The sequence below is a fragment of the Eumetopias jubatus genome, unplaced genomic scaffold (assembly GCF_037043125.1).
Source record: "Eumetopias jubatus isolate StellerSeaLion01/CBP00866 unplaced genomic scaffold, mEumJub1_p1.0 scaffold_6, whole genome shotgun sequence".
Lineage (NCBI taxonomy): Eukaryota > Metazoa > Chordata > Mammalia > Carnivora > Otariidae > Eumetopias > Eumetopias jubatus.
The window spans coordinates 8,639,425-8,711,513 of NW_028274812.1; the positions used below are offsets into that span (position 1 = coordinate 8,639,425).

The window sequence follows — 72,089 nt, forward strand, 5'->3', positions numbered from 1 at the left end:
AAGTGAGGGTAGGGTTGTTGGGGACCACGCCCTTTAAGTTATGGGGTCTCTACTAACTCTGAGTGGTTAGCATCAGAACCAAATTTCAGGACACCTGTTGGTGTTTGAAATAGAGGGGGATTGTATGCCCTGCTTCATTAGACCTTGTTGCTATCGTGGGATAGTGAAGATTCCCCTGTGGGCCCCGCTGACATTACCCCTGCAGAAGAAAAGCACCAACTCACACCCCTCTCAGGCTTGTTGCCACATGTGGGTGGAATTTCAGCTCCCTGCTCAGCCCCATTGACCTTTGGTGTTTGGATGGGTGGATGTTACCAAAAAGGTTTCTGTTATGCCTCTTTCCTTGTCCTTTGGTGAGAGGGATAAGCTTCTTTGTCTGTCCCTTTTGGTAGATCTGAGCTGCAGGCTCCTCTAGCACCCCTCCCAGACATATAGGAGGCTAAAAGAAACCCAGAGAATTCACCTTTGAACTGTTCCTCAAGTCCTGTGGTCCCTAGCCAGCTCTCTTTCTTCTTTGTACCATTCAGTCCTTCTATGTTTGTTTGTTTGTTTTAAAGATTGTATTTATTTATTTGACAGAGAGAGACACAGCGAGAGAGGGAACACAAGCAAGGGGAGTGGGAGAGGGAGAAGCAGGCTTCCCAGGGAGCCGGGAGACCAATGTGGGGCTCGATCCCAGGACCCTGGGATCACGACCTGAGCTGAAGGCAGACGCTTAACAACTGAGCCACCCAGGTGCTCTCCTTAATTTTTTTTTTTAATGTATTTATTTGTCAGAGAGAGAAAGAGAGCTTCATGACTGAGCCACCCAGGTGCCCCAGTCCTTCTATGTTTGTTTGTTGTATTATGTCCAGGGGTTTTGAGTTGTAAGAGGGAAGACTCACAAGGAATGGGGCTACTCCATCTTGACTGGAACCACAAGTCCAATAGTACAATTTGTCAGCTACCCTGGGACACTTGAGAGTGAAAGAGGATGCTGACTGTCAGGATACCTGAACAGCTGGCACAAAACAGAACCTATGGTCTACAGTCCTTGCTCCTGGCTAATCTCAAGTAGGAATCACTTTGTCATTTTTACTCAAGTCTGACCCAAAATTTCAGGGGCCCAACTCTACCAGATGGTGTTAAGGATCAGTTCCATCTCTTGGCCTCTATTGTGTAGTCTCTGTGTTTGCCCTTCTCCCATCTGGTGATAGCACCCAAACAGGGCCAGGGAAGATAACACTGGAAGTAGGGACTGAACTTCCCCAGCCTAAGCTGCTTTCCTCACTTTTGAGGGATGGTTAGTTGACCTCCTGTGAAGGTCAACAACTCCTGTTAGGATTTTGTGCATCAGGGTCTCCAAGATTCTCCGTCCCTGGTGCTCACTTTTAGAGGCAAGTGATGCTTTTGACCACAAGTTTCTTGTCTCTCTAGGGCTTAGAACTTTCCCTTAAAGTCATTTGGTGCTTACTGTAGAACTTGTTCCTTTCTTTGAGTAATCTCCAAGTCAGATGTTTTAAGGGCTGTCCTAGGATGAATCCCGCCTAACAGTTACCTACCAAACCCTCCAAACCTGCTGAGTCTTGATCACCATGCCTTTATTTCATGGTGATTATTTATACTTTTTCTGGAATAAATACCACAGAAAAGGACCCCCTGACTTTTCCAGATACACTCTTGCCTTTGATATGCAGAGAAATACCCTCCATTGATATAATAGGAACTAGTCTAACTATGCTCTAGAACATAGTTAACTTGGGGTTAACCTTCACCTTCTTTAGCTTGGCTGATATATACTAACCACATTGAAAACCATTGCTGGTACATTTGGAGAAAGGGCAAGACCTCCTATGGTTACTAAGGTTAAGAGCCATCTGAATGGAGTATAATTTAAATCAAAGTTTAAAATGCAGAGCACTAAACTTAAATTTGGACAGAGGCTAGCCAGTGAGTACATTGGCAGGAAGAACTTTTGGACTGGGATATCTGGATGGCATATTATACTTCTCCTTTGGATAAGTTTTTGTGCCCTTGGTGTTTAAGAAATAACCAGTCAAAAAAGTTATTTGTGTTCTTTCTTTTTTTTTTTAAGATTTATTTGTTTATTTGGTGGGGGAGGGGCAGAGGGAGAGAAACTCAAGCAGACTCTGTACTGAGAGGGGAGCCCAACGCAGGGCTCAATCCCATGACTCTGAGATCATGAAATGAGCCCAATCAAGAGTCAGATGCTTAACCAACCGAGCCACCCAGGGTGCCCCCAAAAAGGTTGTTTACTTCTAAGAGACTGACTTACAGCTAATTTTGAGAAAGGCAGTATAATATAGTATTTAGACTCTGGACTCTGGAGCCGAAACACCTAGGTTTTATCAGCTCAGCTATTTGTGTCTTAGACCACAATCTTTGTGTCAGATTCCTTATCTGTAAAAAAATAATAGCACCTACTTGATTGAGTTGTGAAAATTTAGATATACACATATGTAGTGCTCAGAATGAGACCTGATATGAAGTATTTGATACATACATACAGGTTAGCTTTAATTATTCCTTTGAATGGAAGTGCATGGTATATATCAGTTTGTCAGCATTTATCAGATTTGGAAAATGTTTCAGCAGAGTACTTCCAATCTGGAAATGAAGAAACCAATGACGTCTGAGAGCATGAGACTGTGGTAACAATGAACTTGCAAGGAAAGTCTGACAAGACTTGTCAGATTTAGGACTGAATTCATGAATATAGAGACACTGCCTTTTGAGGACTGCAGTCTAGCGTCCTCTTTTGATAGTAGGGTTGGAAATTGGCACAAACCTTTGAAGAGCATTTTGGTAATGTTTATCAGTTTTGTTCTTTTTTAATGCTGTGTCCTTTAGCCCGACAATTTTACTTCTAGGAATGCATTCAAATGAAATATCAAGGCTGCAAAGATATTTATTCACAAGGATGGTCTTTGAAGCATTACTTATAATAGCCAGAAATAAGAAACCACGAAAATATCTAACAATAGGGGCTGGTTTGGTAACAAATTAAGTTATGCATGTATATGGATTATTAAGTGGCCACTAGAAGTAATGTCGAAGATTACTTACTGATGGGAAAATGCCTGCAGTATATTTCAAGTGGAAAAAAGTTTATAAAACTCTGTTTAGTATGATTTTTGTAGAATCTACCCCTTGCCCCCTTGCCTTTCCAGGCTTCCTTAGCACACAAGCCACAGGATATGGGAGCGTCCCTGCCTCCAGCACAGTCACCACACCCTCCCTGCGGTGACTCCACCACGAACAGCAGGAGGGTACAGTTGCCTGGGGCTCCTACACCGCTGATTTCAGTAAATGTTCATGACCAGAGTGTGATAGCAAATGATTATGTGGACTGTTTTAAAAGGAAGTGAAACTGTTTTGGTTTTTTTGTTTTGTTTTGTTTTTGTTCATTCTTTGATGTGTTAGAAGGATGGAACATAAATATTTCTCTTTACTTCCCAGGGGATTTTAAAAGTTAAATTTTCTTTGCCCTTGAGGATAAAACAACTTGTTTTTGGGGGTAGTAATGGTCAAGAATCTGGACTTATTTATTTATTTATTTATTTATTTTAAACTAGGCTCCGCGCCCAGCGAGGACCCCAACACTGGGCTTGAACTCATGACCCTCAGATCAAGACCCGAGCCAAAATCAAGAGTCAGTTGCTCAACCAACTAAGCCGCCCAGACACCCCAAGGATCTGGATTTAATAGGCTATTAATACCCACCAGAGCAAGAACAAGAGAGGAAAAGGGTTGAGGAAAGAAGCAATTTATTTTGGAGAAACAGGAGTAGACATCGCTCTGGAATGGAGGCAGGGGCAGTTCTTTGAGTTTCTGACAGCTTCCTAGGAAGATGGCGGGACCTGGGAGAGGCATGGTCTTGGGAGGAAACAGGACAGGTATCCTGAGCCTTGTTAAGAATTACTGTGTCCCAAATGTGGCACTCAACAGCAGAGGGCCGTATGTAGGGAACATGCAGATGTCTGAGTGATAACTGGTGTGGAACAGAGGACCCTGCCAATCTTCCACTCCCCCTGGGAAGTGCATAGATTTGTGTTCAGCTTTGGGATTTGAAACTGTCTAGAAGCACTCTCACTGAAATCACTGCTCAGGGGAGAAGACAGACCTGGCTACTCTGTCTGATTGTTCAATAAGCACGTTTTATAAATAGTCGCTATTTCCTCTGCTACTTCCAACGGCCACATAATTACTTAAAATAAGTTTCTCTAACCAGCTTGGATGTCCATTCCAATAGATGCAGTTTATATTTCAGATGGGTGAACACTGTGTCTTATAGTAGAAGGATTTAACAAGGGGAAAATACAATAGAAAAGTTAAAAAGAAAAAAACTGTTTCTACTTGTGATGGAGACTATGATGTGGACAAGTTTTATCTTAGGGGCTGACTCCAGTTGACCCATCAACTCACCAAGATTCTTTGTTTACTTTGTTCGTTGTAAGTATTCGAGTTTCTTTTCAACAAAGGCTAAGTCATCTTATATCCCAACATCTAAATAAAGCACGTTTAGGTCCTGGTGATCTGCTTTCACATTCCCCTTAAATTAAAGCTAATGCTCACTGTGGCATGATGGAAATGACGAGGCCCAAGCTTCGAAGGGCTTTGTGTCCCCAGAAGACCCCAGCTCTAGCTAATCCTGCCTGTTTGGGGGTGAAGAGACTGTCAGGCCCCACCACAAGGTCCCGTTCCATTCACACCAAGGCTTTCACCCTCCAGTCTTGTTCCATGCCTATTTGCCAAAGCAGGGCAAGGAACTGAGTGCAACTGTGGCCCATTTCTAAGAGTCCACGGTGACATGGGGTGAAGCAATGGTCAATTTTCCAGAAGTGCCATTTTCCCAGTGGACCTAGGATTTCTATCTTAAAGAAATTCCACTGTTTTGCTATTTAAAAATGAGCCTTCTGTTGGTTTTGTTTTAGATACTCTTCAGCAGAAGAAGGAAATACTCTGTTCCAAGTTTGTGGAGAGGTATTTTTAAATCACGAAAGAATGTTGATTATTGTCAGAAGGTTTTCGTACATTTATTAAGATAAATGTATGGTTTTCTCCTGGTGAGTTACATTAGTTGATGTGCTAATGTTAAATCAACCATGAATGTCTGGAATAAACCTAAGTAGATCATTCTATTATTTATACATATATGTTTTCCTTCTGCTATTTTTTTTGCTTGGGTTATTTGTATCCATTTTCATGACTAAGACTGACTTGTAATTTTCTTTCTTCATACAGTCCTTGTCAGGCCTGATATCAAGAAGCTAGTAATAATTCGTAACAACAGCATCAGCAGCAATATATGGTTGGGTGCTTGTTTTTCTAAGTCCTGTAGCAACTCATTTAATCCTCACACAATCCTCAGTCCAACGTACGTTGGTCTCAAGTCCTTATTTTACACATAAGATGAGCTCGTGAGTGACCAGAGCTAGGATTCAAACTCAGAAGGTTTAACCCCAGACTCCTTCTTCCTCTTTCTGGTTTTTTAATTTGAGTATAGTTGACACACGACGTTACCCTAGTTTCAGGTGTACAATGTAGTGATTCAACAACTCCATACATTATTCTGTGCTCACCACAAGTGTAGCTCCATATTGTCTCCATCTGCTGCCATTACAATACCACTCACTGTGTTTCCTATGCTTGGCCTTTCATTCCTGAGACTTACTCATTCCATACCTGGAAGCCTGTACCTCCTTCTCCCCTTCATACATTTTGCCATCCCCTCTCTTCTGGCAACCCCCAGGTTGTTCTCTGTATTTATAGCAGACCCTTTATTCTTAATCATATACGATATAGAGCTTATCTCGCTCTTTCTGCCTCTCCCTTTCACCTACCTACATCCTACTGACCTCACACAACAAGTTGAGAGGCATTCCCTTATCTTCGGTATTCTAGAATACTTTGTGCAAAGATGTAATTATCTGTTCCTTGAATGAGCTACTGATTCCATTTCTTTAATGCTTATTGGACTATGAAGGTCTTCCAGTTTTTCTTAGTTGTGTTAAGTAATAATTTTCTAGGAGTTGGACTATTTCATTTGTATTACAAGTTTTGTGTGTACAATTTTGTTCCTAAATATTGTTCCTAATATGCTCTTATGTTTTGTGATATCGGCAATACTTGAAGCTACGTCCCTAATGGTGTTTGCGATCTCTCTTTTTTCTTTATTACTCTGATTCAAAGCTGGTCATTGTATTAGTCTTTACAAAGCACTCAGTTTGTGGCTCTCTCTCGTGCTCTTCTCTTTGGTATCATAATGTTTTCTTCTTATCTTCGTTGTTTTCTCCTTTCCACTCAATATAAATTTCTTTTACAGCTCTCTTCCTGCCTCTGGAGATGTGTGCTTACATTGTTCATTGTCAGTCTTTCTTTTTCACTTATTTATCTAAAGAAATTTTTTTATTTATCTAAATGAATTTCCATCTAAGCTCTTCTTCAGCTGTGTCCTGGCAACTTTGGTATATTTTCATTAGCAGCATTTTCATTATCATTCAGTTAAAATATTTTCAACTTTTATTTTGTTTTTTTGATCTATACATTATTGAAAAGGGTTTCTTAATTCAACATGGCAATTTCAGTGATGTCTTTGTTATTGATTTTTACTGGTAGCATTGCTATAAAATATGTTCTGTATGATACCAATTCTTTTAAATGTGTTGAATCTTGCTGTATGGCACAGTATATGGTCAGTATTTGTAAATATTCTCAGTAGCTATTGGGTGCAATATTCTATCCGTTCATTAGAGTTTTTTTTATCATTTTATTTTTTTCAGCATGATAAATGTACTATTTATTTATTTGTTTGTTGATTTAGAGAGAGAGAGAGAGAGAAAGTGCATGCATGAATGGGGAGGGGCAGAGGGATAAGGAGAGAGAGAATCTCAAGCAGGCCCCATGCTCAGCATGGAGCCCAACGTGGGGCTCTATCTCACAACCCTGAGCTCATGACCTGAACCAAGATTAAGAGTTGGACACTTAACTGACTGAGCCACCCAGGTGCCCCTGTACATTTTAATCCCCATCCCCTATTTCTCCCATCCTTCCCCCCCACCTCCCTTCTGGTAACCATTAGTTCGTTCTCTATAGGTAAAAGTCTGTTTCTTGGTTTGTCTCTCTGTCACTAGAAGTGAGATCATATGGTATTTGTCTTTCTCTGCATGACTTATTTTGCTCAGCATTATACTCTCTAGCTCCATCCCTGTTGTTGTAAATGTCAAGATTTCTTTCCTTTTTTTTTTTTACGGCTGAGTAATATTCCATTGTGTGTGTGTGTGTGTGTGTGTGTGTGTATATACCACATCAATACTGGGGCTGTGTCCATAGTTTGGCTATTTTAATTAATGCTGCAAGAAGGACAGGAGTGCATGTATCCCTTTGAATTAGTGTTTTTGTATTTTGGGGGTAAAAACCCAGTAGTGTGATTGCTGGATCATAAAGCAGTTTTATTTTTAACTTTCTGAGGAACCTCCATACTGTTTCCATAGTGGCTGCACCAGTTTGCATTCCCACCGACAGTGCACAAGGGTTCCTTTGTCTCCACATCCTTGTCAACACTTGTTTCTTGTGGTGTTGATTTTAGCCATTCTGACAGGTGTGAGGTGACATCTCATTTTGGTTTTGATTTGCTTTTCTCTGATGATGAGTGATGTTGAGCATCTTTTCATGTGTCTGTTGGCCATCTGGATGTCTTTTTTGGAAAAACGTCTGTTCCTGTCTTCTGCCCATTTTTTAATTGGATTTTTTGTTTTTTTGAGTATTGAGTTGTTTCAGTTCTTTTATATATTTTGGATACTAGCCCTTTATCAGATATGTCATTTGCAAATACCTTCTCCCATTCAGTAGGTTGCCTTTTAGTTTTGTTGACTGTTTCCTTTGCTGTGCAGAAGCTTTTTATCTTGATGAAGTCCCAATAGTTCATTTTTGCTTTTATATCCCTTGCCTCAGGAGACATATCTAGAAAGATGTTGCTACAGCTGATGTCAGAGAGACTTCTGCCTGAGCTCTCTTCAAGGATTTTTATGTTTTCAGGTCTCACATTTAGGTCTTTAATCCATTTTGAGCTTATTTTTGTGTCTGGTGTAAGAAAGTGGTCTGATTTCATTCTTTGCCACGTAGCTGTCCAGTTTTCCCAACATCATTTGTTGGAAAGACTTTCTACCATTGCATATTCTTGCCTTCTTTGTCAAAGATTAATTGACCATATAATTGTGGGTTTATTTCTGGGTTTCCTGTTCTATTCTATTGATCTGTGCATCTGTTTTTATGCCAGTTAGATAAAACTTTTTAATTGTGTTATTTTTCAAATCTTTTATGTCTTTGTTGATTTTTTGAAAGCTTGGGCTCACAATTTCTGAGAGTGTTACATGAAAATCTATCACAGCAGTGGTAGACTTACATGTTCTATTTTTGCTTTATTTATTTAGAGGTCTTGTAATTAGGTGCATAATAGTCTAGAATTATTTTAACTTTCTAGCAAATTAAACCTTCTATCATTATGTAGTGACCCTCTTTACTTCTAGCAATACTTTTTTTGCTTTAAAGTCCAGTTTTTTTCTAAAATTACTACAAGTGCAATATTTTTTTTGACTGGTATTCACCTGTATATATATTTTTATCCTTTTCCTTTAATGCTGATTTCTTGTACCTATATGTTTTTAATGTATTTCTTTGAAAAATGTCTCTTAGTTATTGCCTTTTAACTGGGGAAATTAATGTTTACATTTTTGTAATTAATGAAATGTTTGTTTTTATATTTCCCATAGTATATATTATTTTGTGATTTCTGCCTTTTCCACCATTTCCATTTTCCTTTTCCTGTCTTTTCTTATCTTCATTTGGATTGATTGGTTAGTTTTTCTCATGTCATTTCTTTTCTATAGTAGTTTAAAAGTTATGCATTTTATTTCTGTTCTTTTCATAGCTACTACAAAATTTAATATGCATAATTTATCAAACTACAAAGTTAATCGGTTCTAAACTCTCTTTCCAAATAACATGAAATCCTTAAAATGCTTCCATTTCAATCACCGCTTCTAACATGGTGCTATTGTTGTTGTGTATTTCGATTCTATTTATTGAAATTACTCTCCAAGAACATTATTATTGTTAATCTCATTCTTCTCCTTATTTTATATATCAATGTTTTCCTAGATTTACCCACATATTTTCCCCTTTCTTTGTTTTTAATTTCTTTCTGTATCTCATTCTTTCCATCTGGGATAATATCCTTTTTTCCTGAAAGAAATGCTTAAGGATTTCCTTTAGTGAGGGTCTGCTGCTAGCAAACTCTCAGTTTTTGTTTCTTTAAAAAAAAATCTTTATTTTATCCTGGTCCTTGGAAGACATATTTGATGAATACAATCTTCTTTTCTTATGTCATTATTTATCCTTCTGTTAGTTGAAGTGGCTTATAACAGATGGGTATTTAGAATACCCCTGTTAGTGTGGCTGTCGTCTCACAGAGACAAGGCACCCCTTTACCTAGAGGGTGGGTTTAAAGAAAACCAAACAGCTCTTCCCTTCCACTGAAAAAAAAAATGGCTCTCTTGCCCAAGTGCCACAGAGCTGGAAATGACCACCTCTTGATTAAAACATGTGGCTCTAAAAGTCTTGTGTTAAAATGCAACTTCTCACTGCACTGGGTGATTAAAATAAAAACTTAAAAAACACAACTTCTCATCAGTAGAAAGTACAAATATTAGTCATTGTTCACTGTCAGCTTTATTAATTCATGGAGTGCTAGGTAATGATGTTGGCTTGGAGTGGGGTCGCATAGGGATAAACAGGAAAATTAACTTTGATAGAAGGAGGGAGAAGGACAGCTTTTGAGCAAGGATCACAGCCCTGGGAAGTCTGAGCAGGCTAAGGAAACAAGGTAGGACAGCCTAGACAAGACAAGGGTTGCTGGCAGGGAGCTTTGATTCTGGCGGTGGGTGGGGGAGAGCTGACCATGTGTTTCAGGGTACCTCAACTTCCAGCTCTGAGCTCTTCATCTCATGCCTCTCCACTTCTTCCTCAACTGTGGCCTTGAGAAAATAAAGTATCAGATGAGAACTCTCCCCACTAACTCACAACTTTGCTTCACAAACTGCCCCTCTCCTTCTTACCACTTGCCCTTTGGTCTTCTGCTTATAAACATGTTTGAGTCTCTTGCATTAAAAACCCAAACCAAAATCCCTTTACTGTGACAAATGTAATACAGTATTCGCTGTACAGAATCTGGAATATACACAAAATTGCAAAGAAGAAAAATAGAACCCATATATAAATTATCACTAGAAGATAATCATCTTTAACATTTTTGTATATTATTTTTTGGATTTTTTTCTATGTGTGTTCTCTCTCACTCTCTACCCTTTCCCCCCCCACATACAAAATTAGAATGGTAATGAAGATCCATGTTCTAATCTACTTCACCTTCCTGTTGCTATGCTTCTTTGTCTTGTTGCTGTATTTTCCTGTCTTCCTTTCCCTCATAAACGTCATGACGCTACACTCCCTGTCTACACGTCTGCCTTCTCATTCAGTCCTCAAACTCTGGAAGACTGTACTCTATGCCTCCCAAGCCCTCCTTTTCCCACCCCCCACCAGAAGCTGGCAGATACTGTCAAAGACCTTGGCATTGGCAAATCTGACAGACATTTTTCTTTCCTCATTTTATGGAACTTGCAGTGACAGTGGTCACTATTGGTTCCTGCCTCCTGGAAACTCTCTCCTTCCTCAGTTTTCATGAGCATTTCACCCTGATTTTCTTTTCCTTTTTCCTTCTTAGAATGTGTCTCCAGCTTCTGGGCATAGTCTCACTTGTTAATTGCTAGTGGTCTTATCTGCCCTAGGTTCTTTCTCATTCTCCAGTCTCGGGGCAATCACATCTCTGTCAGTGATTCTACAGGCTTTTCTCTTGAGCTTCTAACCCACAGATCTGGGTCTCTCAATGGCACTTCAGGCTCAGCATGACTGAGGCAGAACACCCGCTGCATTAGGGAGGGTTTCGTGGGCCAGCCTGAAAATGGGGAACATCATGCTGTCTACAGTCTTAGTCTAGACCTCAGTCATATGGGTGCCCCTAACAGCAAAGGAGTCTGGGAAATGCCATAACTGGGTGCCCAAGAGGTAAAGAAACACAGCTGGGGGAACAACCAGCCAGTCTCCATCACAGCTACCCACGAGGAATATTACATAGCAAAATGCACTGTAGGAGTGACTTCTGCAGAGTTTATAGATAAACGATCAGAACGGAGTGCCCTGGAAATAGTCTTTCAGGGAAGTTTGGAACAGAAATTACTCTGGAGATTATGCAAAGAGAAATCAGAGAGCAAAGACAGATATTAAAAGCAGCACATCCAACGTGATTTGCTTATCCACGAAGCCATCCAAGATGAGCTCAGTGAGAGTGTGAGGTCAGTGAGGGACGTCTCCAGATCATCCAGATGGGGCTTTTCTCTTGGCATAGAGACTTCTAACACTCTTGCAGGACACCCAGGACAGCTTAGGCAATGTTTTGGGTATGCTTTCACTCATCACTATCCCTTTTTCCATTTCAGTTGCAAGTTTGAAAAGGTTTTATGTTTTTAGATTTCTGGTCATTTTCAGAGATAGCTGAAGTATTTCAGTTCTGTTTTTTTTCTCTCAATCCCTCTCCTTAACTCTTCCAATCTTTATATTCTTCTACCTTTTATTGCCAAGTGTTTTCTAGAACGCATGGCTTCCGAAGATGAAGGAGGCTCACAGCAAACACAAACTGGGTGCCTGTCCTTCCTGTGCTCTCTTTGCTTGAGCCATTACTTATTTGGTTTCTGGGAGGCATTGGTCCCATCAGACCAAATAATGGGCTTGACAGATAGAAGGAAATGCTTAAAACATCTGTGAATATTTCCTTGCCTGCAAAATGTAGATGAAGATGAAAATGAGTCATCCTTACCAGCCATCCTTCTATTTATAAAGATGTTTAATACAAGATGTCTTTGATCTACCTGGCAGGTAGATTTCCATAAATACTAAATTATATTAAAAACTGACATTTATTTGTTCTTTTTAAAAATTTAAATCCAGTATAGTTAACATAGTGTTATATTAGTTTCAGGTATACATAGCGATTCAACAAATCTCTACATTATTCAGTGCTCATCATGATAAGTGTGCTCTTAATCCCCTTCACCTACTTCACTCATCCTCCCACCCACCTCCCCTCTGGTAACCATCAGTTTGTTCTTTATAGTTAAGAGTCTGTTTCTTGGTTTGTTTCTTTCTTTTTTTCCTTTGCTCTTTTGTTTTGTTTCTTAAATTCCACATATAAGTGAAATCCTATGGTATTTGTCTTTCTCTGACTTATTTCGATTAGCGTTATGCTCTCTACCTCCATTGTAAATGGCAAGATGTCATCCCTTTTTATGGCTGAGTCATATTCCATTATATATATATATATATATATATATATATATATATATTTTTTTTTTTTTTTTTTTTTTTTTTTTCCCCTCACGTCTTCTTTATCCACTGATCTATTGATGGACACTTGGGCTGCTTCCATATCCTGGCTGTTGTAAATAATACTGCTATAGACATGGGGGTGTGTGTATCTTTTCAAATTAGTACTTTCATTTTCTTTGGGTAAATGGTAGTGGAATTACTGGATGATAGGGTAATTCTATTTTTAATCTTTTGAGGGCCCTCCATATTGTTTCCCACAGTATCTGCACATTTATGTGCTCTCCATCAGGCTTTCTTTTCCTTCCTTTTCATTCCCACTACAACATGTCTTAACTGCTCTGCCTGCTTTCTCCTGTCTTGGGAGGTACCACTCATGAGGTGATCCAGAACTTGGCGCCACAGGCTAGACCACCAGCAAGTCCAGCTATGCCTCTGACCAGCTATGTGATCATGGGCTGTTCCTTACCATTTCTTCATCCTAGTGTACTCATCTATAAAATGAAGAAAATGATAGGACTTGCCTTAAGGGTGGGTGTGAGAATTAAATGAGTTAATTCTTTTTTTTAAATTGAGGTATAATTGACATGCATCATATTCATTTCAGGTGTACAACCTAATGATTTGACATCTGTATACATTGTGAGGTGATAGCCACAGTTACCATCCGTCCCCACACAGAGCTAAAAATTGTTTCTTGTGATGAGAAATTTAAAGATCTTCTCTCTTAGCAACTTTCTGATATGTAATACAGTATTATTAACTATAGTCACCATCTGTACGCTACATCCTCATGACTTATTTATTTTATAACTGGAAGTGTGTACCTTTTGACCTTCTTCACCTGTTTCTTCCATCTCCCCATCCCCGGCCTCTGGCAACCACCAGTCTGTTTTCTCTATCTATGAGCTCTTTCTTTTTTTAATGAGTTAATTCTTGTAAAGCACTCAGGGAAGTGCCTTATTAAGTGTTTTGTTTTTAGTATCATCATCATCCCCATTTTAATCCATTCAGAAAGCCAGGGCCAGAGTGTTGAAGGTATCAGTTTTTCTGCTAAAAATCTGCAGCAACTGAATTGCCAAGCCAATAAAGCGTAAATGTCCTTCAAGGTCCCTTATGATCTGGCCAGGATGCTCCCTGCTGGCATATTCTCTTATTCATCACAACCAACCATGAGCTCGTTCTCCAGATGCATACCTTTCTTTCCTATCTCTGCATCTTAGCACATGGTATTCTCTTCACCTCAAATCTTACCTTTCTAGTAGAACTTTCGCTTCTGGCATGCTGCTTTCCTCTTACCCTGAGCAGATTATGACTTAATGAATGACTCTTTACTTGGCGCTTCTAACCAGCTCCCTGCCGACTAACTGGGGAGGCAGGCAGATGTGAACGGGTGAGTTGGTGGTCAAGTGAGAAGAGCAGGAAGGTGTTTGTTCCAGTTTAGGCATTCAGATGTGCTCAAGGTTAATCTTTACACTGCCATGAAATGCAAGTCTTGCATCTATAAAATGAGGAAACATGACATTCTCTGCCCCCTTTCGGAATTACTATGAAGTCTACATGATATCAACAATGTGAAAGTTCTGTAGGAAGAAGAATTAGCTTTGCAAATATACAAAATATCATCACTATTGTAAAAGACAGGGGAAAGAGTATACTACCGAAGACTTCAGTTTATTACCAGACATAATCAGTACTAGCTTGAGCGTCTACTATGTACTATGCATGGTCTCATTTCATTTTTGCAACCACCTTCTGAGTTGAGGTTCAGAGAGGTGTAAGGACTTGTCCAAGTTCCCATGGTTGGTTGTCAATGAACTCAGACTAAGGCTTCGGATTGAATCTAGATCCACCTGGCTCCAGAACCTGGATTTTTCACAGTGAACTCCTGCTTCCAGATTTCATGAGTGATGTTAGTAGCGTGAGAGCTTAGAATTTGGAGTAGTATCTCCAGGGCAGAGGCTTTCAACCATGGGCAGCATCTGACTCATCTGAACTAGCTTCTCCGGAATACAATTGTCCAAATGCAACCTGAGAGATTGGATCCATTAGGCCTTGGGAAGGGTCAAGAATTCTGCATTTTGCAAAATCTCTCCAGAAGATTCAACAGTTTGTCTCTGTTTAAAAACCCCCTACTCTTACATATTAATTAGTTGAGCACAAACAATGTGCCAGTCTTTGTGTTAGGCACTGAGGTATAGACGTGAGTGAATCTGACTCTTTGTCCTTAAAGATCTTGTATTTTAGAAGAGAATTGATTATGTGGAATTTGCAACACAGAGCAATGAATGTTGCTGACACTGTGCACAGTGCTATGGGATGGTGGAGAAGCAAATGCCAGGCTTTACCCAGGAAGACTCTTCAAAAGAAGTTAACACTGGACCAGAAGCTTGAAGGCTGAACAAGCATTTATCAGTTGGAATAAGTAGCCCAGATGGCATTTATGAAACGTGCAACAGTTCAGTTCAGATTTTGCTGTTGGAAAGATTATTCTGGTGACTTTAAGAAAGATTGGAGAAGGAAATCTAGACATACAGCAATCCAGCCTTCTGGTCCCCAGTGACCTTGGGTTCCAGTCCAGGTCAGCAATCTCATTCAAATTGGAACTCTTTATCATTAGGAGCTACATTACATGTGAACTTGGGCCCCTTCCCTTCCTGAAAATTCTCTCTGACACTTCTTACTTCCTGCATCCTCCCTGGCCTTCCTTATCCCCATAGAACTGTTCTTCATTCTCACCATCTGCACATCTCTCCCTGGACCTCAGGGGATCCCAGTCCTTCCAGTTCACAATTCTCTGCCTGACCTCGCTTGGCTCATGCACAGCCCAGAACCTTTTGCTAGTCATCTTGACAACACATTGGCTAATGTGTCCCCTTTGCCTAACTACAGAGAAGAGTTTATTTTGAGTCCATAAGTGAATCATTTTCATAGCATTATTTTTGGAAATCCCAAATGTTTTTTTTAACATTTGAATTTATTTTATTTATTTTTTTTCACACTGCAATAGTTAATTTTATTTGTTCAAGGGCTCATATTGCAAGCATTAAACCAAGCATGGGCATTGATTTTGTGAGCCCAGATTCACATATTTAGGAAGATAAAAGCAAACTGTGATCCATGTATATGGATGAAAAACTAAAGGCTCACAGTTAATCACATCATAGTTTTAAATTTCTACAGCCTAGAAGCCAGAAGTCACAGATCTTTTAGGTCTTTCTGGATGTCCCACAAGGTATCTGCACTTTTCTTGAGCTGGGCAACCTCATCATCCTTCAGCTTCTGGTTGATCACACTGGTTAAGCCCCGAGCGTTCAGGATACATGGAAGGCTCAGGAAGACTTCGTTCTCAATGCCATACATCCCCTTCACCATTGTTGACACTGGATGAATCCTGGATAGATTTTTCAACATGGATTCAATGAGATCAGCCACACTTAATCCAATAGCCCAGTTGGTATATCCTTTTAGCTTGATGACTTCGTAGGCACTTTCCACAACCATCTTATGCACTTCCTTCCAATTTTCACTGTCGTTGTCTGTTCCCATTTCTGGATTCAGTTCCTGAAGAGAAACGCCTGCCACATTCACTCCACTCCACACAGCCACACTTGAATCGCCATGTTCTCCCAAAATCCATCCATGGCAGCTGCTGGGATGAATGCCAAGTTTTTCAGCCATGAGATAGCGAAATCTAGCAGAATCCAGATTACACCTACTTCCAATTACACAGTGCTTGGGTAGTCCACTTAGTTTCCAGGTAACATATGTGAGAATATCCACTGGGTTGGAAACCACAATTATGATACAATCAGGACTGTACTTGACTATCTGCGGAATAATGAATTTGAAGACATTAACATTCCTCTGCACCAGATTGAGCCGGCTCTCTCCTTCCTGCTGGCGGACTCCTGCAGTCACCACCACAATCTTAGAATTGGCAGTCACAGAGTAATCTTTATCTGCCACAATTTTAGGTGTCTGAAGAAATAAGCTCCCATGTTGCAGATCCATCATTTCTCCTTTGAGTTTATCTTCTAAAACATCCACAAGGGCAAGTTCATCGGCCAGAGACTTTCCCAGAATGCTGATGGCACACGCCATACCAACTTGTCCAACACCCACTACAGTGATCTTATTGTTTGGGATGGTTGCCTCTTCTTCTGCAACTGGTGCAATCAGTTTTTCCTTAAGAGTTGCCATTGTGCCCAGAGAGAACCCGCGGGGAGAGTCGCGCGAAGAAGACGATGTTAGCTGCGTGTGTCTCCTTGGGCGCAGGATCTGCAAAGAGCTCTTTTATTTTATTTTTTTATTGTTATGTTAATCACCATACATTACATCATTAGTTTTTGATGTAGTGTTCCATGATTCATTGTTTGTGCATAACACCCAGGGCTCCACACAGAATGTGCCCTCTTTAATACCCATCACCAGGCTAACCCATCCCCTCACACCCCTCCCCTCTAGAACCTTCAGTTTGTTTTTCAGAGTCCATCGTCTCTCCTGGTTCGTCTCCCCCTCTGACTTACTCCCCTTCATTCTTCCCCTCCTGCTATCTTCTTCTTTTTTTTTTCTTAGCATATATTGCATTATTTCTTTCAGAAGTACGGATCTGTGATTCAACAGTCTTGCACAATTTACAGCGCTCACCGTAGCACATACCCTCCCCAATGTCTGTCACCCAGCCACCCCATTCCTCCCACCCCACCACTCCAGCAACCCTCAGTTTGTTTCCTGAGATTAAGAATGCCTCATATCAGTGAGGTGATATGATACATGTCTTTCTCTGATTGACTTATTTCACTCAGCATAACACCCTCCAGTTCCATCCACGTCGTTGCAAATGGCAAGATCTCATTCCTTTTGATGGCTGCATAATATTCCATTGTGTATATATACCACATCTTCTTTATCCATTCATCTGTCGATGGACATCTTGGCTCTTTCCACAGTTTGGCTATTGTGGACATTGCTGCTAAAAACATTGGGGTGCACGTACCCCTTCGGATCCCTACATTTGTGTCTTTGGGGTAAATACCCAGTAGTGCAATTGCTGGATCGTATGGCAGCTCTATTTTCAACTGTTTGAGGAACCTCCATACTGTTTTCCAGAGTGGCTGCACCAGCTTGCATTCCCACCAACAGTGTAGGAGGGTTCCCTTTTCTCCGCATCCCCACCAACATGTGTCGTTTCCTGACTTGTTAATTTTAGCCATTCTGACTGGTGTGAGCTGGTATCTCATTGAGGTTTTGATTTGGATTTCCCTGATGCCGAGCGATGTTGAGCACTTTTTCATGTGTCTGTTGGCCATTTGGATGTCTTCTTTGGAAAAATGTCTGTTCATGTCTTCTGCCCATTTCTTGATTGGATTATTTGTTCTTTGGGTGTTGGGTTTGATAAGTTCTTTATAGATTTTGGATACTAGCCCTTTATCTGATATGTCATTTGCAAATATTTTCTCCCATTCTGTCGGTTGTCTTTTGGTTTTGTGGACTGTTTCTTTTGCTGTGCAAAAGCTTTTTATCTTGATGAAATCCCAATAGTTCATTTTTGCCCTTGCTTCCCTTGCCTTTGGCGATGTTTCTAGGAAGAAGTCGCTGCGGCTGAGGTCGAAGAGGTTGCTACTTGTGTTCTCCTTTAGGATTTTGATGGACTCCCGTCTCACGTTTAGGTCTTTCAACCATTTGGAGTCTATTTTTGTGTGTGGTGTAAGGAAATGGTCCAGTTTCATTCTTCTGCATGTGGCTGTCCAATTTTCCCAACACCATTCGTTGAAGAGACTGTCTTTTTTCCATTGGACATTCTTTCCTGCTTTGTCAAAGATGAGTTGACCATAGAGTTGAGGGTCCATTTCTGGGCTCTCTATTCTGTTCCATTGATCTATGTGTCTGTTTTTGTGCCAACCCCAAGCGTTTTATATAAGAAACGTAGTTGCAGGAAGATGAAGCATTGAAATTAAATGCACAGACAATATTGTGTCAATACTGACATATTTCAGAACAAAGAGCTTGGGTGTATGGATTTGTATTGGTTGTATAGGAGGCGTGCTTTGTTGGAAAACAAAGTCTGAATTATTTAAGGGGGAAGTTGTCAAATGCTGTACTTTATGGAGATATGGTTTACAAGCTGACATTTATATTTTCTTCAGAACTATGCAATTTGGCCTTGTTCCTGCTTATGAATTAAAAAAGTTGAGATGTAAATGTCATTATACAACTGACAAAATGATACCTTAATGGCTTTAAAGTTCTTTGAAGAGCAAATAGGGAGGATTTCTCCTATTCAATTCTCCTGTTGTGGAGGCCCAGGACTAGATTAAATTAGGTGTGCCAGGTCAACACTGTATGGCATTCCAGCTAAATTCGAATGATTTTCCCAACCATTTCATTTGTTTGCTCATGATGACATACTGATTTTTAGTGCAGATACTGTAGGACTGCTAACAGTCCTATTGAATTGCCCATGTGGCCCATGAGCTATGAGGTAGATCACTCCACCTTCTTTGATCTTTCACCATCCACACCCCTGGCTCTCTTGTCCCTGGTCTTTCTGCCTTGTCCCAGGTGGCTGAACATCTCGGGGAAAGTCCTGAACCAGGGCTTCTTGGTTCCAACTGCTGATATTCTGTGCTCCTTTTTATTTATCTTTATCTGACCCATAAGCATAGTTCTCGGTGTGCTTATTCCAAATCTCTTCTGGCCTGCCAAATCCCTAAACTTCATCCCTACTTACTCACTCTTGGCAAATGACCTCACTTTCCAAGTTCTAGAGGAAATTGATAGGGGTGCCTGAACCCCCTTGCTCCTCTCCATCACAACCTTCTCTGCATCCTTACTTTGATTTTGCCTCCCATGTATCTCAGAGACAGAAATGTGCCTCACCTCCAGGGGTAATATATCCATTTGGTCTACCCTCCCTCACTTCCTCAGGGACTCCTCTGTCGTATCGTCTACAGTCAGTTCTCTCTGCTGACTCTTACAGAGCCTTCCTCCCACCTTCCCCAGGCTTCACACATTCTCAGCTCTTCCCAACATTATAGCACCTGATTCTCTGAGAGCAGTCCCCTCATTCTGGCCTCTCATCGCTCCTCTCCCTCCCTCATCAAACTTCTGGTAGAGATACCACTGTCTTCTGGTACAGATACCAATATACTTCTGGTATATTCTTACCACTCTGTCTTCATTCTGGGACCCACCAACACTCTTTATATATATGTATCTCATTAGAGTTAGCTTTCTCTTTCTTTCAATGCTATTTATATACATTTTCCAATCAGTTTTTTTATGACTTCAGTCTGTTGTGTCTCTTCTTGAAAATTTTCCACCATTAGATGACAAACTTCTTACACTCAGATGCTATGTCTGACTCATCTTAATGTCTTACAATACCTACTGCAGTGAAGTATAGTCTTTCCCTGTTATTTTCTCATAAGATCTACATTGATCTTCCTACTTAAAGCTCCAGCCATGTCCCATCTTTAGCATTCCCAAATTCCCCTTACCCCTTATTAACTGAAATATGTCTAATTGCCAATGAGATTGCCTTCTAAGAATGGTTTCCCAATAATTTATAAATGTGTACCTGAGAGATCTTGGTTCACATCATCTGATCAAGATGATTCGGGGACAGGGCAGCACAAAAGTTGTGATTAATAAAGAACCCAATCAATTGTGTTGTATTTTATATATGGGATGATTTGAATAGAGTCTACAAGAAGGAAGCCTGTAGAGCGAGAATTGTTGAGAGATCTTCCACTACTGGGGGGCAGGGTGAGGACAGAGCATGCCGGTTGGCCTCCTGCCCTATCTGTTTTGCTGGACGAGCCTAGCCCTGTAGGGAAGATGGTGTGGTTGCTTCAGGCTGACTCAGACCTTGATGTCAGACCACCAGACACAGAGAGACTGGCCAACAGCTCAGACAGAGCCTTTGGTGGCAGGTGATAAGGGTTCTCTTCTGCCTGAGGTCTGGGTCTCCCCACAATCCCAGGTTTGATCACCTGAGAGGAGCTGGCTCCCCATGACTGCACTCTCGAGAGACATTAGAAACCAGGTCATTAAAATTTCAGTTTACAGTGAGAAACAGAGCAGCCATTTTTCTCCTGTGGGAAAATATGCAAGAGAAACCAGTGGTAAGCAGAGGGTTGCTGGGTGCCTTCCTCTGCCTTCACCGTAGCCACTGAGAAAGATGTGGTCTTAGATGCCTCCAAAGCAAGTGTGCTGCTTGCTGCAACCACATGTCAGAAATAACATCAAAGCTAAGTTCCCACATACTTACTACAGGCCGCTTCTGCCACAGCACTACTGGTGGGAAACAGTGGAATAATCCCTGCCAAAGACTTTGAAATTATCTTCTCTCTCTCAGTCCCTCTGTGTCAGGACACTTGCTTTCCTTTTACGCTTTTTGTGACTCAGTATCAAACATCAGCATACGCAATAGGAGGACACACTAGCTTCATACAGAAATGAATAATAAATGAAGATGTCAGTGGTGTGGAGGGAAGGAAAAGCTAACCATGGCTACTGAAACCCCCAGACCTGAGGATACAGAGATGCCTCTTTATTTACCATGGCAAGGCCTGAGAGCCAGCTTTCCCAGCATTGATAAAACCCTGCTGAAATCCATCAGCTTAGACAAGTGGGAGGCCTCAAATCATCTCAATAAATAGTAATGTAAACAATGCTTTACTGCAGCAGAGTGTTTTCATCCCAATGGAAGATGTCTTGGAGCACACAGTTGCCAGGGGAGAAGATCAGAGAGAGTGTTATAAATTACCCAGGAAAAAGAATGATCATTTCCTTGGGCTGTTTCTAATTGACAGAGCAGATGTCGACCCACACTTCATCTATCTGGGATTTCACAATTTGGTGTCACCATGTAGGACCGGCACCCCGGGACGCAATCAACCCTCCATGGAAACACCCTGCAGGGACGGAGGGGTTTGTGTGTGTCCTGCAAACATTCACCACAAGAAGACCCCTGCCTGGACCCTGCTGTGTCTTGGTCACACTGAGCAGACTCTTAAAATCTGAAAATCTTGGTGAATCACAGGTACCCCTCTGAGTCTCTACCCCCTACCTTGCTTCCTGAAGGATAATGTAAATAAAAAATAGTTGCTAAATGCTGGTCATAAATTTGCCTGCTCAGAATAAAACCACCTTAATCAACTCTCTTTACATCAAACTATATGGAAGATTAGTTCCACTAATGAAACATTTATTCTATAGATCATATAAGTAGAGAAATGTGTGAATTCTATACTGAATTCATGACAAAGACTTTTTTTTTGCCTCTAACCCTGCTGTCCCACTATTCACTTCTGTCTTCCTGAAATACTTACTGACACAGAACAAAATCTACTCACTGGGAGGTTGTGAGGTAAATAAGACATGTATATGAGAACGCCTGGGTTGAGCCCTGTATTCAGAGGAAACTCCATAAATATGTGTTGAGTTGAAATGACTTTGAAAATAGAATTTCTAGTTCACCAATTGTGGCACTGCCTCTAAGTACATTTTTTATCCAAGAATTCAGCAAATTTATTTTGGGAGTCCTTGAATCGAACTCACCCAGGATCAATGGATACTAAAAATGTGTCTTATGGTGGGAAATGTGGGGGTAGCTGGGTGAGAACCTAGTAAGAAAACCCATTTATCAAATTCATTTTCTGAGCAGAAACCACATTTCTTCAGCTCAGTTGTAAGATGTTCCTTGTGTGAGTTGTTTCCCTGTAGCTGGGGCCACGGGCCACGGCCCTATGGTAGCTTCTGGACCTGAGGTGACTTCCGGGAGCCAGGCCCACACCTCTCCCCTCGGGGGGACACGTGAGTTGTCAGCAGGGAGGCTCTGACTCATGAGTAGGTGAGGGGAAATCTCTTTGACGTAAGTCATTAAGGCATTTGGATTTCCAAAGGACGTTTTAGATGAGGCTCTGTTGAGTATCCAAAGGGCTGGAAAAAGAAAGGAGGGAATGGAAAGGCAGCTTTATGCCAAGTCTATGGAAATACTGTGTGAAAAGCAACTCAAGGCAGATGGCCTGTTCTGGAAAGTGAATGGGCGCTCCAGAGGGTGCTGGTTTTTGTTTAACTAAGAAAAAGAAACAAACAAGTAGACGTTCAAGATGGCTTTGTGGCCATCAAGAAAAGGGCTGAGCCCAGAGAGAAAGCTGCTGAGGGCATGTGAACATACTGGCTGTGGGCTGGGCACCCCAATTCTGATCTGTGTTCTGCTCCGACCAGGGGCATGAGCCTTTCTGGCTTTCTGTTTTCTCCAGTATTAGAGGGGGCCTTGGACCTTATGATTCCCAATATTATCCTAGTTCCCAGCTTCTGGGAGGCCCGCTGGTGAAGAGCAGCATGTCCCAGGCACTGTGCTAGGAGATTACATATGTTTTCTCATTTCTCTATGCAAGCATCCCTACAGGTTAAGTAAAACCGTTTTCCTATTTCAGAGGTGGAAGCAGAGTCTTGAAAGGGGGAAGTGACTTGGTGGGCTGCATAGGCGTAGAAGGTTCTGGAGGCAGCATTAACTCTGAATCGGCCTCTCTGAGGGGGGCTGAGTGATTCGGGAGACGTGCTTCTGTCGCTGTGGCATCCAGAGAGGAGTAGAGGCCAACCTGGTCACAAATCTGTCCTAGTCCAGTGGTGGGAAGCTGCCAGTTTCACGGGGGTCCTCTCACGAGCTGGAGGATATTTTCTCCTGTCATGCCCAATGGCCAGCACTCGAGAACTGAGGCAAGGTGGAGCAAGGAGGGCTTCCTTGGGCCAGTGAAGAATTCTCCATGGCCCATTGGCCCCAACTCAGGGAAACCCCAGCTCTGCAGAAAAATGACCTTGGAACCATAGAGTCTTAGGATTTAAAGATAAAATGGATTTCTGGGGCACCTGGGTGGCTCAGTTGGTTAAGCGACTGCCTTCAGCTCAGGTCATGATCCTGGAGTCCCAGGATCGAGTCCCGCATCGGGCTCCCTGCTCGGCGGGGAGTCTGCTTCTCCCTTTAACCCTCCCCTATCTCATGCTCTCTCTCTCTCTCTCTCATTCTCTCTCTCAAATAAATAAATAAAATCTTAAAAAAAAATGGATTTCTGCATTCAGCAGCTCTAATACACAAGTCCGTCTGAAACCAGTAGCCTGAAGCTAGATACAGAAACTTCCGGAGTGGGGCACCTGGGTGGCTCTGTCAGTTGAGCGGCTGCCTTCGGTTCAGGTTGGGCTCCCTGTTCGGTGCGGAGCCTCCTTCTGCCCTTCCTCCCTGCTTGTGCTCTCTCTCTCAAATAAATAAATAAATAAATAAATAAATAAATAAATCTTAAAAAAAAAAAGAAAGAAAGAAAGGAGCTGCAGGAGATTCCTGGGCAGGCTGATAGGGGAGCTCTGAGTGCTGTGTGCAGAGCCCCTTCTGGACCAAGACTCTGGCTTCTTCGCATTTTCCAGGCTCTGGGGATGCCTGACACTGACTCTATTCTGAGGTGGGATTGTGCCGTGAAAGCAGGGCTTGGGGCCTCTCAGGGAAGCATCTGGGAATTGTGATTCAGATTCATGTCGAGCATCAGCACCACAGGTAACTAGGAGTCCAGATGCCTTTTCTCCCCTGACATAAAAGTGTTCACGTGGAAGCCTTCTCGGTGTCTCGCTGCCATGACTGAAGGTGTGGGAGAGTAAGTCACTTGGAAGAACGTTCGAGAGAAGGGTGATAATTATGGCCCATTCTTTATTTTTCAGTGTTAGATTATTCTGTTAGTGGGGGCTCCGGGTCTTTTCCTTCTCTGTTCTATTATGTATTACCTTTATGTTTTTGCAGTTGGACTTTGCCCTTATGCTATTTGATCGTGGAGGGAAGGGCAATGGAGAAGGCCCAATCAAGGAATCCTGGTCCAATGGTGCTAGGAGGAGATTCACGTCAAGTGTTAGGTGTTAATGCGGTGGGATCTGAGGGCCACAGTGGGCCACTAACCAAATACAACAATATCTTTAGGGAGAGCTCCTTGCTCAGATTAGACAGGCGCAGATAACGGTAGCGGGAATGGGGCCCTGTGTGGTGTTCCAGGCATAAATGGGACAAGCTAGGGGAGAAATCACAGAGGGTGGTGTTCCGGGCAATCAGGAGAAAGTCGGGGTCCTTAGCACCTGGTCAGAAGGAGGTAAAAACTGTAAGAAAAGCCGGGGCTGATACCTTGCGCAAGGGCTGCGCTGTGTTTTTCAGGAAAGCAGTATGGTGAGCTGATGGGAAACACATTGGGCTGAGGGATCAGAGAGAAGAGGGTTCCAGCCCAGATTCTATCAAGTGTTTCTGTGACCTGTGTACACCTACTGAACCCCTTTGAGACTCAGTTTTTCATCTATAAAATGACGGGTTGAATTGGATGGGTCTTGGGAATTCTTTCAGCTCTAAATTAGGACAATTGTGGCTACTGGACTGAGAAAAACTGATGATACATCTGCTGCATGGGAGGCCCCTTTTGAGGGCCTGCAGGCCCTGATGGGCCACGTGTATTCTGGGTGTGAGAAGCAAGAGTGAGCCCTGTTTGAGCAGAGCATACCAGTGTCACACAGCACCTTTAATCGGCTCTGAGAACTCCACGGGCTGTTCACATATCTTTGCTGATACGAGTGGTACAAACCCCGAACACCACAACACAGACGCAGAAGCAAATCAGGGGCAGGGTCGCCTGGCAAAGCTGATCTGGAAAGTCTACCGGCCCAGATATTTCTGTGTCCTCAACACTTAAAAAAATCTGGGTGATGTGTGCATGGGTGTTTGCTATAGTGTTCTTTCTGTATGTTTAAAATACTTCAAGATGACAGTGATCTTTATTTGTTTAGGAAGAATGTGGGGAGCAAGCACCGTGGTACAGTTAATAGCTGACAGTTTTGGAGTCTGGCAGGCAGGCTGAACCATGTTAAGAGTTCTTAGAGCCTCAGGACTAAGGGTAGCACTGCCTGCCCACTTGAAATGAACACCGCTTGCACCTTCATCCCCTCCTCCCAGGCCACACCGGTGAGCGGTAGCCCTGGATGGTGAGGAGAAAATGTGAGCACTGGGTGCTGCCCTGTGTGGATCCATCTCCGTGCCTCTGGTCAAAATGACCTGAATCTTCCTTGGTTCACTGGAGACAGGTTCACTCCCCGCAGTCTTACAGTTTCTCAGATGGGAGGGAAATGGAGGTGATGATGGAACCAGGAAGAGAGAAAAGGCCGAGGGTTCCCTTGCCTCCTAAGGAGCTGTAAGTGAAACCTTTCCCAGAGCCCAGATACTTAGGGCAGACACAATAGCGTGAGGACAATAAGCATTCCAAGCCACATACGGAAATGGAATTTATGTATTTTCTGTGTCATTGAAGGCCTTGGGGGGTTACAGGGTGGGGGCTGGGAGACTACTCTCAGAAAACAGAGAGACCCTTTGCTCTCACTAATAGATCTTTAAGCATCCTCTCATGGAACTTGGCACCTGTGCTGAAAGCCAAAGATGAAAAATTTATTTCAAAAAGATAAGCAGTGACTTTAACTGCTAAGAATAAACCCACAGTCACTCCGGCCTGCGGACCTCCTGGCTTTACATAAATCAATTTCTTAACAATTTTGCTCCATTTTCCACATTCGTAATAAGAATCTTTGAGATGTTCACCTAGGTTAACCTTCCTTTCATTTCCTTTAAACAAAGAAGGCAATATGAGGAAGCAAGTTTTCTTTCCTTTCCCTTACGTGTTGGTATTAGAGAAAGTTGGCAGTTCTAGAAACTGAAGTATGCTTGAAGCAGATGGAGCTTAGGCTGTGCTGGCATAATACATATTAAGTGGGGACTTTATATTGCCAAATTATCTTTTATATATAAACTTACAAAATGTTTCCTTCCATTATTCATACTATTACTTAACTTCGTTTTAGATGTATTGTTGCTGCCTAAAATTCAGGACAGCTGAACTTTGGACTCTGTGTCTTAAGCTCTATTTTTGACCTTAATGAAATGCTTAATTCTTGTAAGATGAAATTAAGATTTAAATGCTTCTTTCTTAGCTTGGTCCTGAAAACTGGCATGCTACTTTCTTAAGGAGCTTTGGGTAAAAAAAAAGGTCCCCCCAAAACCAACTCTCTATCCTTTCCAAATTGGACCAAATATTTCCCTCACCGCCTTAATTCCGTGGATCCAGAGAAAAAGAAATTGGATTGTATTTTTAGGTAGCTATTAAATATTAACAATTTCAAATGTATTTATTAGAGATGCACTATTGTGGGATGTAGTGGAAGGATGGGCTTTGAGATCATACAAGCCTGAATTCAGATGCCGGCTATAATGTACGCTGTGATCTTGGGAAAATTTCCTATCAATTCAAAGGCTCAGTTTTCTCATCTGGAAAATGGGAATATTGACACAAACCACTCTGATTAGCTGTGAGTATTAGATGAGAAAATGTATTATGGGCAAAAAAAAAAGTGCTATGTCAGATACTAAATGCTCAATCAAAGTGAGACCATCCCATTTCCTTGACATGATGTAGCTCACCCAACCACAGCTCATAGCGAGGTTCCAAGTGTACCAAGGGGAGAGCAAGGCTGGGAAGTTCTCTGAGAAGGGGAAGAGAGGGAGAGAGAGGAGGCAGAGGGAGACACTAGAGAGGGAGTATCTTCAGCAGCAGGGGAATGAGAGCCACCCAACTCCACCCGAGCTCACCTGTCCTTGCACACATTGGCCCTGGGTGAGAACCTGAGGAGGATGGGGAAGAACATGTAAGTCATGCATCCATGGGCCCTGCTCTTGGAGAGAGATGACAAGGACTGCTTTGGAGGTTTTGAAGGATGCTGGGACTCGGGACAGACTGTTTAGGAATAAAGTTTGTCTAATTGGTTTGAGTTTTCTTATTTCTAGAGTATGGGGAAGGAGTTGGGGCTGTGGTGTGTTTTCAAGCACCCTAACAACTACGTGGTATTCTAAAAATATTTTGTATGTGAATAATCCAATGGTGGTGGGAGTAATCGGGAGGCACCAGGATGACTGAAAAGTTGGTTGGTTGGTGCCTGAGGTGCTTGATAAATGTGAAAAGTCATACAATGTGGAGTTTTTCATTTTTATTTTTTGTTTTTGAAAAAGAAATTTAGGAGCTTTGCTGTTGTTTTACCACATGGGGTGGTCATATCCAAGATGGCTTCATGGTCCGATATCACCAGCTCCAGCGACCAGCTCTTCTTTCTAGATGGCAGGAAGGAGGAAGGAGAAGGGCCAGCCCCTTCCCTCTAATGATGGTTTCCAGAAACCACATACAATATTCTGCTCCTATCTCATTGACTAAGGCATGGTCACATGTCCACCATTAGCTGCTAGAAAGGCTGGAGAATCAATGATCCCAACTAAAAACTGGGATTTTTCTCAGGAAGCCGAGGCTAGTGGCTGCTGGAAGGCACTTCTCAGTCTCCGTTGGAATTTATGTGTATGATCACGTTCCAGCTAGAGCTGACATTAGCTTCAGGTCTTAAAATTAATCAAAGAATTTTCTGGGAATGTTATAAGTATCTTCTGGCTAGAGATTGGAGACTCATATATGCCAAAGTCACGAGTATTAGCAAATTGGTGAAATAGAGGTCTGTTTTAGTGCCATGGTAAATTGTGGGTTTAAGTTGAAACATGTACCTTTGTTCCACATATAATTTTATAAAACTTTCTATTCCCCAAAGAATTTCCTGCCTGCACTGATTATTTATTCATGTGTTTATTAAAGTTATTTTGTCTTATACTATTTGTGAAGATGTATGCCAGGCACTATAGGGAATAGATCACTTCCTTGAAGGAGTTTATAGTAGGGTAGAATAATAAAGATTATTTCACACAAACTTGAAAAATGCACAATAGAAGCATGAGTGGGAATCTAATGGTCAAATCACTAGCTGACAATGCCAGACAGAGCTGTTATCCTATGCTTGACCTTAAACTGGCGTATGCTGTGTGCACAAAGATTTCTTAGTTCTGACTGTGCTCAAGGCCTTGACTAGAGTTTGGTTATTGTTCATACTCTTCCAAAGAAGAAGAGAATAACTCTCATGATTTTCTGTAAATTCTTGATTCAGAATCAAGCCTAACAACTGTTTTTCATGATAAATTTCAGAGGTAGAGTTTTCAGCTGCAAGTCTGATCATCTTCCTGAAATCAATCCATTGGCCCAGGGCATAGTGAAGAGTGTCCTAAGGAAAGTGAGGGAGGACCGTATTTCTATGTTCTGCAGGGCAAGAGCAAGTCAAAAGCAGTGCAGAACAGATTTGTAAAGGAGATTGGGTAGGTAGGTACTTTAAGGGCCAATAAAGAAATGAGAGTTCATTGGAATACAAACGGATATAGGTAGCCAGTGGTGGGCACTGAGAAGGAATTAAGTGATAGCCATAATGTCTCATATCTGACCCCACAGAGTTTACCTGATAACCATATGGCAGGATGTTGAGTCTACCCCATCTAGTTACATTTCTTTGATCCCATCCATAGGATTTCCTCAAGCAAATCAATATGTGAAATTATAACTTTTAAAATGTGGCAGCTGTAGGCTATATCCTTTTATGGGAGCTGAAGTGGAGTCCAAAGACATGTTCATGAGCCATGCTTTGTCACTTTCCTCAATAGTGTCCACGATTCTGATGTTAAGACAAGCTAGGTATGGTTGCATGAGTCACGGTAATATGTTTTTACTATTTCTTATTTCTGAGATTTCATCACAATTTATTTTCTACAAAGCAACATCAACATTTTTAAAAAAAAAATTATTATGTTATGTTAGTCACCATACAGTACATCATTAGTTTTTGATGTGGTGATCCACGATCCATTGTTTTCGTATAACACCCAGTGCTCCATGCGGTACGTGCCCTCCTTAATACCCATCACCGGGCTAACCCACCCCCCTCCCCTCTAGAACCCTCAGTTTGTTTCTCAGAGTCCATAGTCTCTCATGGTTCGTCTCTCCCTCCAATTCCCACCCCCTTTCATTTTTCCCTTCCTTCTCCTAATGTCCTCCATGCTGTTCCTCATGTTCCACATATAAGTGAAACCATATGGTAATTGACTTTGTCTACTTGACTTATTTCACTTAGCATAATCTCCTCCAGTCCCATCCGTGTTGGTGTAAAAGTTGGGTATTCATCCTTTCTGGTGGCTGAGTAATATTCCATTGTATATATGGACCACATCTTCTTTATCCATTCATCTGTTGAAGGGCATCTCGGCTCTTTCCACAGTTTGGTTATTGTGGACTTTGCTGCTATGAACATTGGGGCGCATATGGCCCTTCTTTTCACTACATCTGTGTCTTTGGGGTAAATACCCAGGAGTGCAATTGCTGGGTCATAGGATAGCTCTATTTTTAATTTTTTTGAGGCACCTCCACACTGTTTTCCAAAGTACCTGTACCAACTTGCATTCCCACCAACAGTGTAAGAGGGTTCCCCTTTCTCCACAACCTCTCCAACATTTGTTGTTTCTTTCCCTGTCCATTTTTGCCATTCTAACTGGTGTAAGGTGGGTATCTCAATGTGGTTTTGATTTGAATTTCCCTGATGACTAATGATGATGAACATTTTTTCATGTGTCTGTTAGCCATTTGTATGTCTTCTTCAGAGAAGTGTCTTTTCATATCTTCTGCCCATTTTTTGACTTGATTATTTGTTTTTTGGGTACATCAACCTTTTTTGGTCTAAGAATAGAAATAGCAATGAGGGGGCACCTAGGTGGCTCAGTCGGTTGAGCATCTGACTCTTGATTTCAGCTCAGGTCATGATCTTGGAGTTGTGAGATGGAGCCCTGTGTCGGACTCTGTGCTCAGCACGGGGTCTCACCCTCTCCCCCTCCCTGCTTCATTTTCTCTCTCTCTCTCTCTCTCAAATAAATAAATCTTTAAAAAAGGAAATAGCAGTGAGGCTGGTAAGGTGATAAGCTCATCTTGTAAAGAGAGAAACAGAAGCACTGGGCTATTTGCACAACAAGCGTTAGGCACCTGGCACATCTGGATGTTCAGTCCTCTACATATTTCACTGCTAAATTTCCCTGTAGAGAAGATTTATCCCTGCACCGGATATACCATGGAAAGTTTCATTATTTATTTATTTATTTATTTATTTATTTATTTATTCATTGGAAAGTTCCATTTTTAGAGGAACACAAAATTCTTCATGCATGCCAAGTAATATGGATCTATTTAAAACATGAAAGCAGTTTCATGACAAATAGGAAGTTCTGTTTTTTGAGAAGATTATTCTGTTCTAGATATATTGGTTGGGAAACCTACATTTCCAATTGGGTCTTTGGCTCATTATCAGCCAAGTAAAGAACCAAAGTCCAGGGGCTATGGTAAGATTAGAGATGATGGCTCCCAGCACAGGGCTCTTTTAACAGACTTGTTTGCAAGATGGCGGGCCTGTAGCCTTGTGGGAGACTACACACTTGAGAGAATGCTCTGTAGAGAATGAGTGTGTGGCACAGCAGAAGTTGTCTGGAGTGAGCTGTGTAACTACCACCCACATGCAAGCTCCCAGAGCCCCAGGTAGGGTGACTCCTACTGAGCTGGATGTGTTATTTGGTCTGTGAGTGGATGCTGAGGATGGCCTGTTTCTTCTGGGGATAATGGGGGCTCCTTTGCTGTTGATAAGCCAGGGTCAGTACGGAAGCCATGGCAGGTATTTTGGATTTTGCCTCTGCTGATACTTGGCTGGACCAGCAGTAAACACTATACAAAAATGACCCACCAATCCTTTCTTCAAACCTCCCTTTCTGTGTCTCCCTGCAGCAGTCATAACAAATGTACAGACCCATTACTGCAGATCAGTGCCCACCATTGTGGAGTTCCATTTCTTTGCCTCTTCTGCAGTCTTATTTTCTCTATGTCTGCCCTGAGAGGTTTTCTTCTTTTTGAGCGAATTGGGAGAGGATTTCGTGATTTTACTGGTCATCCATTCTCGTTCATCAGAGAAGTTTAAAGTTTACTGCAGCTCTTGCAGCCTCCTCCGTAGCAGCCTGAATTCTGTGGAGCGGTCCAGTTAGAACAGGCTGTCTTCAGAGGGAAGCCAAAGCCAGACAGACTTGGCCACAGGGAGTATGACGAGTCAGGTGAATAAGTGGATGGTTCTGATCTCTTTTAACAAGGATCATGGTGACAGAACCACAAGCGGTGGGATGAGTATCAGTTACTGTAACGGTTGGCTGAAGCGAGTTGCCCAGGGGTCTTTCTTTGGCTTATTGGCTAGTCCTTATGACAGAGAAAACGACCAGAATAGCCAATATTGTACCATTAGAAACTGCTTGGCTGCAGTCAAGTTTAAGGCCATTTGGTTTGCATGCATTCAAGTCTCATTTTATCTCCAGTATGCACCATTCAATTTGCTCTTCTTTTCAAAAACAAAAAATGAACTTGAGACTAATCCCTTCTTTTCTACCTGTCATAATGTGTGGCTTACTTACCTTTTCCAACCCTCTGAGCCAGAACAGAAGCAGCTCCCTAGAGGCTGTTGGACCCGGTGTCAGGGTTCCGAGAGAGTTGGAGGAGAGGGTGGGACATAAACCAGATTTCACCCTTTACACCAATAATTGCTTCTCGAGAGCCAGCAGCCCCAGACTCACTGTCAAGTGATTGAAATAGAGAGGAGGTGGTGGGGTGGACGCTCAAGAGGAGATACAGAGTGGAGTTATTGAAAATATCAAACTTAAAAAAAAAACCCATCAAACTTTCAGTTACAAGATGTATGAATTTTGGGGTTCTAAGAGAGAGCACGGCAACTACAGTTAGTAATACTGTACTGTTCACTCGAAAGTTGCTAAGAGATTGGATTTTAAGTGTTCTCACACACAAAAAATGGTAACTATGTGAGGAGATGGGTGTGTTAACTTGATGGTTGTAATCATTTCACAAAATGTGTTTATATTAAATCAAGTTGTACACCTTAAATATATACAAGTATATTTGCCAATTATCCCTCAACAAAGCTGGGGGGAAAAGCATCAAGCTCTAGAGTCAGGTTACTTGGGTTCAGAGCCCGATTTTACTTATTAGGGAAATCACCACAGACTACTCCCTGAAGATCAGTGTCCTCGTCTATAAAATGGGAATCGCACAAACCTTGCTCATTGTGGGGGAGGATTAGATTATCAATGTCAGGGGCATGGAGCAAGCGCTCGATACACATAAGCTGTTAGTGTTGTGAGAGCATTGGGCGATGCCTTCTCAGAGCCTCCAGGCATCCATTCCCTTCTCTCGGCCTTGGTCATGAGGAGTCTTACTTCTATTGGAGTCCTGGGAACTCTTTGCACATTTAATTCCAATTCCAGATCAGCCTCATTTGATGATTTACTCCTCTTTGTCTGGCAGGCTAGGCTGTCCGTCCAGCCATTTTCACCTTGAGTCCTGCATTGATTTATAGACCCATGAAATCTGCCCATGTGCACTCTGAAGGTAATATGCTGCAGTGATTATTATAGCTCCTATTATAAACATATAAAGAGAATTATTTTCTGATGATGCATGGTCCTCACCAGGCTGTGTGCAGCCCTACGCTATATGAGTTGTGATCCTGAGCAGAACTGCTGGATGCCCTGTATGTCCATGGCTTAGCCTACCTGTGCCCCCAGGCTCTGTGCTCCCACTGAACTTCCCCGAGGCCCCTGGCTCACATGGGGTCATGGTCCTGACCGTGACCTTAGTCATACCACTCTAGGAGTCAGGCTCAGAAACAACCCTCCACTGACCTTCGGTCAACTCCCTCGACCCATGGGAGGCCAGTCATGCGGCCCCCTGGGTGAGCATGTGTGCAGGGAGGTCATGACTTCAGGTCACGGTGCCGGCGGGGCAGGTGCCTCATGAGTAAGATTTAGAGCTGGCGCATGAGGTCACCGACTCTCTGCCTTCCTCTCTTCTGATCTTCATCTTGTGTTTCACTGTTTCTTGGCAACTAAGCTGTCCATGGCAATTTTTGCGTATTTTCCAGAAGTGTTTCTCCTCTCCTCTTTCACAGAACTATTCAGAGGCCTCCCCAGTTGGCAGCTCCCAGCTTCCCTCCATGCTGGAAGCACAAATACAGCACCCAGCTATCCCCTCATGGAGCAAAGAGAGGGGTTACACCAACAGTCAAAAATGCGCAAGCTTCATGCTAAAGCGTCATAAAGATGAGTGCCCAAATCAGTGTGGGACATTGGCCGTCACTTAGCTCTGAACCTGTGGTTTCCAGACATCTGTCATATGTCCCTAGAGCAAGTACTCTCCTTCTACAGTGCTGGGACTTTGCCACGGGGTTGGGCAGCAGCACTCTGGGCCCCCTTCTTGCATTCTGAGCTACAAGATGTAGGAATGCCTGTGAATTTCCCAAACCACACTTATAAAATGAAAACTATATTTAAAAAACCCAAGCATCAAAGAGTGAAGTAGATAATCTTACGGAGTCAGCTTGTAAAAGAGATAAACTCCTAACTCTATTAGCTTCTACAAGGCTTTCACTAAAAAACAATAATTATCTAGAACAACCGAATCCAAAACTGGTCTAACATTTGATCGCAGCGCAAATTTTCCAGTGGTCTTAGTCTATAGATCTCTAGTCTATATCGTGTAAACTATATCTATATTTATAGTCTATTGATCTACTGGGATCTACAAGTACCAGTGACTTCTGCCCCCCAACTCAACTATAGGAGGTTTACTCTTTATGCTTAGATTATTCAAACTAATCTTAATTAGCATCTTTAACACAACAGGTCACCTATGAGGTCCAGCCCATTCTTCTCTGTCTCTGTCTCTCCTCTGTTCTCTTGGGGCAAATAAAAAGGAAGAGCCAGGCTGGTCATTAGCTACTTCTTTATGCCAAGCTCCTGTCTTATTCTCTGAAATAGGAAAGAAGTGGTTTTCCACTTCATTCTTAGATTGAAGGGAGCATCTCACTTTGGAGTTTCCCAAATAGCAACTGGTGGGCTAAATGGCAGAGAGTCCTTGCATCCTCTGAAGCAGGACCCCACATTCCAAGTATATACAGGAAATGTGCATGTCCTGGAAAGATGGTCCAGAGCTTTTATGAGGAATTTACAGGCATCTGTAACCTCCTTCCTCCTCCTAAGGTTAAGTTTCTGGGAAGTGCCGCTGGGGACACATACGTAAACCATTGTCATCAGTTTCTAGCATTTGATAGAGCTCATTTGCAAGCCTTATAAACTTGCACACTCTTCCAGAAATTATTTCCGAAGGTAACTTGAACCTCTTCCTAGAGATTATTTTGAATACTGTTTAGGGAATTTTTAAACAGAATTACAGCTAGTTTAATAATACCACAAAGGCCAGCTGATTCTCTAAACCAAAATTTTAAATAGAACATTTCATTTGTACGTTTTGATTAGAAAAGTAATATGTGGGGGTGCCTGGGTGTCTCAGTCGGTCAAGCGTCCGACTCTTGGTTTCAGCTCAGGTCATGATCTCGGGGTCGTGGGATCGAGTCCCGTGAGCCCCACATGGGGCTCTGTGCTCAGTGGGGAGTCTGCTTCCTTCCCCCTCTTTCTCCCTCTGCCCTTCCCCCACTCATGCACAGACTCTTTCTCTAAAATAAGGAAATAAATCTTAAAAAAAGTAATATGGTTAATTGTAGATGACTTAGAAAATAGAAAAACAGAAAGGTAAAAATTTCACTTGTTACTGTACCACCCATAAGCAACCCATGTCGTATGGCTTTCAGATCGATTTACAAATTTATGTATCCCAAATATGTTGGGATTGTACCAGAAAGCACAGACAAATATATCATGAACTTTATCACTTTCTGAATCTTTTATTTTAGCAGTTGAACAGTTATTATGGTATGTATATATCTTTAACTAATTACCTATTATCTAATTATCTATTGTTATTTTCTCATTTTACATAATTAAATGGATGCCTACCAGAACAGACTTGTAAACAACTATTGTTTATTAAAATTTATTATTTTAGTTATTAACATAAGACTTACGTTATTTTGATTATTTCTGAATACAATTTGTGATTTAGTACTATTTGCCCATTTAACGGATCAGGAAGAGCCATTGGGCTCAGAGATATTCAATGGCACAGAGACGTTAAATTAATGAGTAGAAATCAGAACTGAGGCTTTGCATAAAGTCTTACAAATGGAATTTTTGGGTCAAGAATATGAATATTTTTAAGCCTTTTGACCATATTTCCGAATTGCTCTCCCGATGTGAATTTATACCAGCAGTGAAACAAGTGTCTCTTTTTTTTTAACAGTTTTCAGGAAAGGAGGTTCTGCAGCATCTCATGGTCCATTTTATTTTGCATTGGACTCTGCTTTGCAGATCAGTTGAGCTCCACCTGGCTGCTGGCTCATCAATTACTTTCCAAAAGTGAAGAACAAGCCTGTGTTCTCAATACTTATTCTTTGACACTGTAAAAGAGCACTTTAAGACATTATGTTCATTTATTGATATATTCACATCAGACATTTTTCTTAAAAAAATGGTGGGATGATCATAATAGTTCTCCTTTGTCCTTCTGTTCTTTATCTTTCCTAGGTAGGGTTTAGTTTCCATCTCCTTTCATTGTTTCCCTCTTTCCTGACTCTTGTTAGCTCAGTTTTTTGTTTTGTTTTTTTAATGCAAAGATCTGGGTGCCTGGGTGGCTCAGTCAGTTAGGTGCCTGCCTTTGGCTCAGGTCATGATCCCAGGGTCCTGGGATCGAGTCCTGAGTTGGGCTCCCTGCTCAGCGGGGAGTCGGCTTCTCCCTCTACGCCTCCTCCCTGCTTGTGATCTCTCTCTCTCAAATAAATAAAATAAAATAAAAAAAAAGCAAAGATCTAAGTTAGGTCTAATACTGTAGGAATGATGAGACCAAAACAGATGGCAATAGAAACAGGATTCTCTGGCTTTTGAAAGCAGCCAATTATTCATAGTTGCATTTCTTGCTGCTAAGCTATACCTGTTGAGTCCTTTTCCTTTGTGCAAACGTGGTGCTGTTTTTTAACATAATTCCTCATGAACTTTTTCTTTTTCCCTTTGAACCATTTGTCTAACTCAACCAAGTGACTGAATTCTGCATCTCTCTTCCAAGACATTAGCTCCCCTGCCTCACTCGGCAGCATCCATCAAGCTAGATGGGTGTATCCTTCAATCCTTCTTGTAGGTCAATGACAAAGAAATGAAACCATGCTAATTGTGGGGCTGGCCTCTGGCAGGAGTCGCTGACCATGTTCTCTGGGGAGTGATAACTCAGCTTTGGATGCAGAGGTATATAGTTATTAGCCAACTGCAGCCCCATGGAACCTGCCTTTAGCAAATCAGATGCTTATTTTCAGGAGCACGAGAACCAGAACTGGAACAGTAGTTCTGTCCTGGAGGAAAAAGAGCTCTTGCTGAAGAAATAGTGTCTTAGTCTGTTTGGGCAGCCCAGATCCTTACTGTGCCTCAGCTTCGGCCACAAATTGAAGAGATTAGATGACTTTACTCTAAAGCTCTACATGGTCCTAAAACACCCTGGTTCCCATTGAAAACTGAGCACCTGGGTGGCTCTGTCATTAAGCATCTGCCTTCAGCTCAGGTCATGATCCCAGGGTCCTGGAATCTAGTCCCGCATCGGACTCCCTGCTCGGCTGGGAGTCTGCTTTTCCCTCTCCCACTCCCCCTGCTTGTGTTCCTGGTCTTGCTGTCTCTCTATCAAATAAATAAATAAAATCTTAAAAATAAAAAAAAGAAAAGACCTTATCTAAAAAACAAAAAAACTGACCTATTTTGCCAAAGAAGGCATACAATGGCCAACAGGTACATGAAAATTTGTTCAACATCACTAATCAGAAAATGCAGATCAAAACCACAATGAGATACCACCTCATACCAGCACTCCAGCCAGTCTGAAGGGTTAACTTGTTCAAGGTAACACACTCTGTGCTTGCTGACTTAAGGCCCTTGAGCTGTAATAGAACGGATTGACTTTCTTTGAGATCTGCAGACCACTAGCCTTTGGGAATGAAGGGCCAGAACGTTCCCAGGCCACAAAGGCCAGCACATCTATTTGAAGCCACCTCGGCTTTCTGAGCAGCCCAGCAATCTGTTAGCAAAATGTTTTTCTTTCTTAAGGTCACAACAAATGACTTTACTGACCTCCCTTTGCGCATCTCTAGACCTTGCTCTCCTTAGCAGGAAGAACAGAGGACCCTTGCACAACCTCTGGTACCGAGGAACCAGACCTCCTTGCACAATTCCCCACTCCCCCGAGCACCAGGGAACCAGAACTTCTTGCACAACCTCCGAGCACTGAGATAACTCAGTAGCTGGCATCATCAGTCTGTGTGTAGTCAAGAAATGTCGCAGCCCACTGCACTCCCTTAACCAATTAAACCCCTCTAAAAATCCTTCAGCCAGGCAGAAACCTGAGTTGGCTTTTGGACAGGAGTCTGCTTTCTCCCCAGGTGCCCAGACTCCCGAATAAAACTCATATTCCTTTCCAGTCGAAACTCATCTTTTGAGTATTGGCCTTCCGAGTGACGGGCAACCGAACTTGGGTTCAGTAACAGTCTCACTCCCATCAGAATGGCTGCTATTAAAAAAACAAAAATTAAGTGTTGTCCAGGACATGGAGAAATTGGAACTCTTGCACACTGTTGGTGGGAATGTAAGTTGGTACAACCATTATGACAATAGTATGGAGGTTCTTCAAAAAATTAAAAACAGAACTACTGTCTGATCCAGTAATCCTACGTGGGGGTACTTATCCAAAAGAATTGATCAGGATCTCAAAGAGATACCTGCCCTCCTGTGTTCATTGCTGTGGTCTTCCCTGTAACCAAGATATGGAAGCAACCCAAGTGTCCATTGACAGATGCATAGATAAAGGAGTGGTAGGTACATACAAGGAAATATTATTCAGCCTGAGAAAAGATGGAAATCTTGCTAGTTGTGACAACATGGATAGACCTGGAGGACATTATGCTAAGTGAAATAAGCCAGACACAGAGAGACGAGTACTGTATGATCTCACCTACATGTGGAATCTGAGCAGGCCGAACTTAGAGAAGCGGAGAGTAGAGTGGTGGTTACCCGGACTGGGGCAGGGGGGACATGGGAGATGTTGGTCAAGGGGTACAAAGTTTTGGTTCTTCGGCAAGATGACCTTCTGGAGGTCTAAGGTGTAGTATGGTGACTGGAGGTGACAGTAGCATCCTGTGCACTTGAAATTTGCTGAGAGGGTAGATCCTAATGTTCTCCCTTCACACACACACACACACACACACACACTCTCACATGCATACACACACACATGTGCACACACGGTAACTACGTGTGGTGCTGGATGTGTTAATTAGCTTGGTTGTGGTGTTTACTTCACAGTGTATACATAAATCAAATCAAATTGTATACTTTACATGTATACAAAAGAACAAAGCAAAAGGAAAGGGACCACCACTACAAACATCGCTGTCTCCTCAGGCCTGTGTCTTCAGGCTTCATCCTCTTGCCTGCGTGTGCCCTCTCACTGACTTTTCACTGCCCCCCCAACAGGCCCAAACTCACTTCCATCTCCATTTGGAAAGGGGACCCAAAATGTCTCCCTGGCACCATCTCTAGCTACCACTCTCCCTCTCTCCTTTTACCTCACATTCTCGGCCTGATCCCGTGTGCTTCCTGCTGTGGTCTGAATGTTCGTGTCCCCCCCATTCATGGGTTGAAACCTAAGCTCCAGGGTGACAGTATTAGGAGGGGGGCCTGTGGGAGGTGCTTAGGCAGAGCCTTAGGAGTGGGATTAGCATCCTTAGAAAAGAGGCCCCAGAGCCCCCTCCCACTTCTGGCCCCGGTCCCACGTGGGGCCGCCTACAATCTGGAAGTGGGCTCTCTGTGGATGCTGGACCTATCTGGGCCTTGATCTTGGACTTTCACCCTCCAGAGCTGTGAGAGGGAAATTTCTGTTGTGTATAAAACACCGCGTCTGTGGTATTTTGTTACAGCTGCCAGAATGGACCAAGACACTCACTACTTCTTCTTCATTACCTTTCAGACATTGGAAAAGCCACAACCATTTTTCTTCCATGATTCAAGAGTGTGGAAGTGCTCCAGCTAAGCTAACCTGTGACTTTCCACTTGCAAAATCCAACGAGCAGTTCCCATTCCTTGTCTTACCGGACCGACGTCCTTCACACCCTAGTGATCTTCGCTCAGCCTCCTGGGCCATTTCCTCCCGTCTCTCCTCCGTGACCCCTTCTTCTGCCTGTTCTTCAAATGTTGGGGTGTCACTGGCTTTGGTCTCCCACCATCTCTAGTCTCCTGCCGCAGTTCCTCCCTAGATGATCTTATTTACCATCATCATTTAACTGGTACCTAAATAAATGTGAATGGCATTTTCTGGCTCTGTCCCTGATCACCAACCCGCCCCCCCCCCCCCAAGCACTGGGTGCATTTTAAACCATCTCAGAGCATCTTTCCCCACAGGAAACTGAAGTACAAAGTGTCTGAATCGGAGTTCATCATCTTGTCTTCAAAATGGTTTCTCTTCCTGCTGCAGTCCGGCTTCATCTGGTGACACTGTCTTGTGTCTTGCCCAGTCTAGAAATCCAGGGGATCATGCCGGGTTCCTCTCTGTCCCCTACACCCCACATCCAGCCATAGTCCCCCAAATCTCACAGTTCCACCCCTGCTCTCCACACACTCTACAGGCTGTGTGTGGCTGGGCGCTCGCCCTCCCGTGCCTCAACCCCCTCCTTACCCTTCCCGCCAGTCTCCTGTCTCCAGCCATCCTCCCCTGGGGACTGTGCCCTGGCGCTAGAGAGATCTGAAAAACATGATCAGGCTATACTTGTCCTGAAAAATCCTTCCATGGTTTCCTATCTTCTCCTGCAGTTAACTTAAAAATATTTGGGGGTCATGTATATCTTTGAAATGTGGATTAAAAATATACAGACACAGTCATTTGAAGCCAATCACAAGGTTTCTGGAACTCTTTTTCTGGACCCTTGGCCAGAGGCTCTTTCTGTCCCTCTTAAAGTAGAGCCACAGTGATGGGACCAACTTCCTTTGGAGTTGTTGGCTGTGGGGCCAGATAAAAGGAGGCTTCACATTTTCATGTCCTCAGATCTCTTCTTAGTTGCACTGCACTTGCTTTGCCATATTATTCATGAGTAGTCACAGAGGTGAACAATCCCATGTGTCTGTGAATGATGGGAGAGAGGACTTCAAAAGGGTGATGCCACGCATTCACCCGCAAGCAACTTCTTAACCCGGACAATTTTATTTCAACATTATTCTTAGCAATGGGCAAGAGAGGTTAATAAAGAATGTATAATCATAATTATTTTCCTGCCAACTCAGCTTTTTATTCAAATCACTGTGAAAGTTGATGCCCCAAACTGCAGTCCAGAGGTGGCACTGTGGGACCATCCAGCCACGGGATGGTTGGCCATAGACAGTGTCAGAGACAATAGACACATTTAGAAACAGATGGGATTCTTTTTTGATAGAATGATAATAAAAGGCAGTAAAAAATACCCAAGGGTGGAAGAGTCACAGAAGCACACAGAAAAATCATTGCTAGGAAGACAGAAGAGAATGGGACATTTTGATTAAAACTACTAAACCAAGTGTAGAATTTTCAAAAATTTGTCTCTGGGCATATTAGGTTTACTACAGAAATAGCCATGACATTAGGTAACAGATTCCTGAGTGTTTGGGAAATAGAAGTCTGTTTAGACTGCAAGACAGCAGAGGTATTTTAATTCCTGCTCTATACTGGTAGAAGAGCGACCTTGAACTTGTCACCAAACCTCCTTGGGCTTTCGTGTCAGCATCTGTAAAATGGAAGAGCTGTACTGAGTGACCTCAACTATCCTTTCTAACTTGGAAATTCTGTGATTCCTGACTCTGTAGATAGAGTTGTATAGCCCCAGGCAGGCAGTCTGAAAATAAATGATTAAATGAGATTAAAACAAGACAAGCTAACAAAATTAGAAGAGCCTCAGAGGACTGCAGAAGGTGTTGGCCTTTAGCTAAATCAAGAATTTGTTTTATTTTTATTTTATTTAATCTCCACCGCTTTCTGTTTGTTTTTTTTGGAGCCTTGCGACCCTGAGCATCCTTACCAGCCTCCCGTGCTGCTCCCAACTCTGACTCCCGGGACCCCTCAGGGCCACCTAACAGGGAGCCACCTAACAGACATCTCCTTGGAGGCAATGGGGTGTCTGAGGCTGTGGCCTTTAAGGCATTTCTTCTAGATGGCATGTGCGCCTGCTGCAGCGACCCATGAAGGGAGTGGCCAAATGAATGCTGAGGTCCACACAGCACACAGAGTGGAGGCCATTTTCTCATGCAATCATCACTTTATTCCATAAGCTGGTCTGGAGCCCTGGGGCACATCTGAGATGCTGCCATGATGGTTCTGGGTCTCAAAGGCTAGTGACACAAACTGGCAATGTGGTTTCTTCCATGCAGTGGATCGCAGGTGAAGTTGGACCCTGTGCCCTGCTGTTCCCTGCGTCCATCTCTAGGATGGCACCTTGTACGCTGCCCTGCACTGGGGATCCACAGAGTGGTCTACTACTGGACTGAGAGCTCTCATTAAAGGGTATGGTGGGGAGTGTGAGCCCTGCAATCGGCATTCCTGGGTCAAATCTTGCCTCTAACACTTGGAAGCAGTGTGACATTGGTCATGTTACTAAAGTACTCTGTGCTTCCATTGCCTCTTCTGTGAAATAGAAGCATTAATACCTCCTCTATAGGATAATTGTGAGGATTAAGTAAATTAAGATATGTCAAGTCCCTGGAACCAAGCCTCACGTGCGGCAAGAACTCGCTCCACGTTGTCTAGGTGTCCCCAAGTGCATGGCAGAGTGTCTGCTACATAGTAGGTGCTCAGTAGGAGTCTGTTGGCACGTTGGAGGGAGTGAGGAGATGGAGCACAGTTCAAAAGAAGTTAACTGGCCTGCGGAAGGAGACGGTGGCTTGCAGGAGAGGAACACCCCTCCCGGTGCAGCTCTTGTTCAGGCCTCCTGATGATTGTGTGTGCCTCTGACAGTCTGATCTCAAAGCCAGGCCCGGGCAGTCAACCAACAGGGTTTCTGGTGATTAAAACAGGGAAGGGAAGGGAAGGACTGAGTTTGTAAATACAACTGCAAACACACACTTGGTAACTAAGCAATTTGGCAAAGATCTGCACCCAAGAGAGGGAATTTTCCCTTTGAAAACAAGAATAATAGCAATGATTTCATGCTGGGCTTTAGGGTGTGCATCTTAGAGTGGCCATCTTCACATTGATGTCCAAGGTCCCGAAAGTCAGGTCAGATGTCCGTGCAGGGTCCCCAGTCCTCAGTGGGTGCAGCAGGAGGTCACTCCGGACTGGGGTATTTTCACTTGGTCCTTCTGTGTCTATCAGCTCCTGCCAAGACCTTAGTCCCTGCACTTTCTGTAATGCTCACACTACAAGCTGAGGTTTTTCTCAATTAAAGTTGTAACTCAGTCATTTTTTAAAATGTTTTCTATTTTTAAAATATTTTATTTATTTATTTATTTATTTAATTTATTTATTTGAGTAAGAGAGAGCGAGAGAGTGGGGGGAGGAGCAGGGGGTGGGGAAAGAATCTCAACACACTCTGTGCTGAGCACGGAGCCTGGCATGGGGGCTTGATCCCACGACCCTGAGACCATGACCTGAGTCAGAACGGAGAGTCAGATGCCCAACTGTCTGAGCCACCCAGGCGCCCCTATAACTCAGTCATTTAAATAAGTTTCTGTGCTTATTCCTTTGCTCTTTCCCTGGACTGGAGGTTATTTGGATCAGAGAAGTGGGATGAAGCAGAGGAACCATGCTTGTGGTTGTACTGCCTCCCCTCTGCACCAGAAGCCTGCATTTCTTGACCTCCCAGACCAATGGCAGGTGCCTCATATCTCCTACCCATTCCCGTAGACTAGGTGATGGGAAGCTGCTCTTCTTTCTCCTCTGGTCTTTAAAAGGTGCATGAGCAGGCACCATGGGGAAATAACAAATCCCTATCAGGTCATCTTTTTCCCTTTCTCCCAAGGGAAATCACTTGTGTTTTTCTACTTCTTCAAATAACTATTGTCTTCTTTGCTTGTCATCACTGACCATAAATTGACTTCACAGAATTTGAATCACTCAAACTGAAAAACAGTCATATTCTTTTTTTTAGGATGAAGAAAATATCCTATTAGTTTGTCAATGGCTAGTTTACGTTTCTTTCTGGAAAGTTGCATTTGAGATCATACTGGGCAGGGTTGACATTAGAACATTCGTCTTCTAGTCAACCCCATGACTGAAAAATTTATCAATTCCCAGAATGGCTGTTTATAAAAATTGGTAAGGTTTGGGGCCAGGTTCTTTCATAAAGGGACTTCCATTCTAAGAATTGAAGATTCTAATGATTTTTGAATCATATTTTATGTAGATGGAGCCAGAGTCCTCCTGTGGTTGATGAGACTCTAATCTTTTCTTCTTCTTTTTTTTATAGTGAAATGTGAACTTGAGAATTTGGGGCCCAAGAAAGGTGCTTGGTAGGCTATTCTTTCTTTGTACAGACCTAGTACCTAGTGATATTTCCGAATCCAAGAATTTCTGGTGCACTCACATACACACACACACAAACACATGCATACACACAGACAGCCAGTTTACCCCACAGTTCACTGGGAAAATAACTGTTGTTCCAGGCTGCAATGACCTCATGGGTTCGTATGGGGGTACCATGACCCCTGGTTTGGTGCATATTTTTCATTGCAGTGGCTAGACCTAGCTGTGTGTAGGTATGAGCTCTGACCTCCTGTCAGAGTAGATAATTGTGAGGGCATGACTGCTGGTTGACCTGTGAGCTGGACCCAGGTGATCAGAAGCTCCTCACTCTCTCTTCTACTTTTGGAATATACTCACTGCCCACTGTTCCCACAGCTGGAGCCATTTTCAATGACATAGCCTTGAGAGAGCAATGTGTTGTTGATACCTATTGGCTGAAATAATCTTAAACATGTGCCTAATTTTACTTTAGGAAAGTTTATAATATGGTGGAAGGAACCCTGGATGGGAAGGGAAGAGATAGCCTGGTTTTGGCTTGGTCCCTGAATAGCTGTGTGATTGTAGGCAAATCTCAGTGCATTCTGTTTCCCGGATCCCTTTCTGAAAGCAAGCTGCATCAGAATTACCTGGGTATTTATTAAAAACAAGAATACCTAGACTCATCCCAAGTCTACCAAATCAAAATCTCTCAGGGGAAAGCCCAAGTATCTCTATTTAAATAAAAAAAAATTGACATAATTTAAAAGTTACAGGAAAGATGCAAGAATCATATAAAGAATTCCCGAATAATCTCACCTAGATGACCTATTTTCATTCTCTCAACACACACACGCGCATGCTTGCTTATTTGCTTATGTGTGTTTAAGTCTTTTTCTGAACGACTTAAGAGAAAGAGAAAGTTATAGGCATGAGACATGATGCCTCTTTACCCTTAAATATCCTTGCTTCCTAAAAACTAAGACTTATCTCATAATACACAATATAATAATCAAAACCAGAAAATTAACATCAATGCAATTGTTTAATTTAAAAACTTTATTCAGATCTTGCCAATGGTCCAACAGTATTCTTTATAGAAAAAGTAAATCCAAGGCCTTGCATTCCATTGCCATATCTCGTTAGCCTCTCTTAATCTGGAAGAGTTCCTGAGGCTTTACTTTTTACATTAGTATTTTTAAAGAGTGCAGGTCAGTGATTCTGCAACATGTCCCTCAATTTGGGTGTGTCTGCTGATTCCTTATGACTGGATTCGGCTTATGCTCTCTGGGCCATCTGTCACACCATGGGAGTGATGATGTGTCTTTCTCTGTGCATCGAGTCTGGAGGCCCCTTCAGTTGGCTAGCTCCATTCCTGGCAATGGCAACATTAGTTATCGGTTAAGGCGGTCCCTGCCAGGTTTCTCAACCATAAAGTGATTTTACCCTTTGTAATTAATAAGTACCTTGTAGAGAGAGATATTTAGACAGTATTAGTTCCTGTAATCTTGACCACCATCACCCACTAGCTTTGGCATTCATTGAAAGATACTCTCTACTTTTAATAAGACTTCCAGGGGATCCTGGAATGCCTGGCCTGGTTTGAGGACAGGTCTTGAAAACCTCTGTGTTCACTGGACAGTGAGCTCTGTGAGGGTGGGACCTTGTTTGTCCCCTGTGCCAGTCCCAGCATTTAGCCTAGTGTCTAGTTCACAACTGGGGTTCCATGAGTGGGGAGAAAGCCATGGGCAACCGCGTCTTCTCTCTGGGGTTGTGTATCATTATCAGTAAAATGAGAGAGATGACCAGTTACAACTGTGGTATTTTTTGATTATATAAGTTTCCACTTCCCCCAGTGACATGGGTGACATGGTGATGCCATTATCCAATGCTTTCTTCAACATAGTAGCCTGGGGTGGTGTGTGTCATGGAATCAAAAGAAACCAAGACATTGTCTACAGTTTGATACGTATCACAGGAAATGAAGGTTGGAATTAGTTTATTCGTTCAGGTTCATTCAATCTCACAAATATTTATTGCACACCTTCCATGTGCCAGGCGCCACTACAAGTGTTGGGAATACAGCAGCAACAAACTATTGTTATGTTCTACAATGGGCGTGTTGCTTTGTGATGCAAAGAATGTCCACTTTCTGTGCTCTAGTTGATTTTTTTTTTGCATCTATCTTCTTTTTTTTTTTTAATTTTATTATGTTATGTTAGTCACCATACAATACATCATTAGTTTTTGATGTGGTGATCCATGCTCCGTTGTTTTCGTATAACACCCAGTGCTCCATGCAGTACGTGCCCTCCTTAATACCCATCACAGGGCTAACCCATCCCCCCACCCCCTTCCCCTCTAGAACCCTGTTTGTTTCTCAGAGTCCATAGTGTCTCATGGTTCGTCTCTCCCTCCGATTCCCACCCCCCTTCATTGTTCCCTTCCTTCTCCTAATGTCCTCCATGTTATTCCTGATGTTCCACAAATAAGTGAAACCATATGATAATTGACTTTCTCTGCTTGACTTATTTCACTTAGCACCATCTCCTCCAGTCCCATCCATGTTGATGTAAAAGTTGGGTATTCATCCTTTCTGATGGCGGAGTAATATTCCATTGTATATATGGACCACATCTTCTTTATCCGTTCGTCTGTTGAAGGGCATCTAGGCTCTTTCCACAGTTTGGCTATTGCAGACATTGCTGCTATGAACATTGGGGTGCATATGACCCTTCTTTTCACTACATCTGTGTCTTTGGGGTTAATACCCAGGAGTGCAATTGCTGGGTCATAGGGTAGCTCTATTTTTAATTTTTTGAGGCACCTCCACACTGTTTTCCAAAGTGGCTGTACCAACTCGCATTCCCACCAACAGTGTAAGAGGGTTCCCCTTTCTCCACAACCTCTCCAACATTTGTTGTTTCTTTCTCTAGTTGAATGGTTCAATGGCACAGGGCAGACCTCCAGAAACAACCCCCTTCCCGCTCTAAGGTTCGTCTTCTTGCAGTGAAGGCTTGGGCAAGCCCCTGTCAGGAGAGTCAGGCAGAGATGTACAATGTAGAAAAAGAAGCTCTCAGCTAGGAAGAAGCCGGTGTCATTCAAAGTTGCTTGTGAAATTAGCCTGTAGCTTTCCTCATCTGAACATGTTGTGTATTTGTGTTGTGCAAAACTCACTTTGCATTGTTTTCAAAGGAATGACTCTGACCAGAGCTCAGTTTGTTTCTTGAATCAGCTTGTAGGATCAAAGCCAAGATACACTCCTGATAATTCCTGATGCATAAGTCAAGTCAAGCCAGATATATACAGATGAGCTTTCCAGAATAAAATCAGTGAGGTCATGAGAGTGATCTAATTACCACAGCACTGCTATGTACATTATAATTTAGATGAGTAAACTATTGTGTTCTACAATAAATATCTTTTAACAAATGCAATCTCCTAAACAAATAAAATAGCAAGGGAAAGCAATTCTCCACAACTATACAAAGCAAGCGTAGCCTAGAGATTAAGGGTTGCATTCCAGAAGAGATGATAATAAGACTTTTAGAATTTGCAAACAGAATGTCACAGGAGAATTTCCTGCAAATAAATCAGCCTAGACTCAGTTTGACACTAGGCAGAATAAGAATTTGCCAGACTGGTTAGTGTTTGTATCTGGGAGTGTCTTTGAGGTGTTTGACTTATAAATGTTTTTTACCTTCTGTGATAATTTTTTTTAAGATTTTATTTATTTATTTGACAGAGAGAGAGACACAGCAAGGGAGGGAACACAAGCAGGGGGAGTGGGAGAGGGAGAAGCAGGCTTCCTGCGGAGCAGGGAGCCCAATGCAGGGCTCAATCCCAGGACCCTGGGATCATGACCTGAGCCGAAGGCAGATGCTTAATGACTGAGCCACCCAGGTGCCCCTGCAATAACTTTTAATAAGATGTGGCAAACTTGGTACTTTGTATTCTCAAAATACTTGTGATGACAGCTTTCTCACTCTCTCAAGATCTGTTGAAATTTCTTAACCAAAGCTGAATACAAGAATGTGGAGTTCATTGTTTTCTGTTCCTACCTATCATGTTTGTTGATAGGTAGATATTCTACTTCTTAAGCCCACCTCTTACCCACCTCTGTGGCTTACTGGAGATTACTTATTAAACTATTCAATGTAATTCATACCAAGGTGATATGACTTAATATAGATAGCTTCTCTCAGGAGTCCTTGGCTTTTCCTACCTTTCTCTGTTCATTATTACTTTGCTTCCCCTGCCTGGTTCAATGTCTTCAGGGACGTTTCTCTTTGAAGGCATCCTCAGCCAGGTAGAACTTTCCAACCAGTATGCTCCCACAAGGACCACATAATGTGCTGATATGTCTGTTTCTCCAGCTACAATATTTATTCTATGGTAGCAAATATCTTATGTTATTCATTTTTGTATCCATGATCCATAGCATAATTCACAGCACATAGGATGTGCTTGGTAAGCATTAATTGAATAAATGAAGCAACTGGTGAATGAGGAAAAGGGGTTCCAGGGAAAAAATCTTGTCTGAATCAGTGACAATGGAGTGAGGGTTCAGGCAGGAATGACTGGAAGGGGAGGTTTTGCTAAGTGGCAGGGTCAGTGGGCTCTGACTCCTGCAGCATCACCTTCTTGCCATAGATGTGAGGCCCTCTTGACCCTGTCATCAGAGACTGGCATTTTCTGGAGCCATCTTCTGGCTGAGAGAGTGCAGATGGCTCCTGTGTTGTTTATGTCATATTTCCTGAAATCATTCTCACTTCCACTGCAGAAAGTCCCTGAAAATTCCCACAATAATCAAACCTATACCATGGAATCAGAAATGAGGTATAATACCTCAACGTGATGTTGACTTAAGTATGGCAGATGAGCTACATGAATGTACCCCTCTTTCCTACTGAACCCCTTGTAAAAGGATAGGAAAAACCTACAAACCTTTAAGTCCAAAGAATGCCAGAGAGGAGAAAACAGTGGCAGGAGATACAAACAAAACTTCAGAAGAAAGTGGTTGGAGAAGAGTGGTAGCTGGTTTAGCAGAGGAGAGGAATATTTTTTAAAAGATTTTATTTATTTATTTATTTATTTAGTGTGCAAGTGGGGGAAGGGGCAGAGAGAGAGAATTTCAAGCAGACTCTGCACTGAGTGCAGAGCCCCATTCAGGGCTCCATCTGATGACCCTGAGATCATGACCAGAACCAAAATCAAGAGTTGGATGCTTAACAGGCTGAGCCATCCAGGTGTCCCCAGAGGAGAGGAATTTATAAAATAGCTTACAGAGGGCAAGTTGGGGAGGAGTGGATCAGCTTTGGCAGAGCTTTGGTTAACAGCACCAAGAATGTCTAAAATATGTGCAAACTGTGAGCCCAGATAGCTTTTGTGCACTAAGATGATGATCTCAACTGAGCATTACATTCTAGGGAAAAAATTATCCAGTTACCCTAAACCTACCCTGTTTTAGTTAGGATGACAATATATTGGTAGCCTGCATTCCTGCAATACAGTTCCAAAGTTCTCTCCCATGCACGGTAATCTTCCTAAATCACTTCCCATGCAGTGCTTGCCTGGCTCACCAGACCGCACTCTGAGGTAGGCAGGCAAGTGGGGAAACGTGCTCAGAAAGGTTGATCTCTCTGGTTAACCTGGCTTACGTCTCATTTTTCTGCCTTTTGAAGGATGAGCAATATTGCTTATCACCCCACCTGGATTCTTTGAATGCTCATGTTTGGCCTCTTCTGGCAGTTGTGGGGATTTGCACCCAGAGCAGGCTCAATGCTCATGGCAGGGTGTTCCCACCCCTCAGTAGGATAGGAGTCCTAAGTGGTGTCCCACCCAAGACCTGTTCATGTTCAAAGAGCCACCACTGTGATGGAGGATCCTCCAGGGCCACCAAGCAGAGCCTTCCTCTGGAAGGGAGCCTTTCATGTTGGGGGAAAGGGTGTTAGCCTGTCTGAGGCTGAGTGGGCAGCCTTGGTTAGTGGTGGAACCCCACCCTCCCACCCCCCTGATGAGTTTTGATCCCCTGGGAATAATCTCTGTCTGGATTTGTCTTTGCTCAATCAGTTGTCCACCTAGGGATGGTCCTATAGATGAAGGTGCTCTTTCTTGGCTGAGTGTCCTCAAAATGTTTGGATAGTGATGGCTTCCTAAATCCCACCTACCCCTTGGGCCATGTTCTAGCAACTCCATATTACTCATCATTCTTTGTGAGCACAGCACAAAAAGACATTATAATAAAATGACCTAAGCTTATTTCTTCACACTTCTAGCTTGGTTTCCTGTCGGGCCTCTGTAGAACCCTTCTGTCGCAGCTCACAGTGGGCACTGGAAGGGAATGACCTTCTCTGTCCTGCTAGACCAGTGCTGAGAGTTCCAGGGCCAAGTGTTTGTTAGGAATAACCACGTCCTGGTCAGTGTCTCTTGGCCCTCTGATGCTGGGATTGACCTTATCTGTCTTCTTACCAAAAGTGAGGACATTTCACCTCCCCAGGGTCTGGTTGAGAAGCATTTCTGGTATTAGGTACTCAGGTGACAACAGAACAGAGCTCTGACTAGTGGCTGCAAGGAGTGTCCAGAGTGATGTGTACAGGCAAGGATGTTTCTACATCATGAGCAGGTTCTTAAACTGGGCACTACATCCTCTACTCCCAAATCCCCATAAACATGGGGTGGAGTGTGGCAGGCCATGTCAGGGAGCCAAGTCCTTTTCTCCAGAGGTAGCCAAGAGGGGCACAAAAGAGTCCACATCTCAGCCTGGAAGGTCAGATAACAACATTTTGAGGTACACTTCTCCAAGAGCATTTGAAATGTAAATATTTTCCAAACGTACCTTTTTCCATCTTGTTTGTTTGTTTGTTTTTATTATGTTATGTTAGTCACCATACAATACATCATTAGTTTTTGATGTGGTGATCCACGATCCATTGTTTTCGGATAATACCCAGTGCTCTAAGCAGTACGTGCCCTCCTTAATACCCATCACAGGGCTAACCCATTCCCCCACCCCCCTCCCCTCTAAAACCCTCAGTTTGTTTCTCAGAGTCCATAGTGTCTCATGGTTCATCTCTCCCTCCAATTTCCCCCCCTTCATTTTTCCCTTCCTTCTCCTAATGTCCTCTATACTATTCCTTATGTTCCACAAATAAGTGAAACCATATGATAATTGACTTTCTCTGCTTGACTTATTTCACTTAGCATCATCTCCTCCGGTCGCATTCATGTGGATGTAAAAGTTGGGTATTCATCCTTTCTGATGGCGGAGTAATATTCCATTGTATATATGGACCACATCTTCTTTATCCATTAATCGGTTGAAGAGCATCTCGGCTCTTTCCACACTTTGGCTATTGCGGACATTGCTGCTATGAACACTGGGGTGCATATGGCCCATCTTTTCACTACATCTGTGTCTTTGGGGGTAAACATGCAGTAGTGCAATTGCTGGGTCATAGGGTAGCTCTATTTTTAATTTTTTGAGGCACCTCCACGCTGTTTTTCAAAGTGGCTGTGCCAACTTGCATTCCCACCAACAGGGTTCCCCTTTCTCCACAACCTCTCCAACATTTGTTGTTTCTTGCCTTGTCAATTTTTGCCATTCTAACTGGTGTAAGGTGGTATCTCAATGTGGTTTTGATTTGAATTTCCCTGATGGCTAATGATGATGAACATTTTTTCATGTGTCTGTTAGCTATTTGCATGTCTTCTTCAGAAAAGTGTCTTTTCATGTCTTCTGCCCATTTTTTGACTTGATTATTTGTTTTTAGGGTGTTGAGTTTGTGAAGTTCTTTATAGATCTTAGAAATCAGTGCTTTGTCTGTAGTGTCATTTGCAAATATCTTCTCCCATTCTGTGGCTTGCCTTTTTGTTTTGTTGACTGTTCCCTTTGCTGTGCAGAAGCTTTTTATCTTGATGAAGTCCCAAAAGTTCATTTTTGCTTTTGTTTCACTAGCCTTTGGAGATATATCTTGAAAGAAGTTGCTGTGGCCGATGTCAAAGAGGTTACTGCCTATGTTCTCCTCTAGGATTTTGATGGATTCCTGTCTCACATTGAGGTCTTTCATCCATTTTGAGTTTATCTTTGTGTATGGTGTTAGAGAATGGTCGAGTTTCATTCTTCTGTATATAGCTGTCCAATTTTCCCAGCTTCATTTATTGAGAGACTGTCTTTTTTCCATTCCATATTCTTTCCTGTTTTGTCAAAGATTATTTGACCATAGAGTTGAGGGTCCATATCTGGGCTCTCTAGTCTGTTCCATTGGTCTCTATGTCTGTTTTTGTGCCAGTACCATGCTGTCTTGGTGATCATTGCTTTGTAATATGGCTTGAAATCGGGCAACATGATGCCCCCAGCTTTGTTTTTCTTTTTCAACATTTCCTTGGTGATTCAGGGTCTTTTCTGATTCCATACAAATTTTAGGATTGTTTGTTCCAGCACTTTGAAAAATATCATTGGAATTTTGATCGGGATGGCGTTGAAGGCATAGATTGCTCTGGGTAGCATTGACATTTTAACAATGTTTATTCTTCCGATCCGTGAGCATGGAATGTTTTTCCATCTTTTTGTGTTTTCTTCAATTTCTTTCATGAGTGTTCTGTAGTTCCTAGAGCATAGATCCTTTACCTCTTTGGTTAGGTTTATTCCGAGGTATCTTATGGTTTTTGGTGCTATTGTAAATGGAATCATTTCTCTAATTTCTCTTTCTACAGTTGCATTGTTAGTGTATAAGAAAGCAACTGATTTTGTATCCTGCCACATTACTGAATTGCTGTATGAGTTCTAGTAATTTGGGGGTGAAGCCTTTTGGGTTTTCCACATAATGTATCCACAAAACAAGAGTCCAGGGCCTGATAGATTCCCTGGGGAATTCTACCAAACATTCAAAGAAGAAATAATACCTATTCTACTGAAGCTGTTTCAAAAAATAGAAACAGAAGGAAAGCTTCCAGACTCATTCTATGAGGCCAACATTACCTTAATCCCCAAACCAGGCAAAGACCCCATCAAAAAGGAGAATTTCAGACTGATATCACTGATGAATATGTATTCCAAAATCCTCAACAAAATCCTAGCTAATAGGATTCAACAATACATTAAAAGGATCATCCACCACGACCAAGTGGGATTTATCCCCGGGATGCAAAGGTGGTTCAACATTTGCAAATCAATCAATGTGATAGAATCCATCTTGTTTGTTTAGGAAAATAGCTGTGATGGTTAAATTTCATGTCAACTTAGCCAGACTATGGTGCCTGGTTGTTCTGCCAACATTAGTCTAGATGTTGCTTTTAGGTATTTTATACATGTGATTCACATCCAGGCTAAATTGACATTAAGTACAAGAGATTACCCTCCATAATATGGGTGGGCCTCATCCAATTTGTTGCGGGCCTTATGAGTTTCAGAGCAAAAACTGAGGTTTCCTTAAGATGAAGGAATTCTGCCTCAAGACTCAAACCCTGCCTGAATTTCCAGCCTACCAGTGTGCCCTACAAATTTCAGGCTTGTCAGCCCCCACAATTGATGAGGCAATTCCTTAAAATATGTCTCTTAACATATATATCCTATTGGTTCTGTATCTCTAGAGAACCCCGACTAAGGCCATATCTTTAAAAACACAAGGATATAAGTAAGGCCAGAAGAGGGCATGGCAGTGGGGACAGTGATACAGTGTCTCTGAGCACATCTTTTCTACACCTGGGGCTCGGATGTCACATTCTCACTGAGCAGCATGGCTGGTAGGCAAGAAAAACAGGTGTCTGGTGAATACTCAGCAATTTTATAAATTTGTCTGCCACTGACACATAATTTCAGCAGTATCTAATGGGAGGGCTGTTCCCAAAGATGGTGGACACAAGGAAATAACTTTTGCCTATGAAGTCTAAGTGGGACTGTTCTTTTTTTAAAAAAATTAAATGTGTAACTTATTCTACTTATTTATTTATATTTTATTTTCATTGAAGTATAGTTGGCATATTATGTTATATAGTTTCAGATGTGCAACATAGTAATTGCATAATTATATATATTACACACTGCTTATCACAATAAGTGTAACTACCATCTGTCACCAGACAGCTATTACAATATTGCTACTTTATACTATGCTATACTTTTCATCCCCGTGAATTATTTGTTTTATAACTGGAAGTTTGTACCTCTTCATCATCTTCACCTATTTTGCCCAGGTCCCCCAGCCCCTGCTCCTTTGGCCACCCCCAGTTTGTCCTCGGTATTTATGAGTCTCCTTCTGTTTTTGCTGTTGCTGTTTGTTTGCTTGTTTTAATTTTTAGATTCCTGGATGGGGCTTTTCTGATCCACCTGGGTTCCATGACAACTCACTTAAGTCCTGGGCTTCCAGGCAAAATGATGATAACTATAGCAGGTAACATGTCAGACACTTTGCAAATGCTTTAAAACATGTTCTCTCTTTTAACTTAAAAAGCCAGGCTTTATTTTTTAGAGCATTTTTAGGTTTACAGAAAGATCGAGCATAAAGGACAGAGTTCACCATATATCACCCCTCCCCACAGTTTCCAGTGTTATTAGCATCTTGCATTAGTGTGGTACGTTTGTTACAACTGATGAGCCCCTATTGATGCAATATTATTAACAAAAGTCCAGAGTTTACCTTAGGGTTCACTCTCTGTGTCCTAAAGTTTCATGGGTTTGGACAAAGGTATACTACAGAATAGTTTCTCTGCTCTTAAAATCCCCTATGCTCTACCTCTCCCCATCTCGTCTACTTTCTAAACAAGGTTATGAGGTGGGATTTCATAGGCCCTGTGACAGCTGAGCACTAGAGCCCTTGTCTCCTTCCCTATAGGTAGAGGGTCAGTTGTGTCTACTGCAGGCATCGCTGTGAGTCTTCAGGGGGTTAGCACACGCAAAAGCCCAAAAACCATAGCTATGATTTGAGTGTATGTGGAATTTGGTATAAACTCTGAATGATCAGACTTGTCTGTTTATATGGCCAGAATAAGATTGTCTCCCTTCAGACCCTGATTGGTTTTACCTCTTAGTGCATGGGAGGAGTAGCCATAGTCCCAGAAGAAGCAGAAAATTTAGGATTAGCCTGTTAATAATGGCTAGATAGAGCAGAAAGAGGGCTTCAGGATAGGCTGGCCCCAGCAGTCCTTTGTTTCCTCTCAGGACCCCAGGGCTCTCAGCAGCTGAGGTAGAGTGTGGCCAACGTGGAAAGCAACCTGCCTGCCTTGGGCAGCGGCTTCAGCGCTGGTCCTGGTGGTGGTGGGTGGGGAGCAGGTGAGCGGGGAGAGGCGGGTCCGGGCCAGGTGAATCTTGAGACTCCAGGGCCCTGGTGCCATGTACCTGGGAGAGTATGTCACTGAAGATGAAGTCTGCTCCCACCTGTAGACTGCTGGGATGGCCCCTGACATCCTGTCTAGTTGGTGCCTTTCTCCTAAGAGTGGGTCCCAAGCCTCAGAAGCTTCCTGGGTCCCTCTACCAACCTGAAGGAAGCCTCGTCACTCACGGCGACTCTGGCCTCATGGCTTCACCACCTCAACAGTGGCCTCCAGACCACACTTGGCCTGTGCCTGTGCTGTTTGTGGGCCCACAGCTGGATGAAGCCCCATACCCACCTTTCTCATCTTCTCAAGCCATGTTATGTGTGAGGTGTTTGGACAGGAGTCAAGTTTGAGAGTTCTGTGAGGGCAGAGGTGGTGTGTCTGTTGACACTCTACAGACTTTATACACTGCAGTGCAGAGGCTTTTCACCAGGAAGATGTGGGAGCTTCTAAAAGTCATCTGAGGGGCTTCTGAAAATGGTGCATGCCTTCTATTCCACCCCAAGCCCCCAGCTGGAGATTAGGATGCAGTAGGTCAGGCAGTGAGTAGGGTGTTTGAGCATCTTTATTATGAAAATATTCCCCGGGCCACTCTGGTGCACCCAGGCTGAGGCTCACTGCTGTGGCATCTCAGTCTGGCTGTGCTGAGGCCCTGGGGAGGGGGCTCGAGGGTCCTCATGCTGCAGGGCAGGATGTCCTGGAGAAACCCAGGAGGGAGGGGAGTGCCCTTGTCATGTGAAGTCTTTTCCCTTTTCCAGAAACTTTGCCTTTCCTTTCCCACCCTGCCACGCTTGCTTGGGAGGCCTGGCCTGCAGTGTTTGGGGATGAGGTAATGGTCAAGGAGAGAGCTATGGGCACGGGGCTTGAGTTGCCTGGCCAGACTCGGGAGGGTGGGGCAGGAGCTCACGTTGGCTTAATTATTCCAGGAGAGTCCGCTTTCCTAAAGGAAAAAGAACCACACGAATGAGTCTGGCGCCCTCCCGAAGGTCTTTAATAGGCTCCCTCTGACTGGGAGCACTGGCTCCCCACCTTCTGCTCCCACCCGGGGCCAAGAAGGCCCCCAAAGAGACAATCTGAGCCTGTGCAGGCAGCCTCATAAATGCACACTCAGGAGCTGCCTTGCTGGCACTTCCCGGAGCAGAGCCTGCGCCGGGGTCAGCGGATCCAGACCTCCACACCTGTGCATGCTTTGACCCTCTGCCTGCCTGGGCCATGGCAGGACCAAGGAGGTGCCCTCCGTTACAGGGTAGAAGTGTCTCAAGTCTTTGTTTATTTGTTCCATTCACTTTTCATTCCCAGAGTTCTGACCTGGCTCGTGGTGTGGGGAGCGCACGCCCAGGTCTCGACACAGTGGGAAGTTAAATGAGCTCAGTATAAGTTTTGGCTGGAACTCCTTTGCCCAAGGAATAATCCGGGCTAGGAGATTCTCCAATAGGAACATGAATCCGAGCTCCTTGAGCGGTGCCTTTGTCCTAGCACCCTCCTACATGCGCCCAGTGTCGACGTGCCTGATACGCACAGCTGGGCTCACTGCGGTGTCTAGTCAAGGGTTTGGTCATGAGCCCTTGTTGATGCTTGTGAGGCAGGGGTTCCCTTTGGAGTCTCAGCTGTCTTCACTCAGGAGTCAATGTTGGGATAGGTCTGGAGTCCAGCAAGTCATGCTCACTGGGGGACCAGGGTAAGTCCTCAATAAAGACTCATTAAGAGAGGAGTGAGTGATTCAGTGACAATACGTTCCTCCGGAGGGATGGGAGGCACTGACCACAGGTCGGTGTGTTACTCACAGTGGAGAAAACACAATAGTGAGTGTGGCACCTTATCTGGGGACTATGTCCATCTGGGCGGCACCCAGTGGCTGGAAAGCATGGCACATAGATGGAGGTGAACATGCAAGGGGCCTCCCTGGGCTGCTCCTGGAGTACAGAGCCTCCTGTGCACCATGGGCTCCAACATCCCTCCTGACCTACTAAGGATGTCTGGCCCATTCTGAGCAGGCCAATATGGTGCACTGTGTCTTTGGGAGGAACACGAGATAGGTAGTAACCTGTGTGCTGTGATTTGAAGAGCATGAGGAAATTTGGCTGGAAACCTTTCTCATGTTGGTGTGACGGTGTCTGGAATTCTGCCAGCAGAGCTGCCTTGCCTTCACGGCCTGCTCCTTTCAAGGAAGTGGATGGTCCTGGATCATAAACTTCCATAAATTGTTCATTACTTTTTCACACATTTATGTCGTATCTCCTCCAAGACAGTTTGAACTCTCTTACTCCTGTAGGTCATTGGTACAATGATCTTCACTTTGTAGGCTCATTAAATTTTTGTTCATTATATAAAAAGTTGTATTGTGTTAGGTGGGCATAGAGGGTTAATTAACATTATTTGAGCTGATACTTATCATATGCTGATACATGATATACCACCAAATGCTAGTACTGAAGTGCTGACTTCCAAGACCAGAGGTGCTGCGTTCAGCAGGAACTATATCTTGTCCAAGATTGAACCTTGCATTTTCAACCCGAGTGCCAGCTCTATGGCAGACAGTTGATGCATTTTGCTGAATGACCATAACCCCACATGTGTAAGTAAATAAAATATGAAATCTCAAGGTTCCAAATAGACAAATATTTACCAAGTGGATGGGTTTTAACCACAGCCATAGGAAAGACAGGAAGCAAGCAAAGAAGAAATGTAAGAAATAGTGAATTATCATGCAGACAGCCCCCAGCACGGAGGATATGGTTTTCCTTTTCTGAACCCAGGAGGGTCTGTAACCCCTTGAGCCACCTTGAGAGGGCTTAGCAAGCATCTTGCATTTTGCTGGGTGTGTCAAGTCTTGCAGGTGATAAATTTGTGCAGTAGAAAGAAGTGGAGCAAAGGAAAGTTTATGAAGTCTCTGTAGTTGAGGCTAACCGATTTTTGGGCATTAAAGACTAAAATGTGAGATTTTCAGATAAAGAAATCAAATTCGCTCTGCAGTTAGGATAGGTGCCCAAAGTTCCCATGGTCTGAAGGAAGCAGACCAGCATGGACCTGATGTGGCTGCAGGACAGAGCAGAATCAGGATGTTGAGCTGGTAGAAGATCCCAACCTTGAGCAAGACCAGGGTAGAGGGGATAGTATCCAAGCCATGGTGTGAACACATCTGTATGCTTTGTGATATTTTGGACATTCATGTACATTTCATATTTTTTTCATCCCTTGACATGTATCCACTGAACATTAATGAGAGGCTAATACATACCTTGTCTTCTAGTGAGCTAGTAGGAGATTTGGTTTCTCTTTTACAAAATAACTCTTAATTTTACTTCTTTTTCTTTCTGGTTCAGAACATGTACAGAAGTTCCTTACCTGAAGAGACAATTTGTTTACCTCTCGCTGACACAGACTTGGAAAACACCCAAGTTTTATCATGGCAACAAGACAAGACTTTGGGAAGGACAATGACAATAATGACATAAAGGAAGCCTGTGACACAGGTGACTGTTTTGTAACTTGCCTGAAGATGCCGTTTGCAGTGACTTATTTAAAAAGGAGCTAGGGAATAGAGATTGTGTTTGTCCAGCTCACGAATTGAGGGAAAAGCCTCCGATTTTTTGTTGTTGCTTTTGGTTTTGTTTCTACTTTCTCTTTTGAAATGATTTCTGATTTATAGAGAAGTTGTAAGAATAGTACAAAGAATTCTGTAGATGAGCCAGATTTCCCAAATTACCACTTCACTGCATTTGCTTTATTGCTTTCCCTTTCCCCATTTCATCTCTGTAGCTCTATGTCTCTCTCTCTCTGTCTCCATCTCTCTCTATCCCTCTATCTATGCACATATACATGTCTATGGCAAACAGCTCATTTTACCGAGGTTGTTTATTGACCGGGGGAAGTAGTATGATGTAAGATGGTGGACACTGAAGGAAAGACTGGTGGAAGTTATGGGAGGGAAGAATGCCCCTTGAAATTTACTGCTTTGCCTCATTAATTACAAGTATGTGTCCCTATTGAGGGAAATTACCTGATTTATTGTTTGCCATGGAGTCTAAGATTTTTCAGTTAAAGCATGTTTGTTTTCATTGGAATGGAAATAATGTGGCAGTTTTGAAGGCTGTTGGTTCTTTTGAATAGATCTAAAAGGGAGGAATGTAGGGATTTTGTTTTGGGTTTTACTTTAATAAACTCAGTCCTGTGGGTTTTGCATCTTTTTGGGTTTTTATGAGAATGGAGTTTACAGATGCTCCTCTGAGAAGGAGGCTGAGCATGGGAGGAGGTGAGGGATAGAGATGTTGACAATGCAGTGCCACTTCTTTGGTGATAGGCCAGTCCTTGTTATACAACCATAAAAATAAAGACAAAGTTGAGACATGACAGTTTTCTGAATACGTTTTTGTACTGAATGTAAAGCTTAATTACTTTTAGTCTGACACTTTAAACCTCAACAAAGAGTACATGGGGAACATGGTTATTATGATTTTAAACATGAAAAATCATCTTTCTAAATGTGTTTACTCTTCTGTGTGCTTTGGCCATCCTCCTAGTTAATGTTAGCATGATGAATCACTCATTTAACATTGTTTCTCAATGTCTTTCTTTTTTTTTTAGATTTTATTTACTTATTTATTTGAGAGAGAGAGAATGAGATAGAGAGCACGAGAGGGAAGAGGGTCAGAGGGAGAAGCAGACTCCCTGCTGAGCAGGGAACCCGATGTGGGACTCGATCCCGGGACTCCAGGATCATGACCTGAGCCGAAGGCAGTCGCTTAACCAACTGAGCCACCCAGGCGCCCTCTCAATGTCTTTCTTAATTTAAAGGAATTGGACCTTTCTTTTCTAGAAAAATAAATTAAGAGTCATTTGAATCCATACAGAAAAAGAATCGCTTTTGATTTTTTAAGATGGAAAACACAAAATAATGAGAATGGATTCAAGAGCCATTTGTAGATGAACTGGTTTTATGGCGGGGGAGGAACAGGGGAGAGCAGAAGGAGAGTGATGAGGGGATGGTACAGAGAAGGAGTGGGGCCCAGGGGAGGGACACAAGCTGGCTGGCAGAAGCTGAAACTGTCTTCTTTGCTAGACGTTTATCCAATATTGGATAATCATTGCCTTTAGCTCTCAGGGGGCCACACCCCCATGCTATACCAGACCAGCATGATTATCTGATACTGTAGTGCATAGCAAGAGTGGAAAGATGAATAACATTGCTTGAAAGTGGCAAAAGAGATTCTTTCTGTTGGTGATAAAGGTGGGAAAATCCATACCAATCATCTCACTGTAAATAACCAACAGACAATTAAATGACATTCAAAAATTTTCTCAAAAGCGTTAAAGAGCTAATGACATAGTGAGGAATTAGTGGGTTAAGATTCAAGAGAAGATGAAAATCCAGAGAAGATGTTGGCACCGGGACTGCTTTTGACCAAGGGGCAATTGAGAATCTGAAATATGGTTATGAGAGTAAGCAGCACCTTTCCAGTCCTGGGAGATGAGGGGATGTGAGTTTGGAGCCCCAAGCCCACCAAGATATAAGCTGCTATGCTTTGGTCTCAGTCTCAGCAGAGCTTTTCATCCTAGAGGTAAGGGTGAAACAGAAGTAAAACAGATCTCTCATGAAATTTGGCCTAGTTCTGGGTCATCTGGGTGACCAAGAAATCTTATGTCCTGAAGTAGGAATTAAGGGTAATGAATTGATAGTGTCTTGAGACTTGGCAGAAGCAAATAAAAATTAAATCTAAAAAGTAACATCAGTTTAGACTTCAAAATATTTCTACCAATAATTTAAAAAATACAATGTCAAGCACATAGTTAAAAAATTCCAACAAGACAAAAAACTAGGTACATGAAGATAGACACTCACCTGAGAAAGAACCAGTGAAAACAAGAAATAACACACACACCCATAAGAATATCAGATATGGGAATTATCAGTGAGAGACTGTATAACAACTATGCTTACTATTTTTAAAAAGAGAAAAGATAAGTTTGAAAAATTTGTCAGATTATTGGAAACCATAAAAAGTGCAAAGCAGATTTAAATAAATACAAATAAACTCTGGAACAAAAATCTAGTAACTTAATTAAAACTCAATGTATAGATGAATGACAAATTAGACACAGCTGAAGAGAAAATTAGTAAACTATAAGATTAGTTAGAGGAATATATACAAAATGAAGCACATAAGGTAAAAGGTAATAAGAAAATGTAATATAACATATATATATATATATATATATATATATATATATATATATAATTAGAAGGTCCAACACATGTCTATTTGGAGATTTGGAAGGAGCAGTGCCATGAGCCTTGAGAATAAAATAACTGCTAAAGTTATAATATTTATCAATAACAATTGATAAAATAATTGCTGACAATTTTCCTAAGAGACATTTTTATACATATAAAAATTCACAAGAAATCCTAGTCAGGATAAATATAAAGGATATATCATGGTGTCATTGCAGACAAATCCTTAAAACTGCCTGAGAGGAAAAATTACTTTTTTTTCAAAAATTAATTTAATTTTATTATGTTATGTTAGTCACCACACAGTACATCATTAGTTTTTGATGTGGTTACTTTTTAAAGGCACAACAGATACACTGGTAATTGAGTTATTAAGAACAACAATGGAGTCAGAAGATAGTGGAATATCTTCAATACACTGAAAATGCAAAAGCAAAGAACAAACCGCTAACATAGACTATCGGTAAAAATATCTTTCAAGTATGAAGGTGAAATAAAGATGTTTTCAGACAAAAACAGAGAGAGTTGTTAGCAGCGACTGTCAGTGAAGGAAACATTAAAGAGAGTTCTTTAGGCAGACAAAAAGTAATCCTCAATGGGAGCAAAGGAAGGTATAAATATATGAGTAAACCCAAATGACATGGCTTTTATAAAACAATAATACTTGCGGGATACATATATATGTGTGTGTTATTATCTATCTATCAATCAATCTGTCATCTATCTCTACATAGGACACAAAAATATTTAAGTTTGGAAGGGACTAAAAGGATTGTAAGTGTTCTAAGGTCCTCAAATTGCTGAAGAGGAAGTAAATAGTTGCCCAATTACCATGACACTTTGGTAAATCCAGGATTCATGTTGTGATTTCCAAGGTAAACATTAAAAGCATAATAAAAAGTTTAAAACTTTTAAATAAAGAGACTGAGAAAATGAAATGATAAAAAAAAAATGGTCAATCCAAAAGAAGGCAAGAAAAGAGAGAAAAAAAGCATGGAGTGAGTGGGACAAATAGAAAGCATATTGTAAGACAATAGATTTAAAGTTAAATATTTTGTAATTATATTAAATATAAGTAGACTAAATACTTCAGTTAAAAGACAAAGATTTTCTGGCTTGATAACTAATCGAAGCCAAATTATATTCTGTTTCCAAGGCACAAATTAAAATATAAAAATAAAAAAAGTTTGAAAATAAAGGAGTGGAAAAAACTGTACTTTGCAAACAGTAGCCAAAGGAAAGCTATTAAATCTGTATTAACATCAGACAAACTTGACCTCAAAGCAAATTTAAAAAAGAAAGAAAGAAAGAAAGAAAGAGAAATTATTGGAGACTAAGAGTCACTTCTTACTGATTAAGGATTCAACCCATCAGGGATATTGAATAACTTAAAGTTTATATGCATCTAATTATATGGCCTCAAAATATTTGAAGGAAAAAGAGACCAGAGGATGGAGCTATAGGTAAATCTAGTCATTCTGGAATTTTGTAACAGATCTCTCTCAGAATTGATAGATAAAGCAGGCAAAAAATCTGTAAGGCTGTGAAAAATTTCAAAAACATGATTAAAAACCTGACACACCAAGAGACAACATGATAATATACCTAGTTTTCAAGTACACATTAAATTACAAAACTCAGCCTATAGGAGGCCACAAAGCAGGTTATCAACAGTTTCAAAGGGTTAAAATTACAGAGGATGTAATGTGACCACAGTTCAAAAGCAAAAAGTTCACAGGAAGATCACCATATGTTTAAAATTTAAGAAAAAATATCTAATAACCCTCAGGTCAAAAATAAATCTCAACAAAACCACATTTTTTAGAAAACGTGTTTTTAAAAAACATGTGGGATGTAGTGAAACCAGAGCTTAAAGAGAAATCTTCACCTGAGAACGCTGTACTAGGAAAAGATACAGTCCGAAAAAGACTCAGTGAACTATGTGTTTGTCTCAGGAAATTAGAAAGAGAAAAGCCAGACACATGCAAAGAAACTAGAAGAAAGGAAACAATAAGGGCAAGAGTAGAAAATACTGAAATAAAAGCCAAGCAGAATAGACCAAGCCAAAAGTTATGTTTTTTGAAAAGATGAATAAAAATTTTATTTTGTTAAAATATTTTATTTATTTACTTGAGAGAGAGAATGAGATAGAGAGAGCATGAGAGGGGGGAGGGTCAGAGGGAGAAGCAGACTCCCTGCTGAGCAGGGAGCCCAATGCGGGACTCGATCCTGGGACTCCGAAGGCAGTCGCTTAACCAACTGAGCCACCCAGGTGCCCGAAAAGATGAATAAAATTGATAAATCATGGGCAAGGCGGATCAATACGACACTGAAAAAAGGCAGAGAAGTCACTACCGGAGATGAGAAAGGGGGTGCGGAGGTAGGGGTTTAAAGAGCTGAGAGTGAGTTAGGAGGTGATGCAGGGGAACGGATGTCCCAGCAGTGAGGACAGTCTGGACCAGTGACAGGGGCTGAGGCCGGTGCTGCTCACTGCCTGGAGCAGTGGGAGAGAGGCTGGCCTTCGGGAAGGGCAGGACGGGAGGCAGGTGTAGCCAGGAGGGTCCAGATTGGGCAGGGCAAACTGGGCTTTATCCTGACAGCTGTGGGGAGCCCCTGGAGGATTTTAAGGCAGGGGAGAAATGAGGCCACAGATTTGCCCTGTAGGGTGATGGTTGACTGCAATCTGGGGCAGGATGAGGAGATGGGGTGGAGTGAGGGGGTGTGTGTTGAGGAGGCACATGCAACCATCTAGGGGGGAAAATGAGGGCCTGGACCAATGGAGCAGGAGGGGCAGTGTCAGACACATCCGGGGGGTGGAAACTGAGGACACAGGAAACACAGGATATTTAAGGAAACAGGATATTTAAGGGATGAAGGGCTCATGATGAATCGGCAAGCGGGGTGCAGCAGAAGAAAAACAGTTGCCAAAGAACGGGCATTTCACATCACATCCTCCTACTGGCCCTCAGGACAGCCCCGGTGACAGTAGGAGACTTCAGGGAAGAGTCTAGTTTCTGTGGATCGTGTGTAAGTGGAGCCCGGTGCCCGCTGCCTGTGAGACCATGGCTGGGAACTTGCTGAGCTGTGATGGGAAGGAGAGAGCACAGCCACTGAAGGCAATGTGAGCTCACAGAGTTTTTAAAAGATGGAAGATGCGGGTTTTCCTTCTTTCGCTCCTTGCAGCTTCCACCTGAAAAACCACGATCAGTGACTCACATCATATGACGAAGATTTTCCAGCTATTAATCCAGGTTTTCCCTTTCCTCCCTCTTCTTACATATTAATGGGGAAATGTTTCTGAACCTGGCCTCATGATTATTCTTTGTTTGTATGCCTGCTTATTTTACTCCATCAGAAGCCGGGGAGAGAAATGTTTTCAAGAATTGCAAAAGGCAAAGAGATAAATTTAAAGGATTGCCATAGCTGTTTCTGCCAAGGGAGTCTATGAAATATTTAAGTCAGAAATGGCCAGTATACATGTCAGACTGGTATTTCTAAATCCCATTTCCCCCCCGTAACATATTGTAATTGAAAGATACCCAAACAGATGTTTTCTGTTATATGGAATCAGTTCCAAAGTTTTCTTCATATGCTGTTCACAGACAAATAATCCCTAAGGAGCTACAGGGGCCAATAATCTTCATTTTTGTTATTGCATGTGAAAATATTTCAGGCTGTGTATGTTAGATTAATTTTGTTTCTGAACAGCATTATTATTAAAAGAGGATCCTATCACCTTTCTGTGCACTTTTAACAATAATTCTTTTGCCTTATCTTGTGGTGAAAATTCTATTCATTCCTTTTAGGTCATCAAATCATTTATTCATTTGCTGTGGTATCAAGATTCCCCCTTCCTCAACCAAATTACATCCCGTTGACCCATGGAGTCCCTTACAAGAGATACTCAGATTGGCCAACTGTGTGTTCAGGCACACCTATTAACACAACAAGTCTCATGTTTTCTTGTTGAACTGATGTTCCAAAAATGAAATATTTAGAATGGCAGTAGTGGTAACAATGTTTCTACTAAGAGGGCTAGGAAAACCACTGTCTAGCTAGACTCTATCAATATTGCTTTAAGTCTTGAATTGCTATGTCTCAAAATCATGCTAAGGTCAGAACTTATCATGAATAATGGCTTGGCCATTATTATTGGCTGGGGGTCCTGCACACTGATTCCAAGGATGGGAAAGAGACAGCACTGACCACGAGATGACTGACCTTTGCAGTATAAACTTCCTGGGGTCTGGACCCCAAAGTGCTATCCAATAGTGTCCTATGTCACCCTCATGGGTCTTTCTGCTCATCAGTAAATGAGTGCAGGAGGGATGGGGAGGTGGCTGTCAAGGTACCTTCCAGGGTTAATGTTGGTGAAGTTCATTGTAGAACTCAGGGGTCTGTTTAAGAAGCTGGAGTTCCTTGTTCCAAAACACAGAGATTTCCTGCATTTCTTTGCTGCAGGTGGAGGACAGGCCTGATTTGCTGGTTGAGTGGACGGAGCTCACATAACCACAAACACTAGGCATGAGTCTGGGAAGGAGAGGCCAGGAGCAGTGCCCTCCGGGATGTGTGGCCCTGGTGGGGCAGGGGGTTGAAATCTAGGCTTCATTATTTGTCCCTTCATATGTCCATTCCCTCAGCAAATGATTATGTCCCTTCAGTGTGGTGGGCATTGTAGTAGGCACTAGGTAGACCATGGTGGGCAATATAGGTACGATCTCTGGCCACTTAAAGCTTCCAAGTCTGTTGAGACAGACATGTTGGATAACTAGCAGACAAGCTATGTCATTGAACATTGTCATTAGTTCCATGAAGGACAAGCACAAAATCCTATGGGACAGTATAGCAAGGGGACCATTGGTAACGGTAGGAGCAGGGGTTAGAGGTCAGTGAAGGCCTCTCTAGACGACACATTTGCCAGTTTGACAGGAGGAGAAAGAAAGGGCACCAGCCCAGCAGGGAGGGTAGCATGCGTGAGGCTGAGAGTGGGGAACGGCCATGACAGGAGGCAAGAACCAAAGGAAGTTCAGATGGTAGGTGAAGGAGGGAGGCTGGTGATGGTGGCTGGGGGCCCAGGAAAAAGCTCTTTTTTTTTTTTTTAAAGGAGGTTCTATGCCCAGCATGGAGCCCAACACAGGGCTTGAACTCACTGCCTTGAGATCAAGATCTGAGCTGGGATCAAGAGTCAGAAGCTTAACCAACTGAGCCACGCAGGGACCCCAAAAGCTCTTCTTTTAAGCCAAGGACAGTGGAAGCCAGAAGATGGTTTTAAGCAGGAGAATGACATAATTCCACTTGCATTAAAAAAATATAATTCTGGCAGCCTGAAGAGAGGCTGGGGACTGGGACATAGTGGGATGTGGGGAACACATGAAGCAGGAAGCAGGACAGGGCTGGGGTGAGGCTGCCTCTTCAGGTGGTCAAAGACCAACAGCTGCAGCGGCCTTGGCTTGCCCTCTCCACTGTCTCCCTCCCTCCATAATGTCATTCTGCTCCCGAAGCTGCTCCCCCGAGAAGGGGGGGCACCTCATGGAGTACAGTGAAGACTGTGGGCAAAAGACTTCTCCAAGGACTGATTTTCTTTACTCCAATGGCAGGTGAAGGAATGAACTCATTGAGCAAATGTAAACAGAAAATATAAATCGGGGCTTTCTCATGCCTCTAGAAATCAGATTGTGTTGATTTCCTCATTTGTACTCCACCTGCGTGTGAGGTGAATCCTGAGCATAGTAGGAGCTGCAGGCCAAGGATGGTCCCACGGGCAGACAGGGACATGCTGGTCATTAGGGACTGTGGGGCACATGCACTTGAACACAGACAAGACCCTGATCTCAGAGATTTGCATTTGGTGCTCTCACATGCACCCCTGACAGTCTCTAAGAATGAGTGATTGGGATTTGGACATCAAAGCCTCTTGGTGAGTAGAAAGAAAGACTATCTTTCCTGTCAACAACATTCAACACTCCCAGTGGCAAGGCGTAGGATGCTGCAGGGTCAGGTTTCCCCCAGATGGAGGAAATCATTTGTGTCTCAGAAGGGCCACACGCCAACCAGCCCGGGAGTCCATTTACCCTGCTTGTTTGAAAAGAAATGTGAGAACCATTTGATGAAAACTCAATTTTCCCTAAAAAAAAAAAAAGAAGCTGATTCAATATCCTTGACATGGGGAGGAAAGATAGCTTGCTCAAACCTGGGACCAGAGTAAGCTCTTTGTGAAGTGGAAATGGGTCAGATCTTAGTGGTCTAACAAGACAGGAAACCCCTAGGTATTCTTTGGTACCATTTAAAAAGTATGTCAGCATGAATGTCCCCAGTTAACAATACAGCTCTCAAGTTAAAATAATCTGTCATGTGCATAGTCAACATACATGTGGGATCAGCGAGGTGAAGAGTCTTCTTTCAGTTTTGTGTCCCAGAGCTGAAGAAGTTATCCAAATGTTGAAGACCTAGAGGAGAGAATCTAAAAATACCAAGAAATAGCTTAAAAGGAATCTCAGGGAGCCTGGGTGGCTCAGTTGGTTAAGCAACTGCCTTCAGCTCAGGTCATGATCCTGGAGTCCTGGGATCGAGTCCTGCATTGGCTCCCTGCTCAGCAGGGAGTCTGCTTCTCCCTCTGATGCCCCCCTCTCATGCTTTCTATCTCATTCTCTCTCTTAAATAAATAAATAAATAAATAAATAAATAAATAAATAAATAAATAAATAAATAAAATCTTTAAAAAAAAAAGGGAATCTCATGATGTTTTTGTGGAAGTGTGTGGGGAAATCCTTCCTTTCAGTCTTCCCGTGAGTAAAGACGTGGTTTTGAGGATGCTGAGAGCAGGAGGAGCTGTGTCAGCTATCTAAAAGAGCTTCCTACCCCAAAGGCTCCTGAAGTTTGGGCTATATTGCAGTAGAGGTGACTTCATTTGTTGAGGATTGGAGCTCATCGTTGGGGAGCCCGTTTCTTTTCTTTTTAAGATTTTATTCATTTATTTGACAGAGGGAGACACAGCAAGAGAAAGAACACAAGCAGGGGGAGTGGGAGAGGGAGAAGCAGGCTCCCCGCCGAGCAGGGAGCCTAATGTGGGGCTCGATTCCAGGACCCTGGGATCGTGACCTGAGCCAAAGGCAGACACTTAACGACTGAGCCACCCAGGGGGAGCCTGTTTCTTCATTGGCTGCCACCTCCTCCTTTTCTTTCTGAACTGCTTCCCCTCTGAACACCATGAGCCTTTTATGCAGGCTCCTCCCTCCCCCACCAACCCCGGAGGGAGGCCCTGGGCTAGCACTGCAGCTGTGACCCTGGAGGAACCCCTCTGACATGGTCCCCTTTCCCTACTGCAGCAGAAACCAGCATTGCATCCCTCCTCTGCAGTGCTCACTCCACATGAGGTGCCATTGGCTTAGCAGAACTCTAAGCCAGACTGCTGGGCACTGGTGCCAACAAGCATCTCATTGAGGTCAGGGAAGAACAAAACTCTACTTGTTTTCAAAGCTGTCTTTATTTTAAAATTTGCCTTAAAAAGCAACCAGACAGACAGAATTCATTCTCCTCTAGGGTAGGCATGCCAAAAGGTCTCTGAGCAGACACAGAAACAGTGGGATGCAGAACTGAGGCCATTGCATAGACCTACCACTCCACTTTGGGTGAGTTGGGCAGCAGGACTCTGGATCTGTCCTTCCCAATCACAGAGTTAAGGCGAGGATGAGGCTTTTCATCTGTGTCTGTTTCTCGGCCACATCCTAGCTCCGGAGTCCTCTGGTTCCTTGTCAGTGTTCCGTGGAAGTGGTATACACTCTGGACCAACATCAAAATAAAGGAGGCAGCCACATTTAAACAGGAAATATGTGCTCATTCTCTTTCTCTGTATTCTAAATTATACTCTTGTTTTGAGCCTCAGTGAACACTGCACCTCCTCCATGAAGCTCTTTCTATGAACTCTGTCTGCCTCCTCTCCTCTGTCTTCTTCAAGTCAGGAAATTTTTTTTTAAGTAGGCTTCATGCCCAGTGTGTAGCCCAATGTGGGGCTTGAACTCACGACCCTGAGACCAAGACCTGAGCTGAGATCAAGAGTTGGATGCTTAACCGAGTAAGCCACCCAGGCACCCCAAGTCAGCAACTTTTTCATTTAGGAACTTCTACATTGCCAACTCTGCTAGATTGTTCTAGGCCAACTTGGTGAAGCTGGGAGCTATGGTTCCTTGAATCCCCTTTCCTGGGTTAGAGTTGGCCAAAGGATATTTGTGGGAGATGTGGAAGGCAGGTGTGAAGTGGTGGCCATCATTCTTAGAAGTTCACTGTGGTCACTTCTGGCTCTTCTATGTGAAGATCCACCATCATTCCTTAGGGCTCTGTGGCAGGAACATGGCATACAAAGTGATAATTGAGCCCATTTGCTTTTTCTCTTTCCACCCAGCTGAGTAGCTTTCAGAGGTGGCCCTTCTTCATGTGAAAGACCAAGGAAGGGAGACTCTGGGGAAACCCATATTTGATAGTGCTCAAAGCTCTTGTTTCACAGATGGGTACTCAGAAGTGTTGACTACCTCTGAGAAACACTAAGTAGGCTCCTGGAAATTCTACTAGTCCTCAAGTTCATGGAATGTGCAAGTCTTTCTAAGAGGCAAGACCAGAAGTCTGATACCCCAACAAATAAGGGATATGTAGTATTCATTCCCTGCCTCCCTCTTCTTTCCTTTCTGTCATAAACATGTTTTGAAGCCTTTCAACCTTCAAAGTTACATAGCAGGTACTGAAAAATGGAGAGAGCAATGATGAATGCTAAAAGTCCCAAGAAAGAGCTGTTTTTAAAGTACTGTAGGGACACAGAAGAGTGATGTAGGAATGAAAACCTTCCCTAGCAGGAGTCATGCAGAGTAGCCAGGAACCAGGTCTGCCACCATGACCTACTCTGGAAAGCTAAGACTGTATCATGCTCCATGACACAACTTCCAGGGAAAACCCTTCTCCATGCCCCCACCAATCCACTCTTGACTGTTTCATCCAATCTTTACTTGGGTGCCTTTGAAAGCCCACCCCCAAATCAGCTGAATCCTAACACTCAACACAGGTCCGGTGCCATAAAATTCCTCTGTGATTTCACTTCTCGAGATGTTGTCGAGACCCTGTTCTTAGCACACCTTCCCTTGCCTGTTGACCCAGTTTGCTTATTTGACATGGGTTTTCCTGGTTACCTTTGTGAGGAGTATCACAATTTCTTCTTTCAAATAGTTGTATTTTTTTATTTTTTATTTTATTTATTATTTTATTTTTTATTTTTAAAGTATCTAAAATTGGTCAGTTTTAATCATCTTTTGCTGCTTTTTCATGTTTGTAATTCTATATTTTATTCCTTTGAACATTTAATATGGGGTTTATCTATGTGTGGCATTTTAATATCTGAAGTCCTTGGGGGGGAGCATGAATATGTTGGTCTTGTTTCTGTTAACTCACATTCGTGATGATTTTTCCTTTATGAATTTGGTTTTTGGTTGTGAGTTTGAATTTGTTAGAGCTTCATGTTGGGGATTGCTGAGAGCCCAAACTGGGGATGTTCCTCCAGAGATTTGCATTTGCTTCTGCCAGATCCAAGGCAGTGTTTAGTCTTCAGGTGACCAGACTTGCAGGGATCCCAAGTTCATCATTCCCAAGTATCAGGTACTAAACTTGGGTTTTTACTACGGAGTTGTGTTTTCACTTGCTCTCATGTCAGCCCTGCTTGATGCCTTTGTTTGAAACTCATGGCTCTCTGCTCTGTTTTCAGGTGTCCTTGGAGATTTCCCTTGCTTCTGTCCTTGGACATTTCCCTTGCTTCCTAGAGCCCAAGCATATTAAAAAAAGATAGCATAAAGCCAATTTTATCTGGGATCCAACTTTGTAGAGGGTGGTATCTAGCACTGTTGGTGGAGCCCCATCTCTCCAGGACTGTTTCCCTGGATAACCCAGCTTGATTAAGGAAGTTTACCTCCTTTGCTATATTTTCAGCAGCCGCACTGAGCTATAATTATACACTGATGATGTATAAATGGATACTGTAGATTAAGAAACACTTTCAAAATCTGTTTTATTAAACATTCTTGAAACTGCTCTGTAAATGTCACAGAATAAGACTTGAAAAGTTTTCAACAAGCTGAACCCAGAAATAGTATGTATTGCCTGGTTCATTCTGTGCCCACTTCCTTCTAGGGCAGATTTTAGACTGTCTTGAGGCCAATTTTTTTTTTAAACTCTGAAATATTCCATGTTGGAACTGACTATAGAAAGTCAACATTGAAAATTGGATTTCCAACCTACTAGTGTAGCAAGAGAAGTCCCATGTAAGCATAAAAGCAGTGAGTGAGATGTGATCAGTCTACTCTTTAAAGACATTGCAATAAAAATAGTTAATCTCTTTCTAAACCTTTTGTTTGACCCTCTGAAATGTTAAGGACAGGGAAGGCAAACCAGATTCTCAAAGCTGCAATGCCTGGTGTTAATAAAACCCAATGAAAAAGCAAAAACCCAGCCAAGCCAATGTAACATGTGGAGGGGATGTGATTTTTAGCATTACCATAGCATTTTTCTTGTTAGTAAAGGGTCTTCCAAGTTCCTCTACCTATTGATTCTTCTTAACTTGAAAATTTGATAAACACAATCTCAGTTACACAAGCATTTGACGGGAACAAGGA

The 72,089-nt window shown here is 42.6% G+C and overlaps 1 protein-coding gene across 1 annotated transcript; it reads right to left on the minus strand.

Moving 5' to 3' along the window:
* Positions 1-15,530: 15,530 nt before the first annotated feature.
* On the minus strand, positions 15,531-16,675 carry LOC114209235 (L-lactate dehydrogenase B chain-like). Its single transcript, XM_088023810.1, has one exon. The coding sequence runs from the start codon at positions 16,636-16,638 to the stop codon at positions 15,634-15,636; it is 1,005 nt and encodes a 334-aa protein (XP_087879936.1). The 5' UTR covers positions 16,639-16,675; the 3' UTR covers positions 15,531-15,633.
* Positions 16,676-72,089: the final 55,414 nt, after the last annotated feature.

What these genes read in the sequence shown, in the direction of transcription:
- LOC114209235 (XM_088023810.1), bottom strand. Translation starts at nt 16,638, where the DNA reads ATGGCAACTCTTAAGGAAAAACTGATTGCACCAGTTGCAGAAGAAGAG.